Below are 72,089 nucleotides of genomic sequence, written 5' to 3' on the forward strand. Positions count from 1 at the left end.
AAACTATTGCGATGCTCCTAAATGCACAGAGAGAAGAGAAAGTGTGAATCATGTTTGTCTATGATGCAGAATACTGTAATCGATTCTCACTTCGGGATCGCTGAAGTGGATGGTGATATAAATATATTCCTCACCATTCTGGACACAAATCGTGGAAATATTCTGTTTTTTTCAGGTTACATATAATATGTGAATCTTTTTCTTTTCCCCCTAGTGGAAATGTGGCTTTATATCAGCACATCCTGCTGCTGTAGTTTTTGTGCAAACGGTTAACATTAATTCTTACTGTGTGAATCGTCATCCCAACAGGCACAGTAGTACACTGCTCTATGAAAGGACTTTACCTAAGGGAATTTTAAACTAAATGAATTTCCCTTTTTTTCAGCTTGGATATCCTTATGACCATTTGTCTGGACTCCATCACTTATTTTTATGTACAGGATTCTTTTGAAGCTCTCTTCCTCCTTTTTCTGGTACCAGTGGATGTAGCTCCAGCACCCTGTCCCATATGTGCAGTGTATTGAGGCCATGGTCCCCAGTGGTACAGTTACACTAATCTCCTGATTGAGCTCCACGGCCCCCGCCACTGAAAATAAATAAATCTAAGGTCAGTGTTTAGAAATACCTGTGCATTTCAACTTAAAGATGTTTTATTCTGTATTGCTTTAAGAATCAGTGAACAATGACATTCAGAACTAAGTTCCACATCTTAGGTCACATAGACTCCATACTGAGATATTGACCACACACTTTACTCAATACCTGGCTCTAACATAAGCTGTAGTTCTTGAAAGCTTATATACATGGAGAGCTATTTTCCAAACAACAGATTATATTCAATTTGTCAGATTCCATCTCACCTGTGATAAGAATGAAGAATATGCATAAAAGGGGGGGACCCATGATTCTCCTCAGTGTTCCAAATGCATAGACTTAAGAACACCAGATATGTTAAAGCTGTTGGTGATATATTAGCTCTACAGGTATAATATAGAGCAGGAGGAGGAGTTCAAATGTACAGTCAGCCTATCAGGGTGGTGCAAGAGGACATTCTTAGGCAGTCTTCCTGTGCTAGGAGCAGCAATAAACATTACAAAATGACAAGATTTCATCTGAGGGATTCATGAGGTAAATGTCTTTCCATTTGTCTTTGCTCTCTACTCTTAATGAAGCAGACAGTAATGTCAGTAATGTCTATATTCCTTACCCTCCATACACAGACACTTAGGAGTAGTCAATATTCTATATTATATTCAATATTCTATAAGGATGTTCACAGTAGTTCATACTGCCAGGATCATCCCAGCATGAGAATGGATACATTATGTTATTAGAAGTGTATTTATTTTGAGCTGAAATCCCTGTAACTCATTTTGGTATTCAGTTAAACTACATGAGGTGACCATGTAGGCAACAGCAGGCACCGGTCTGGGGTCTGAAGTGGGCTGGATGCTGAGGCACAAGGCCCTGTGTGATTAAAGCTTTGCTTGTGTAAGACCAGGTGCACAGGTAATATTGCATCTCGCAAAAAATATCCAACACATTCCACTTAAAGGGTTCTGTTGTGCATTGTGCCTCTCAAATCAGAACAATCTTATCCTGTTTCATACCACGCAGGCAAACTAGATTTGAATTTTTTTTAGATGATTTAAAGTTTTCTCATAGGTTTAGTCCATTTGGGCATAAATGTTTTAAAGTGCTTGCTGCATGAGATATCTAAAGCTGGACTGATATGGAGTGAAATCAGATTTAATATAGACACATTTCACAAGTAAACAAGTCTTATTTTTTGTGTGGAAAGTATTGTGATGCTCCTGAATGCACAGAGAGAAGAGAGAGATTAGATCATGTTTGTCTATGATGCAGAATACTGTAATGGATTCTCAACATCGGGTCACTGAAGCGGATGGTACATAAATATATTCCTCACCATTCTGGACACAAAACGTGGCAATATTCTGTTCTTTTCAGGTTACATATAATATGTGAATCTATTTGTTTTCCCCCTGGTGGAAATGTGGCTTTATATCAGCACATCCTGCTGCTGTAGTTTTTGTGCAGGCGGTTCACACTTATTCTTACTGTGTGAATCGTCATCCCAGCAGGCACAGTAGTACTCTGCTCTATGGAAGGACTTTACCTGAGGGATTTTTAAAATAAATTCATTTCCTTTTTTTTCTGCTTCGAAATCCTTATAATCCTTATAATCAGGATCATTTGTCTTGGTTCCATCACTTATTTTTATGTACAGGATTCTTTTGAATCTCTCTTCCTCCTTTTTCTGGTACCAGTGGATGTAGTCCCAGCACCCTGTTCCATATGTGCAGTGTATTGAGGCCGTTGTCCCCAGTCCTATAGTTACACTGATCTTCTGATCCAGTTCCACGGCCCCCGCCACTGTTAAGAAAGAAATCTAAGGTTAGTATTTAGGAATGCCTGTGCATTTCAGTTTAAATATGTTTTAATCTGTATTGCTTTTAGAATCAGTCAACAATGAATTTCACAATAAAATGTTTCTTATCTTAGGTCACATAGACTCCATACTAACATATTGACCACACACTTTATTCATTACTTGGCTCTAACATAAGCTGTATTTCGTAAAAGCATATACGCATGGAGAGCTACTTTCCAAACAACAGATAATATTCCATTTGTCAGATTCCATCTCACCTGTGATAAGAATGAAGAATATGCATAAAAGGGGGGGACCCATGATTCTCCTCAGTGTTCCAAATGCATAGACTTAAGAACACCAGATATGTTAAAGCTGTTGGTGATATATTAGCTCTACAGGTATAATATAAAGGCAGGAGGAGGAGTTCAAATGTACAGTCAGCCTATCAGGGTGGTGCAAGAGGACCTTCTTAGTCAGCCTTCCTGTGCTAGGAGCAACAATAACACATTACAAAATGACAAGATTTCATCTGAGGCAAGGGCATAGGTTTGCATAGGGACTAGTCACGACCAAAGTTTGGGAAAGACAAAATAGTCCCCACCAATATTTTGTTGATGAGAGAAAATATCAGAAGAGTGAAAAAAAAAAGTCCAAGTTTTCAAATGCGCCCTCGGGCCTGCGAGACGTTGTAAATTCATTGGCTGAAGTGGCAGTCAGACAAACTTTGTGAAACGATACAAAAATAGAGCTGGCAGTAATCTGACAAGGTAAACTACTGAATACGTCAGGACATAATAAAGCCTCATATTAGTATTTTGTTTGGTCTCAGCATTGATAGTTTTGACCCTTTTATGCTTTGTAGATAGAAAAATACCACTTAAAAAAAGAGAGGTATCAGAAGTTTTTTAACCACAAGAAAGTAAGCAGTTATCAAGAAGCCCAGGTCGTTGTTAGTTATAGGTTAGCTAAACTACCCACACAATTCGAACATACTAGCATTACATTGCCACCCATTCTACAAGGGAAAACATGTTTTGAAAGTTGTTAGTGTGTAGAGCATGTAACTTTTGCTTGAAATAAATCTATCCTAGCGTCTGCAATCTTCCGACCAGTGTGTAAGCAGCTGGTCTGGTTTAAGCCAGAAGGAAAAAAGCTAACCTACCCACATAATGGGACCATGCTAGTTTAGCCTAGTAGCAGCAGGCTAGCAACTATAAAGTGATATTAACTGGTGATACGTTGGCCTATATATGATCCCTTGGATAGTAATAAGGCTATCTCCGTTCCCTGTAATCTCTCAACCAATGCCAGCAGTCAACTAAGCATCGTTTGTGTCTGTATAAAATTATGAATTGCTGTGCAGGAAAAACAGCAGCCTGAAGCTACAGATGTAGAGCAGGGTGATGATGAATCAGCATCAGGGGTTCAGATGAACGTTGAATTGTCCATTTTCTTAAAGATTGCATCAAAATGCTGATTTTTAACCCTCCTATTATGATTGGGGTCAATTTGAACCCATTCAATGTTTAACTTCTCTAAATTAAATGATTTACATAATTTTGCTTCTTATTAAATGACTATTCCTTATTTAATGGGGACAACTGAGTAAACACAAAATTAACATGATGATATGTTTTCAATGTCCTGTACACATGCTGTATGCATAGGTGTTCTTTTGGGCCAATTTGACCCCAGGCTGTTTTAACTGTATAAAATATATTTTAGAAATATCAACTTTTTTCATCACATTGTTACTATTCCTGATAACATACATTGTCTTTAATTCAAATTGTTATAGATAACAACAATATGTACTTAGAAATAATACAAAGCCATCAAACACCACAAGGATATCTCTTTCCAATTTTAGGTCAATCAGTGAGATTTTTTTGGTGATCTGCATACTTCTCCATACTCGCATAACTTGCATTCTGGATGTATAAGGGGGGTGGGTGGGGGTATTGTTTTATTTAGGTAGTCAACAAACAAACCTAAAGGACCTGATACATAAACTTGGGTAAAAAAAACGTTTTGGAGGTTTAAATTGCTGGGGTCAAATTGACCCCAAGGATAAAAGGTGATAGTAAATGTGAAGGTAATAGGAGGGGTAAGGGATGTTTAGACAATGTCACCCATGAATGTTATCATTCACACTGGCTATTTTAAGCATACATGTTATACTTGTAGGTAGTAAAAAGGTGCAATAAATTGGGATGCCCAAATGAATGCATCATATAATGCATTAATACATTATTTCATTGCACAGCAATCCGGTGCAGATGATGTAGGCCTAGTACAGCTCGATAAGACCTCAACCAATTACCTACATATTACATATTAATTTCAGAACAAACAAATGCATTGCATGTAATTATCATAAGGTAATTTTGTTCAATAAGGCAATATTCAGGAAACTTAGAAATCCAGTGCAGATGTAGTGCAGGTTGAGGAAGCAGCAGCTGGACCACCAGGGCTTCAGGTGAGGTCTTAGTTATGTTTGGGATATCCAAAAAGGACAACAAAAAGTGGTAATGTCAAACAAATAATGAGAACATTTAGCTTTTTATTAAACCTTATTCTTATTATGTTTAAATCAGTTCCACAAGTTAGTACACAAATGTTAATATATTTTTATAAAGTTTGCCTGTTATAACATCAACAAAGTATTTTTTTATATGGGGGGGGGGGGGGGGGGGTCTACCGAGCAGTGTTCCTCCCAATGCTGAGACCAAATCTACGCCCTTGGTTACATATCATTGTGACTTAGCTTAAATTCACAGTGGCTACTTTTGTCTTACTGACATCTCACATGAACTTTCACTGACCCTAGAAGCACTGAATAAAACGAATGTCATGAGAATTGCCTTCATGATTACACTTGAAATAACGTGGCACAATAACTATATTGCTACTATTTAAACATTATTCTGGGTCATTTTTTACTTTTTTCATTCCCTCGCAATAGTTTCGTGTTCCTTTGCAATAGTGTTGTGTTCCCTCGCATTAGTTTGCGCAATAGTCGCAAAGAATATCTAGTAACGCAAAAGTAGCTAAAAAAGTTACCACCATGACCCTTACAGCTTAAGGGGATCAGTATCAATCTTACACCAGAATCTGGTTGATTTGTGGAGTCCCCTAAAGTCATTTCATAGTCATGCTTATCATTAAGCAGTTAAACTATATTCACATATTTAATTCCAAGTACAACTCTATGAGCTGATCCATGTTGTGGCGTTGCATGTTAGAGGTAAATAGACCAAGACCAGTGCGATTGCAAAATGATTCGGAGGTAATGCAAAATGAAGCCTATTGCATGGGAACGCAAAACTTATTGCGAGTGAATGCAAAACTATTGCGATGACAAACTAAAGTATTGCGAAGGGAGGCAAAGGTCGCTGAAAAAAACCTTCTCACCATATAAAAAACTCCCACCATGACCCTAAAGGGACTCCGTATATTTAATATGGAATGTCCCTAAAGGTAACTAGTGGAGCTGGGTGAGCAGAAGTGTGATGTGGCTGGATGATTGATTTGGAGTTTATTGATGATGCAGTATGTAATCAATGACCAGGACTGTGTTCAGTGAAGACAATGATATATGCACATGAATTAATTTTTTTAAGATTATCTTTTGGGTTTTTTATGCCTTTATTTGGACAGGACAGAGGAGTTATGACAGGAAGCAAGGCAGAGAAGAGGTGGGGAAATGACATCGGGCTAGACTTGAACCTGTGTCCCCAGGGGCAATGAAACCCGTAAGTGGGGGGACTTATCGGCTTGCGCCACCGTGCCCCTTTGCACATGTATTTTTTTACACACACACGCATGCACGCACGCACGCACGCACGCACGCACGCACGCACGCACGCACGCACGCACGCACCCACGCACGCACGCACGCACGCACACACACACACACACACACGCACACAAAAAGGTAATATATCATTGTGACTTGGCTAAAATTCACAGTGGCAACTTTTGTTATACTGATATCTCAACATGAACTTTAACTGACTCTAGAAGCACTGAATAAAACTAATCTCATGAGAATAATCTTCATGATGGCACTTGAAATAAAGTGGCACAATGACTACCTATTGCTACAATTCAAACCTACAGTAATTCTGGTCCTTTTTTACATTTGCATTCCCTCGCAATAGTTTTGCATTCCCTCACAATATTTCGTGTTCCTTTGCAATAGTGTTGTGTTCCCTCGCATTAGTTTGCGCAATAGTCGCAAAGAATATCTAGTAACGCAAAAGTAGATCAAAAAGTCAACACCATGACCCTTAGAGCTTAAGGGGATCAGTATCAATCTTACACCAGATTTTGGTTGATTTGTGGAGTCCCCTAAAGGTCATTTCATAGTCATGCTTATCATTAAGCAGTTAAACTATATTCGCATATTTAATTCCAAGTAGAACTCTATGAGCTGATCCATGTTGTGGCGTTGCATGTTAGAGGCAAATAGACCAAGACCAGTGCGATTGCAAAATGATTCTGAGATAATGCAAAATGTAGCCTATTGCATGGGAACGCAAAACGTATTGTTTTTACACACACACACACACACACACACACACACACACACACACACACACACACACACACACACAGACGCAAGGTATCATTGTGACTTGGCCAAAATTCACACTGGCTACTTTTGTCTTACTGACATCTCAACATTAACTTTCGCTGACCCTAGAAGCACTGAATAAAACGAATTTCATGAGAATTGTCTTTATGATTGCACTTGAAATAAAGTGGCACAATAACTATATGGCTACAATTTACTGTAAAGCAGCAATAAGGAGTTCTGTTCCAAAACTAGCAAGCTAACTACCTAAAAGGCATGCAAAAACTTTACAAAAATCACCAACAGCCCAGTGGATACTGATAGAAGCTTGCCAGCACACTCACTGGTGTCTTTTGGCAGTATAGCTGGCAATGTCTTGCTGTGAAAGCTTTTCTTCCATTTTTGCAGGGTGTGCCAGCCCGTTACACAGAACTACATAGGGCATATCCTGGATGGCTAGTGGGGAAGACACAGGTGTTCATGTGTCCTTAACAAGACCACATGCTATCAGCAGGATGGTACCAAAACTAGTTGTCTATAAAACAATACCCTCAAAAAGTTTTAAACTTAATTCTGGGTAATTTTTTACTTTTGCTTTCCCTCGCAATAGTTTTGTGTTCCCTCGCAATAGTTTCGTGTTCCTTTGCAATAGTGTTGTGTTCCCTCGCATTAGTTTGCAAAATATTCGCAAAAAATATCTAGTAACGCAAAAGTAGCTCAAAAAGTCAACACCATGATCCTTAGAGCTTAAGGGGATCAGTATCAATCTTACACCAGAATCTGGTTGATTTGTGGAGTCCCCTAAAGGTAATTTCATAGTCATGCTTATCATTAAGCAGTTAAACTATATTCACATATTTAATTCCAAGTACAACTCTATGAGCTGATCCATGTTGTGGCGTTGCATGTTAGAGGCAAATAGACCAAGACCAGTGCGATTGCAAAATGATTCGGAGGTAATGCAAAATGAAGCCTATTGCATGGGAACGCAAAACTTATTGCGAGTGAATGCAAAACTATTGCGATGACAAACTAAAGTATTGCGAAGGAAGGCAAAGGTCGCTGAAAAAAACCTTCTCACCATATAAAAAACTCCCACCATGACCCTAAAGGGACTCCGTATATTTAATATGGAATGTCCCTAAAGGTAACTAGTGGAGCTGGGTGAGCAGAAGTGTGATGTGGCTGGATGATTGATTTGGAGTTTATTGATGATGCAGTATGTAATCAATGACCAGGACTGTGTTCAGTGAAGACAATGATATATGCACATGAATTAATTTTTTTAAGATTATCTTTTGGGTTTTTTATGCCTTTATTTGGACAGGACAGAGGAGTTATGACAGGAAGCAAGGCGGAGAAGAGGTGGGGAAATGACATCGGGCTAGACTTGAACCTGTGTCCCCAGGGGCAATGAAACCCGTAAGTGGGGGGACTTATCGGCTTGCGCCACTGTGCCCCTTTGCACATGTATTTTTTTACACACACACACACACACACACACACACACACACACACACACACACACACACACACACACACACACACACACACACACACACACACACACACACACACACACACACACACACACACACACACACACACACACGCACACAAAAAGGTTATATATCATTGTGACTTGGCTAAAATTCACAGTGGCAACTTTTGTTATACTGATATCTCAACATGAACTTTAACTGACTCTAGAAGCACTGAATAAAACTAATCTCATGAGAATAATCTTCATGATGGCACTTGAAATAAAGTGGCACAATGACTACCTATTGCTACAATTCAAACCTACAGTAATTCTGGTCCTTTTTTACATTTGCATTCCCTCGCAATAGTTTTGCATTCCCTCACAATATTTCGTGTTCCTTTGCAATAGTGTTGTGTTCCCTCGCATTAGTTTGCGCAATAGTCGCAAAGAATATCTAGTAACGCAAAAGTAGATCAAAAAGTCAACACCATGACCCTTAGAGCTTAAGGGGATCAGTATCAATCTTACACCAGATTTTGGTTGATTTGTGGAGTCCCCTAAAGGTCATTTCATAGTCATGCTTATCATTAAGCAGTTAAACTATATTCGCATATTTAATTCCAAGTAGAACTCTATGAGCTGATCCATGTTGTGGCGTTGCATGTTAGAGGCAAATAGACCAAGACCAGTGCGATTGCAAAATGATTCTGAGATAATGCAAAATGTAGCCTATTGCATGGGAACGCAAAACGTATTGTTTTTACACACACACACACACACACACACACACACACACACACACACACACACACACACACACACACACAGACGCAAGGTATCATTGTGACTTGGCCAAAATTCACACTGGCTACTTTTGTCTTACTGACATCTCAACATTAACTTTCGCTGACCCTAGAAGCACTGAATAAAACGAATTTCATGAGAATTGTCTTTATGATTGCACTTGAAATAAAGTGGCACAATAACTATATGGCTACAATTTACTGTAAAGCAGCAATAAGGAGTTCTGTTCCAAAACTAGCAAGCTAACTACCTAAAAGGCATGCAAAAACTTTACAAAAATCACCAACAGCCCAGTGGATACTGATAGAAGCTTGCCAGCACACTCACTGGTGTCTTTTGGCAGTATAGCTGGCAATGTCATGCTGTGAAAGCTTTTCTTCCATTTTTGCAGGGTGTGCCAGCCCGTTACACAGAACTACATAGGGCATATCCTGGATGGCTAGTGGGGAAGACACAGGTGTTCATGTGTCCTTAACAAGACCACATGCTATCAGCAGGATGGTACCAAAACTAGTTGTCTATAAAACAATACCCTCAAAAAGTGTCATTGTTGCATAGTGTTACTTTAAACTTAATTCTGGGTAATTTTCCCTCGCAATAGTTTCGTTTTCCTTTGCAATAGTGTTGTGTTCCCTCGCATGAGTTTGCGCAATAGTCACAACAAAATATCTAGTAACACAAAAGCAGCTCAAAAAGATACCACCATGACCCTTAGAGCTTAAGGGGATCAGTATCAATCTTACACCAGATTTGGGTTGATTTGTGGAGTCCCCTAAAGGTCATGATGGTATTTATTTCTGAGCTCTCTTTGCGTTCCCTCTCAACACTTTTGCGTCTGTATCCTGTAGATCACTGTAAGTCTTTCTTTTAGTGAGCACTCTCATTGTAATTATTAATTTATGTTTACTTTCACTGATTTCATAGTCAAGCTTATCATTAAGCAGTAAAACTATAATTGCATATTTAAATTCTAAGTACAACTCTATGAGCTGATCCATGTTGTGACTTTTGTCTTGACATCTCAACATGAACTTTAACTATATGGCTACAATTCAAACCTAATTCTGGGCCTTTTTTACATTTGCATTCCCTCGCAATAGTTTTGAGTTCCCTCGCAATAATTTCGTGTTCCTTTGCAATAGTGTTGTGTTCCCTGGCATTAGTTTGCGCAATAGTCGCAAAAAATATCTAGTAACGCAAAAGTAGCTCAAAAAGTCAACACCATGATCCTTAGAGCTTAAGGGGATCAGTATCAATCTTACACCAGAATCTGGTTGATTTGTGGAGTCCCCTAAAGGTAATTTCATAGTCATGCTTATCATTAAGCAGTTAAACTATATTCACATATTTAATAGTCGCAAAAAATATCTAGTAACGCAAATGTTGCTCAAAAAGGGGAAGGCAAAGGTAGCTGAAAAAATAACTTCTCACCGTATAAAAAACTCCCACCATGACCCTTAAGGGTGGAATGTCCCTAAAGGTAACTAGTGGAGCTGGGTGAGCAGAAGTGTGATGTGGCTGGATGATTGATCTGGAGTTTATGGATGATGCCAGGTTTGCAGGTTGCAATCAATTACCAGGACTGTGTTCAGTGAAAAGGATAAATGCACATGAATTTTTTTTTTTTTTTTTAAGATTTTCTTTTGGGCTTTTTATGCCTTTATTTGGAAAGGACAGTGGAGTTATGACAGGAAGCAAGGCGGAGAAGAGGTGGGGAAATGACATCGGGCCAGACTTGAACCTGTGTCCCCAGGGGCAATGGAGCCTGTAAGTGGGGGGACTTACTTATCGGCATGCGCCACGATGTTCCTTTGCTTTTGCACACACACACACACAACACACTCACACAGACACACACACACACACACACTGACACTCACACAGACACAAGGCTATATATCATTGTGACTTGGCTAAAATTCACAGTGGCTGCTTTTGACTGACATCTCAACATGAACTTTCACTGACGCTAGAAGCACTGAATGAAATAAATCTCATGAGATTTATCTTAATGATTTCACTTGAAATAAAGTGGCAAACAAACTATATGGCTACTATTTAAACTTAATTCTGGGCCATTTTTTATTTGTTTTATCCATAATTTGACTCAATTATTCCCACCGTGGAGCTGAGCACTTTATTAGGGAACACTATACTCATACTGGGTAGCATGGATTCCACAGTAACTAGCAAAGATTCCTTTGAGATTCTTTTTTTTTTTTCAAATTTGTTTTTATTGTTTTCTTGAAGTAACAACACATGAAAACATAAAATGTGACGGATTCAAGTTTTACAAAGAATTCTCCCTTCCCCCCTCCCCCCTCCCACGACCCAGACAGCAACCCTAAAATAAAGACAAATCATAGTCTGTACACATACATATATGTTTATACATTGAAGAAAAGAAAAACTAAAATAACTAGAATGCGTTTCGTGAACGAACTGCGAGAGTGTGCTTGCTCTGTGACAGAGAGAACAAGTGCCTATGAATTAACATGTATTTACATCTACTCAATCAGTGTAGTGGGGCCTTCTTCCAATATATTTTAGCAAGCAACCAAGCTCAACCATTATATTTTGGCTCCACTGACGTTTAGACATATGAGGGTATCTCAGAGTTTCGTTATACTGACTTACTGAGCTAAGTGAATTGTTGAAATTGCTATCTTGGTAAAAGGAAACATCTCTGCAACAATATTAGAATGAATGCGGTTACATAGCCAGCTTTACTTAAAGTTTATTGTAAGATAGGCCTATATGTTAGACTTAATGCAGTTAGAGTTAGTCTGTAGGTGTAGTATCAAACGTAAGCAACACTTTTACTGTATAGATAGAGAGCACGTGTATCACATTGGTTTATAGTCTGTCAAATTAGTTCTAGTTATTGGTGTTCGTTGCCATACAAAGTTAGTCTTCTCTTATAAGCCTAGGTAGTACATCTGATTAGAGCTAGCAACCATGAATTGCAGATTAAGGGGTCCCCTATCTCAGTGTTCATTTTGGCAGCTATTTTTAGATTCAGTCAAGACAAAAATGCATATTAGTTTTAGTCACATTTAATCATAGTTATCCTTCTTAGTTTCAGTCTAGTTTTCGAAAACTCATTACAATTTAGTCTAGTTTTAGGCACATTTAAAATTCCATATTATAGCCACATTAAACTCATTCCCTTCCCTTCTCAGGCCCAGGGACCTCCTGTGTTGTGTCAACTGCATAGTAGTCTAGCTTGCAGTACTTACATTGTGGATGCAATTAGTCTCCAAGATACAGATCTCATGCCTACAGCTGAATTCGAATTTGTTTGTAATAAATAATCGAATGTGATGATGAAGTACGGTACGCAGCGTCTTAACTGAAGCTCAACTCAACTATTACAGCAACTAGCTTGCCGCTAACGCTAACTGAAAACACATCGGAACACAGTGGCTAGCTAGGTAGCTAGCTGCTAATAAGTAACATATATAAGTAACACATCAGCAGTAATGAATCAAGTGTACTGATATTAAATGTACTACTAAATGTACTACTAACATGCCATTCTTAAATTAAAGCCAGTGACATGATGGTTAACGATTAACGAGTTAACGATGGATACCGACAATTAGCATACCTAGCTAGGTAGCATTACCATTGGATTTCAATGGCAGTTATGCTAGCTCTGGCTATCCAGTCAAAGGAGCCTTGTTTCTGGACACGTATCACTTGACGAGCGAGGGCAATACAGTCATCTGGAAAGATTAAAATGATACTAAACGAAGGGAAATCTACTGTATGGAGAATTTTCTGCTCAGTAGACAATGCAGATTCTAATTAGGCTGGTGGATATGTCCAATGTAAGAAGTGTGAAGTTTTAATGAAATATGATTGATGCAACTGTCGTTCTCCATAACAACTTGGATTAACCTGGATGGCTGGATGAAGTTTCAGACCGAACGTCAAAGATCTTCAATGGTAAGACTTGTCGGTTGTGCCTCTGTTGGTGTCTCGTAAAACGTGAATTTTATTAAAGCATAGCGTGTGCATTGTGTAGCTATTTCATTCCGAGATTGCAGGGGAGTGAAATGCTCCGCTCTGCTGCTGGTATACAGACAGCCGGAAAGGTTAACAAACGGAATGAAATAGCTACACATTACACACGCTATGCCTTAATAAAACCCACGTTACTCACATACTGGTTAACACTGTTAGAGCGGGTGTATAAACTGTACCTGAAACTGTTGCCACTACATTCGTTTTAATATTTTGCACTTTAGCATTTTAGCAAGCAACCAAGCTCAACCATTATATTTTGGCTCCACTGACGTTTAGACATATGAGGGTATCTCAGAGTTTCGTTATACTGACTTACTGAGCTAAGTGAATTGTTAAAAATTGCTATCTTGGTAAAAGGAAACATCTCTGCAACAATATTGGAATGAATGCGGTTACATAGCCAGCTTTACTTAAAGTTTATTGTAAGATAGGCCTATATGTTAGACTTAATGCAGTTAGAGTTAGACTGTAGGTCTAGTATCAAACGTAAGCAACACTTTTACTGTATAGCTAGAGAGCACGTGTATCACATTGGTTTATAGTCTGTCAAATTAGTTCTAGTTATTGGTGTTCGTTGGCATAAAAAGTTAGTCTTCTCTTATAAGCCAATAGTACATCTGATTAGAGCTAGCAACCATGAAAAACCTCTTCTGAAACTAAGAAGGATAACTATGACTAAATGTGACTAAAACTAATATGCATTTTTGTCTTAAGACTGAATCTAAAATAGCTGCCAAAATTAATACATCTCAGTGTTCATTTTGGCAGCTATTTTAGATTCAGTGCATATTAGTTTTAGTCACATTTAGTCATAGTTATCCTTCTTAGTTTCAGTCTAGTTTTCGAAAACTGAGCACACTACAACAGCTACATCCTCAAACGTTTTTCAGTTAACCTAATGATTCAAGGTCTCTCATGAATCATTACTCCCAGGACACGGGTTAATGTTAACTCACGCCATCGGCCACAACAAGTTAACCATTCTTTCAGTATAAGCAACTTTTGCATAGCCCCGCACAGCTAGGACAGCTCACGTTACCGTAGTAGGAATACAAGCCTTAGCCACACAACTAAATTCATGAATTACTTCACAGGTTTACTTAACAACTTGAATTAAGGAAAATGATCCCCCGTTACGGCTAGCTGAAACTGCCAGTGGATACTCCCGTTACGTAGTGTTAGTTAGCCTTTAGCCCCGTACTCAGATGTTACAGCTGCTTAACACAGCTAGGATAGCTCTGCTTAACACAGCTAACGTTACCGTAGTGGGAATACAAGCCTTAGGTCACTATATCCACACAACTAAATTCATGAATTACTTCAAAGGTTTACTTCACAACTTGAATTAAGGAAAATGGCGTCTCCAACGTTAACGTAACGTTAATTTATATGTTAGCTGCTACGGCTAACTATCAGTTTCCATTAAAATTTCAGTCAGTACACTGAAAATGCTGCCATTCAACTCACCTTAACGAAGTGGAAATACGGTAGCTAGGTTAGAAACTGTAGTTACTCTTATTCTTTCTCGAAGTTGAATTGAGAGGGACAGAGAAATACGGTTCCTCTTATTCTTTTTCAAAGTTGAATTGAGAGGGACAGAGAAAATGCGGTTCCTTGGATTTGGCGGTGTCAGTGAGAAGCACAGCTGCAAGCCAGTTTAATGACCCTATTATGACGTCATAATGGCAGAGACCTCTGCCATGCAAGTCTATGGAGAAAAAAGGGGATGAAAAAGAGGGATAAAAAAGGAGTGGCATGGGGTACCGCCACGAAAAGTCATAGCAGCTTGAACCGGATCGGGCCGGACGTTTTGGTGTTTGAATGGCGTCTCTAGCTCAATCGGGCGAGGAGGAGTTAGCTGCAAGAAAAACGTACGGAATAAAGAAAACTTGACGATAACAATACTGTGCTTCCCTTCGGGCAAGCACACTAATAAAGAAAACTTGACGATAACAATACTGTGCTTCCCTTCGGGCAAGCACACTAATAATAACAAAAATAATAAATAACAAAAAGGGAGGGAGGGGGGGGGGGGGGGGTGGTCTCTGGATTCCTAGATTATGGCTATGGATTATACCAGACTACATTTGTCCAGTCTCCCAAGAGTCCAGTTTTGGTGAGCCTGTGCCCACTGCAGCCTCAGCTGTCTGTTCTTGGCTGATGGAGGTGGAAACAGCTCCTGCAAGCCAGAAAATGACTAAGGATGACTTGAGGGAGGTGATGCAGCAAAATGTTTTTTGAAGTTGAGGTCCTTTATCTAGGTTCATCAGGACAAGTGTCCCATTCTATTGAAAGAGGAACTTACACAACCTGCTGCAAAGTCAGGCATAAAAGCAAGGAGATGGTCAGAAGAAACCCCCTCAGATCTCGATACCAACAACCGTCTACCTGTTCGCAACCCTGATTCAGTAGAGAGGAAGACAAACACCTCACAGCGTGAGCAGATCTTACCTTCTGAAGGCTCTACATTTTCACTCAGGTAAGACATTCCTAAAAATGATCCTTGTGAAATTATGTGGAGAGTTTTTTCTGATAGTCTCTCCAAATAATCCTGCCATGAATGAAGATCCATTTAGACAAGATTCAATTAAATAATTCTTACCGTTATTGCAAGTGAATTTACACTGTAACTTTTACCGATTTATTTAAATGATTCATTTATCAGAGATTTACTTTAAAATGAAGAGTAAGATAGCAGAGTTATGTGGGCATGTGTGGTTATGATATGTTATTATATTATAAATAATTATAATTACTCTGTATTGGTTTTTATCTACCTAATTGCTTTTATCGGTTTTTATATTTGAATGATAATTGTATGACATTCTATTTTATTTTGCTGCCTCTTTGAAGCACTTTGTAACATGGATTTTGCTCTCTAAATAAAGATTATTACTATTATAAAATCACCATGACTCTGGAGCCTAAGATGTCTGTCAGAGATGTGACACGTTGTCTTTGTTTGTATTGTTTTCTTTTATCCACAGGTGAATCTGTCATGGGTACCTCTAACGCCATCCTTGCCGTCCTTATCTGTAGCTGTTTTTTCACAGTGACAAATACAGCCAATGAAGAAAATCAAATTAAAACAACGCAAGTTGCTCAAATAGAGAAAGTAATGACCATGCCTAAAGAACTCCTCAAAGGTCTAGATGACGTGTCCAAGTTGGTTACAAAATCCACTGATTCAATCCAAAAAGTCCTCAAAGTCTTTGATGTGTTTGGTAAAATTGCTTCAAGTTTTGGCTTCATAGGTTCACTGCTTAGTGTCATCTTCGCCTTCCTTCCAAAATCTGATCCAATGCTTAACTTTATGAAAGAACAGTTTTCTGAGGTCAACCGGAAACTCGATTCAGTATCCTTGCAAATTTCCGAACTGCAAACAGAAATGGAATGGACGAACTACGCAAGCGCATATGGAAAAGACGAGAATGCCATCAAAAACTCATGGGTCAAGCTGAAAGAACTAATGGACAACGGTCCTATTGCTACCACAGACGAACAAAAACACAGACTTGCTGAACAGTTCACTTCATTCTATCTAACCACAGGAACAGAGAGTAGTGTTGCGAATCTGTACAGATACCTAACCGATCGAAGTTCAGTCAGCCTTAATAAGAACCTGTTGCAGCTTGTCATTGAGAAGTCAAACGGTGATTTTAAAGTTTTGACGCAGTACTCTTCCTACTTTACTGCGCTCATGGTTTCTGGGCTTCAGATGAATGTTTTTTACTACAAGCTTAAGGGCTATGATGCTGAAGCAAAGGCGAAAGAGGCGGGCACTCAGTTATCCAATGCCTTATTAGCCATACAGGATGCCTTAATTCAGTGTGCTAATGAGTTTCCGAGATGGGCTGAAAAGGATGCACAGAAAATTGGCACTGAACGATTCTCAGATACCAAGCAGCTAGCTGCACGCATGAAGAAACACTTGGAGCAAAAGTTTTTCTGGTATGATTGGTTCGTAATTGCGCACTCCAATGATGCTAAGGACGAGTATACTTATGGACAATCAATCAGCTTAACTGTTCAAGACAAGACAGAGGTTCACCTTATTCATCGAGAAAAGAAGGCCTCTACCAATCAAGGTATTGTGAACGACATCAAATCTCAATGGTTGCAAGAAGATTTGTATCCGCTAGAGTGTCAAAACATGGAGGGCAAGTTCCTCCAAATATTTGGTGCCCAAGCAGTGAGCCATATTCAGTACCTTCATGCTGTTTATCAGACATCAGATTACACTCAGACAAGTGACTCTGATGTGGAGCTGAACTGTGGCATATTCTTTTTTAAGAAACCCCTTCGGGAACAAACAAAACTCTTCGATAACTTCCGAATCATAAACATTTTCCTCAAGAGTAGGGATCTCGTACAAAATGCTCCTTGTTCAAAAGTCAACTGTCTCAACGGACAATGCATACCCCTGAAGGACACCACACAAGGCTTCTGTAGGTGCAACAGTATGTACCGAGGTCTAACTTGTGAGGAAAGCATCCAAAATGAAATTGATTATGCTGCTACAGAGGCGAAAATGAATGAGATTATCATTCAACCTGTTCCTGATCTAACTGCAATATTTTATAGTGTCAAGGCGTTGAAGGACTATACAAGAGAACTGGTCGAATCTGTCCATCATGGTATTCAGTGGACACAAATACTCATTAAGTACATCGATACGATCAAGAATTTTCGCTATATCACTACATTTCACACGCGACTTGAAAATAATACTATAGCCCAAAGCCAATACATTGATGAAGTAAAAACACATTTTTCTGGTGGGCACACATTTACATATCACCTCGAACAGTTTAACCATATGATGAAGGGTACTGGATTTGCAGATAGGCAGAACATTCTGGATGTTTTTCGTAGGTCCTTTATTTTAAACTCAAAACCTACTGACCCAAAAGAATGTACAAAAACCTACAGGAATGAAATTGACCATTTTGTGCGCTACATGTTCACGCTTGAAAAGGAAGCAGTGCTGGCCTGGCAGAAATATCTGTTAGCTACTGGGAAGTCAGAGCAAATTCATTTTATGGAAGCTCTTTTCAAGAAATTTGTCTCTGAACAGTGGAGAGTCCTCAATGGAAACGGATGTGGCCCTCTGACTGCTAAGCAGCTTGATAATAGCTACTGCGACAAGGCTTACCACAGCACCAATGGGCAGCAGGTGGAACTGAAGTGTCTTGGAGACTACAAGCCGTACCCTCAGACTGTGCAGTGCTCCAATGGGCAGTGGAGTGCCTTGCCTGTATGTTATACTGCGCAGGTCAATGGGAATGTTCAGTGCACATCAGAAGCTGGAGCCACCGTCTGCAAAGCGTCTTGTTCACCAGGTTGGGGTTACGCCAAGCGTCCTCATACTGAGGTAGTCAGGTGTGTACAGCAGCCTTGTACGTCCTTCACACCTGTAAAGTGTCTCAGCTGCACAGATAACAGCGTGTGCAGAGACCATGAGGTCTGTGAGCGGAGCACTGGTACCTGTCGTGACGGATGTCTTGTTGCACCCTGTGGAGTGAACGCCAAATGCTCCTACAAGACTCACCAGAGGAGCTGCATATGTGTGAGTCCATGGAAAGGAAACCCTTATAGCGGCTGCAGGAGCCAGGACCTAAAGTGGATTCAGACTTCAGGAAAGCCTTCTAGTAGGTCAACTTTGAACTTACATCATAATACCTGTATATACTCCCGTCTTATGTTAAAAAGCATGTTCTTACTTTTTGAACTCATTAATGCTCAAACTCATTTATGTTCAACAGATGCTGTTGTCTCTAGAACAGGACTTGCTGTTTGCCGTGCCTACGGACCAGACGGAGGGTGGCACAGTGGATATTTAAAGGGCAGTGAATGTGCCTATGAGTGGGACTGGAAGGAGCATAAAACCCGTAGCTATGAGGTATGATGAGCATAAGAAAGAGCAAATTAAATATCAAATTATTTGAGATCACCCTAGTAACATCTTTCTCAATTAATCTAAAGTAAATCATCTTGCTCTTAAATACATGCAGTGACTTGTATTCTTCAGAGCTCCTCAGTTTGTACTTCACACTTGTTCTCCCTCTCTGCAGCTCTTCTTACCCTCTGAACCTTCTCATACACACACACACACCCTCAACACTTACACACACACACACCCTCAACACTCACACTCACCCTCAACACTCACACACACACGCACTCTCTCCTACATTTGACATGCCAACATCCATACATCCATATTCCTCTAGTCACTCTTTCTTGCTCTTGTTATGTTTGATACAATTATGTATTCTTTTAATGTAATGTTGTTGTCCTCCCCTTTTTATGTTTCTGTCACATGAGCCGGGGTATAACTATTTATTTATCTGAGGACTTCTTTCAAGTCTGCAGAGCGTCATAGCTTAGAGAAGTTTGAATAAAATGTATATAATTTAAATACAATCAAATGTGTTTTTGTCAAACACATTAATGATGGTATTAACATTGACAAAAGGATATTTTTATATAAAAAATGGGCATTTAATTGGTTGAAAATGGCTCATCATGCCATCTTCTGTTTAAAATCATCCTGAACCTTGCAAGGCCAATGCTGACATAGAGTGCACTGTTTGGGACTCTTCTACCTCATAAAATGGGCCGCCCACCTCCCCCAGCCCCTCCAGTGATGAATGAATGTCTCATTTCAATTTGCTGATGGAGATTCATCATTCACAGGAGTTTGTGTAGCCCTCTCTAAGCCCCTTGGCCACTTTTTAGCAATTTTCAAAAGTATGCAGTCGGTGGAGTGACATTTTATGCAGTTTCCAACCTTGGCATATTATTTATGTTTTTTTTTTATATTTATCTTGTAAAAAGTAGGCTGTATAACATTCATTACAATGTATATTTTGTTAATATAATGATTAGATTACACAAGTTACAAAATGTATTGTGTTTTTTTGTACATCATCTTCATGTGATTTTGTGCTTGTCTTCAGGTTTTGACTGACTCATGTCCAGCGATTGGCACTGGTTATAAATGGATGGACGGGTGGCAGGGGGGGAACACATTTAAGTACGCTGAGTCAACAACGTGGACTGGAGTCAATCTCTATGTGTGCAGGTTAGTCACAGCAGCATTTCCTGCAGAGAACACATTCACAGTTGTCTGGGAATTCCCGGCCGCTTCACTGCATTTCATTTGCTCAGTTAGTCTGGCCAACTCCTCAATGGAGGTCCACTTCACTCACGTAATTGGACACGCCTTTAACCAATCAGACCAACGATACTATACAACGATACAACGATCGGTAATAAAGCAAACACATCTTTTTTCTGTATGAATTGTTCCACAGCAGGTTTCTGTTCTATTTTCAAAGAAAACTTGCCTTTGAAATCATCAAAGACAGCCACGAGAGCAGTAAATAGTTTACTGTGCTTTTCTCTTAAGTTTCGCTTTTGTTACGGTAGACGTGGTTATTTTAAATCCGCCAATGGCGCGCCAGGTAGCCAAAAGCCAGTTTGTGATTGGCTCCAAGGATTCTGGAAATCTTGAAGTGAACTGCTATCCTAAGTTTGCCAGACCCCCTTCAGAGGCTAAATCAAATTGGCCGGAGAAGAGGGGCGGGACTTCCCAGACTACATTCACAGCCATTTCTCACATAAATGTTGATACGATTGATGGGCTGGCTCTGATAGCAACACTTACATTTATGATCATCTGCTTTTGTTGTTTCTGAGCACTGCTCTGGGGTATGTAAAAATTAGAGAGAGCTTTTCACGTTTTTCTGGCATTTGACGACCTTACCACCATAGGCTCGGTTTGTAAAGGGAGGGTTATTCAGTTGGTTGAAATTGAACAACCTCACCACTAGATGTTACTAAATCCTACACACTGGTCTTTTAAAAACAAACATGATTTGTCCCAACTCTGTATTTCTCTGATTTGAACCTCAGGTTAAGTTTTCTCTTGAGGAAATATGATTTTAAGCTACCCTCCAACAGTATAAAGTAAATCAAACTTAAAGGTTGAAAATGACTATAAGAAACCTTTGTACTAAAACTACAGCAAATGTGTAAGACCATCACAACCTCATGTTGGCATTATATGGGGATGCAACAGACACGGCAAAAGAGACACATTCAAAACTGATGTTCTGTTCTTTATCGCCCTCTAGTGCCAAGACATATGACATGCCTGGGAAACTCTTCAACACTCGCCATGGCTTCATGTGCCATATCCCTGTGTGGAGAGACAGCAGACACTCTGCATTTTATTCTCTTGTTCCAAAACCATGTTTTTGACCACCATGCATTTTGATATCTAAACATTTGAGCTTTGGTGCAATAAATATATTCTATTCTGGTCTAACAGCTAATGCTGTTTATGCCTTCTATCTTTAAATTAGGTAAAACGATAGAGAAACTAATGCTTGCTGAGAAAGGTTGCTGTTGGGCTCCTGTATCTTTCCTTAAGAGTTCAAAGATCATTATATCATTCTTAAGATCCTTTTATTTTCCTAAGATCATTAAATGCTGTTAAATGACAATACTGTTACTCTCGAGTAGATCTGATGCAGTTCTAACCCACCAGGGGCACCGCCAGTCTAGAGTAAAGTAGTGTCGGGCAACACTTCTGCTTATTTGCTGCTGCTGATTGATGTCACTTGTATCTGCTGATGATTGATGATATCTTACCGCTTTAATAAACATAAATGAACATTGATGTATGATTCACTGAGTTTCCAAAAGCACACTGACCTCTGGTATAAAACATTTGAAACTCAGATTCACTTTTTATTTAATAATACAGTATACAGTCATTGTTAAATCCCATCCCTACTAGCTAACCTTAATTAAGCTCAATGCTTACCTCTTCGGGAGGAAATGCATTTGCCAACTTTGCATCCGTCTTAAAACCCTTCTTGGCATTTAGCTGAATATTTACATGCATTTTACTATATCTCTGGGTAGACACAAACATGATCTGTCATGGTCCAGTTCCTTTGCTTAAATCCATGGCGGTTGCACGATGTGTTTGTGTTTTTATCTGGCAACCCAGGGTGGGTCAAAATGGTACTTGAGAGAAACAGGCAAAGGGCGGAATCACACAGGTCATAACATAAACAGATATTCCGCTCTGGAAGGGAGATTTAAAAAGGAGATTTATAAAAGTTGTAGCATTGTCGTTGGAGAAGCCAGTTTTTCAATGTAGCATGTTTCCTCAATCTGATGACATTTCATGCTCGTTTTATGATTTAGTACAGTGTACATGTATAACATCCTCAACTCACATGGCTTTATGGCATCCTTCACCCTACCTACTTGAATGGATGAAAGAAACTAGAGAAAATGCAATGTGTGATTGCTCAACAGTAGTAGACCCCCCACCCAGCAAATTACAGATTATTCAGCCCACCTATTGTTGTATATTATTATAATTATAACCATACAACACAGGCTTTGAGGGATTCATGAGGTAAATGTCTTTCCATTTGTCTTTGCTCGGTACTATTAATGAAGCAGACAGTAATGTCAGTAATGTCTGTATTCCTTACCATTCAATCCACGGACACTTGTTGATATTCTATTAGGATGTTCACAGTAGTTCCTACTGCCAGGATCATCCCAGCATGGGAATGGACACATTATGTTATTTAAATTGTATTAATGTTGAGCTGAAATCCCTGTAACTCATTTTGGTATTCAGTTAAACTACATGAGGTGACCATGTAGGCACCAGCAGGCACTGGTCTGGGGTCTGAAGTGGACTGGATGCTGAGGCACAAGGCCCTGTGTGATTAAAGGCCAATATATGCTCAGTTTCAGACGCAACGCGTAAGCACGTAAGCGCTAGCAATTAACCACCAGAGCAAAGGCTTGCGTAAAATGGCGCAAGTCTAGAAAAAGGGGCCGACGCACGCAAGACGTGAAAAGACGCGCAAAGGGCGCACAAGGGCAGAGTTTCATTTATACACATTTCATAAACGAACCAGTCTTATTGTTTTGTAGAAAGTATTGCGATGCTCCTGAATACACAGAGAGAAGAGAGAGAGTGGATCATGTTTGTCTATGATGCAGAATACTGTAATGGATTCTCAACATCAGGGTCACTGAAGTGGATGGTGATAAATATATTCCTCACCATTCTGGACACTAAACGTGGCAATATTCTGTTCTTTTCAGGTTACACATAATATCTGAATCTTTTCGTTTTCCCTCACGTGGAAATGTGGCTTCATATCAGCACATCCTGCTGCTGTAGTTTTTGTGCAGGCGGTTCACACTAAGGCCGAATCTCGATTCTTCCCCTTGCCCCTTTTGCTTTGTCTTTGTCTTTGTCTTAACCCTAGAACTTGCAAGTGTAAGGGCCAAGGGCTGAAAACTTGCCCCTATGAAATGAGACGCCACTCGGTTTCTGGTACGTCATGCGTGACTCTATGAGCTATGAAACTAGCGATTTAAAAAAAGTTTCAATGAAGAACATGGTTGCAAATATATATGTATACAACTGTGTAGAGCACGAAACAAGACTGTCGTCATTTTTAAATTAATTATAAGCCAAAAATACTTACATGTAGTGTATGTAGCATCTAGCTGGCAAGCTACCATATAAGCCAATAGAGTGGTGGTATACGCGCTAATTGTACCCTAAAACTACCGTTTGAAAGCTTCAGTTAAGACCTACAATACTATGCATCGTACGTGTAGCACATTTCAGATCAAACCGAGTCATTATAAACATATAAAAAGTTGTGTAGATAGCTTTATTCATGTAAAATATTCCTCGCTTCAAGCAGCTATGTTTTTTTTTTAAATTCCCGAACTGGTTTCGCTATGTGCTCTGGGATAGCCCTTGGAGGAGCAAGTGAGCTCTCAGATAATCTTAAAAATAAGGGGTACATAGCCCTCAATCTTATCCCTTAATCTTGATCAAATTTGGTATTGAGACACCACTAGCTCTCACATGAACGCGCAATTTCAAGGGTAAGGGGGAAGATAAGGGGTAAGGGGAAGTATTGAGATTGGGCCTAATTCTTACTGTGTGAATTCCAACAGGCACAGTAGTACACTGCTCTATGGAAGGACTTTACCTCAGGGACTTTTAAAATAAATTCATTTCCCTTTTTTTCTGCTTTGAAGTCCTAATAATCCTTATAATCAGGATCATTTGTGACGGCTCCATCACTTATATCTATGTACAGGATTCTTTTGAAGCTCTCTCCCTCCTTTTTCCTGGTACCAGTGAATGTAGTTCCAGCACCCTGTTCCATGTGTGCAGTGAACTGAGGCCATGGTCCCCAGTGGAACAGTTAGACTGATCTTCTGATCGAGTTCCACGGCCCCCGCCACTGAAAATAAATCAATCTTAGGTTAGTGTTTAGAAATACCTGTACGTTGCAACTCAAAGATGTTTTAAACTGTATTTCTTTTACAATCAATGAAAAATTAATTTCACAACTAAACTAAAACTCCTGCAGTTCCACATAGACTCCATACTGACATATTGACCACACACTTTACTCAATACCTGGCTCTAACATAAGCTGTAGTTCTTAAAAGTGTATGCGCATTGGGAGACATTCCATTTGTCAGATTCCATCTCACCTGTGATAAGAATGAAGAATATTCATAAAAGGGGGGGATCCATGATTCTCCTCAGTGTTCCAAATGCATAGACTTAAGAACACCAGATATGTTAAAGCCGTTGGTGATATATTAGCTCTACAGGTATGATATAGAGCAGGAGGAGGAGTTCAAATGTGCTGTCAGCCTATCAGAGTGGTGCAAGAGGACATTCTTAGTCAGTCTTCCTGTGCTAGGAGCAGCAATAATACATTACAAAATGACAAGATTTCATCTGGGAGACAAAATACTGTATGGGAACGGTAAGTAACTGCACATTACTTTGAAACTACTAGTCACTGTGTCTTCACAGAAATGATGACGAATGAAAAAACAATGAAATATGGCTTAACCGATACATCTCAGGGTTGGAGTATTTTTTTTTTTAATTCTAGAGGCTGTTTGTTTTATCAGTTTTGCCAGTACTGCAGCCACTATTGGCCTCTTTTGAAACTTAGCAGTCTCTACTGGAATCAGCCTCCTCATGTTGGTTTTACCAATATTAGTGTAAATGCTGTTCACTGATCATATTTGCCTCATGACATCGCTATTTTGAGACGTCTGTGTCCTCATGATCAATACTTACCTGAAAGACCTGTTGTCTTCTGCAACTCACATGAAATATAAAAAAAAATTCCAATGCAATGCACCGGATTTGTTCTTGTTTCTAAAATAAAAATGATTGTGATGCTGGACTGCAATAAAGGCTTGATGTATCAAATATGATACAAAAAAAATCATCATATATGTAAATTACTTTTTTTTTTTGCCAAGAGTATAAATAAAGGAAAAGTAAAATGTTCTGGCTAACACTGGTTGTGTCCGTCTTTACAGGGTTAAATTACACAATTACACTAATATGTTATTTTTATTTCTTTGTTTCACTCATTCTCCCACTTTATATGGTGGCCATATTATGCACCGCTATGCAGTGCGTTTAGTTAATAAAAGGTTCTGCTTGTGAATCTGACAGAAATAAGCGAGTCAGCCTAGTATTTATGGTCTGATGGTACAGTATATAGTGCTTCCTCCCATTAGTTTGCCAGTAAAAGGGGCAGCCATGCATTTGGGAGTGGATTGGGGTGCTGTGGACTGGGTACGTGTAGACACAAGAAGCCAGGACCGAAGCAGGAGAGCCTGATTCTTAGGTTCAGGGTTCGGATTCTTTAGTTCTCCTTCCTGTATGAACTAGTGTGCTAATTTAATCACTGCAGAGGCTCAGGGTGCAGACCTACATCAGGTTTAGGTGGTGACTCTGCTGCACACATGATGAGCAAGGCCCTTAACCTTTTCTAAGTATTCCAGCCTCACATAGCAGTTTGTCAAAACACACACACACACACACACACAAAAGGAAGTGACTGAAACACATCACATATGCCATCTTCATATAGCGATATTTACTATTCTTTATTCACCTTATAGATAAATTAACACAGATATGTACATCACAGAAAATGTTCTATAGTGAGAGCTAACTGTACGAGCACAGGAGTGGCTTAGTCTTCGCTAAACTAAACAGTCAGACCATGGTTGCCATGGTTGCCCATTCAACCTGCCACAGATATTGCATATGTTGTTTTCCCCCCAAAAAAACAATCCAGTGATATTCAGATTAAAAAATATAAAGTTCAGTAAATACAATTCATCAGAACATAAAATTCCATTCACAGGTGGATATTGTCTCGTCGCCACTGAAAAGACTTGTTTATATATAACATTATCCTGGATATAAGGTTTAAGACACACAAGGACTCAGGGGAGCTACATCTTATGTTTTGCAAAAGCTGCATTTGCCAAGTCCAGGTTTTTTCTGATATTTTTTTTCCCTCAAAGATCACTTTTTCATGCTGGTAAATCAACAAATATCCATATTAATAATTAGAACTTCAATTAATTTGGCAAGAGCACAGCAAGTCTTGTCAAGGGACAATGTCAATAATACGCCACACATCATCACCACAGCCGTACACATCCAGCCTTGAAACTACAGAGAACACAAACGATGATGCATGGGAACATTTATGACTGAAATGTCTGAAAGAAAACATTTGTCTCGTGTAACACTTAGAACAGTTAAATAGATCATATCACTACAAAGTCTGATAAAATTCGCTGCAGCGCGACAAAATCAATACAATACACTTGGTGCAGAGAAGATAAGGTCATTTTTTTTTCTTTGTTAGAGGGAAACTCACTTCGGTTTTCCTTCAAAGAGATAGGGGTTACATGTGGAAGTCACCACAGTTCCAACAAAGCACACATCAATTTGCTGCTGTTTACAGGTAAACGAACGAAAACAGAAAGGTCTTGATTTTCAAGAGGAAGGTTAAGACCATAACTATCGCATCATGCTCTGTTATAAATCTTTTATTGTCATTAAGCTCTTGAGTAGGTTTACTGAGTGTATCCACAAGGGCTCATTTGTTTATGTTGGTTAACATATGATTTGTTATTTTTTTCCCCCTGTGATTGGAGAGTTTAGTTTGCTGTCGTCTCTTCTGGCGGGCCGTAGAGGAGGGAGAGGGCGGGTCCCATCTGGAACTCCCTGGTCAAAGTGAGGCCTCATGTGTAAGTGTGTGTGTGTGTGTGTGTGTGTGTGTGTGTGTGTGTGTGTGTGTGTGTGTGTGTGTGTGTGTGTGTGTGTGTGTGTGTGTGTGAGAATGTGTGTGTGTGTGTGTGTGTGTGAATGTGTGTGTGTATGTTTGTGTAAGTGTGTGTGTGTGTGTGTGTGTAAGTGTGTGTGTAAGTGAGTGTGAGAGAGTGTGTGTGTGTGTGTCGCGGGGCGAGGGCTGTTACTCCACGCGTGTGGTAAAGTTATCAGGGAACAGTCCTGATTTAGCTGAGGCACCCTGCTGAAGCCAGTCGACCTCTCGGATGCCCGTGAGCCAACCTGCCTCCTGGAGAAGGTGAGAGAAAGAGCACAGGGTCAAGGGTCAAGGGCTTACAGTGACCGAATCATAGTCCTGCTCCTTTGCTCCTGACCTCGCAAAGACACGATGGACACCAAAATATGGAGGCTAGTCTTTCGCTCTGTAGACACGTGCTTTTGGGTACACCTTCTGCTATACACACCACATACAGACCACACTAGATACTAGAGGTAAGGCATAACATAACATGTGAGGCCTTTTAACACATTATGCTTTACTGTCTGTTCACATATTAATAGTGACAGTTGTAATAAAGGTAAATCTAGGTTATATATCACAAGGGATCTGGTACCTCAGTGGGCAATAGACACAGGCGGAAGGAGCAAATACAATAATAAAGGCATTTATAAGAAAGCTAATTATAAATTATAAACTAATTATAACAATATTAAACTAATTATACATGGCAGACACCACAGTTTGGTGTGTCTCTCATACGGTGGCTCACTGGTGCACTCTACAGTTAAGATACAATATAGCCGTTTCCTTCCTGTATTAGTGTCTGGAGATGTGTTGTGGGTAGTGTAGTTTATTTGTCTCATTGAATGCCTGTTGGTGATAAGGATGAATAGCTCAGCGAAAAGGATGAAGATTTCATACCTGATCCGCCGTCTGTTTGGTGGGAACCACAAGGACCAGGTCTCCCAGCTTTAGGTTCAGCTCATCTGTGTTTTCTGCATCGAAGTCATGCATCGCCTCCACCTGCAAAAGGGAGTGCACACACACATTCATTTGTGCACATTCCATTTGTTAATGTGTTTATGTGTGGTTACAAGGCAAAGGTCATTCCATACAGCAGTAAGTACACAAGCAAGCATGTGAGTGTGGGTATGTGTGTAAAGAGGTGTGTGTGTGTGTGTGTGTGTGTGTGTGCGCGTGTGTGTGTGTGTGTGTGCGTGTGTGTGTGCGTGTGTGTGTGTGTGTTGTGTGTGTGTGTGTGTGTTTGTGCAGAAGTGTGTGTATGTGTTGTGTGTGTGTGTGCGTGTATGTGTGTGTGCAGAAGTGTGTGTGTGAGTTGTGTGTGTGTGTGCGTGTATGTGTTGTGTGTGTAATTGTCCGAAAATGTGTGACCTTATATAGGAAGCCAGGAGGCATCCCAGGCAGCCCTGAGGAGAGGTCAGGTATGGGTGCCACCCCGTTATCACTGGTGACGGGAGACAGGATGTCTATATCGCGGTCGTCATCTCCCTCGTTGCTGGAAGCTGGCTCAATCACAACAGACGGAATAGGCATCATCTCCTGGGAGACACAGAAGAGCAGCTTTAGCACTCAGCTCCGGTAAAGCACCTTATACACCTTACTACACACCTGCTGATATGTGATCAGTCACAGAGAATATATCCGTTCATGCCCATTTTATCAACAAACAAACAAACAAACAATTTTTTTCTGATAAACCGTTTTGTGCGTAAACAACAGGGGGTCAATAATGAAGACACAGCTCTTGGTAAATGAGAACTCACCCAAATCAGCACCAAATCATTTGACAATTGATAATTCAATTCAACACACAAAAATAAAAAAAATGTAAATACATAAGAAAAGAAAATGCTTTCCGAACAGTGGATTGTGTTAGTGGTTAGCGTTGATGTGAGGAACTGTAATGGTTGTTTGTTGGATACCTCCTCAGACACACTGTCTGCAGCCCACTTCACTGGTTTGGCCCCAGCAGCACTGGCTGCCTCCTCGGCCTCGGCCTCGGCCTTGGCCTCGGCCTCTACTGTACCCGCCTCCTGGCCTGGCTCTGCCTCTGCCTGTGCCTGTGCCTCCGCTCCGCCGCCGCTCTCACCCTCAGGCTTAGCCACCTCAGCCTGAGACATGTATTCAAACGTGTGAGCCTACGCGGCCGTTAGCGTTAATGCTAACATTAATAGTGACAATTCAGTACGAGTTGTAAATATGCCGAATGAGGAGAAGGAGGCAGGGAGGGGGGGGACGGGGACTGGAGCAGCACATTTAAATCACCACAAGGGGGAGTCTTTGCAGTGGAGCACAATGAGGATCTGGGCAGATCCGTTTCATTGAGTCTGGGGTAAAACTGATGGCCATGAGTAGGGGTGAAAATGGTCAGTTTCTACCCCCCCCAGGAGGTAAACCTGAGTTCACCATAGCTAGGATGGTGGGGTGACAATGGCCAGTTTGCTGTTTGTCTGATGAAGGACAGCTGACCAGAGTAGGGAGAAGGGGTGGAGGTGTTGCATTGCAGGGGACAGGCTTCACAGCTGCTTGCAATTCCATACTGTTGAATACTTTTACATAATACCTTGAGAGCCAAGACAACCATCACTGATGTAAAGATATCGCCTAGTTACAGTGAAGGTGATTGGTGTGATATCAGTGTTTACGTGTTTGTGTCCAGTCTTGGTGACTGGTTGTTAAATAAAAAATAAATACAAAAATACTTAAAGTTACTATTAAACACAAACATTAAAAAAAATAAAACTGGTTGAAAACCTTTACTTTCTCTATGTTTGAGGACAAAGCTGTGGTATTTCAAATTCAGCCGAAATATCTATAGAGAGCATACTGGTACTTGCAAGCTTGATGATTGGTGGAAACAGAAAACCCAAATCACTTATTATGTCAGATATATTGATGATTAAATTGGAGGTATACAATTTTACTGTATTAATTTTGTCACCTGTCATATATCACAACTACAAGGCTTTTACATCTCTCACCATTTGTGTTTCAAATTACCTTTTTACTCCTTTTTTTTTATTCTGTATGTAAGTCTTCAAACAAGCTAGAAGCTACAACAGGCATTTTAGCAACCAAGCCACTTATGAAATCAATTTACTCTTCACTCTCCAAAACCTGATTCACATCGACCTCATTAACTCACTGAAAAGGCTTCTTTTCAAGGCCTCTGTGCTCTCAAACTCATCTGATCTTTCTGCTTTTTCTTCTCCAGAACATCACAAACCACTCATTATGGCACGGAGCGCCCGTATCCATGGTAACCGCAGAAGGTCGTTTGCTCGGAAGGGCTGTAATCACAGTCATCAGTGGTGTGGCCTAATCAGAGCTCCGCTAATTAATGGTGAGCAAAGATCGGAGGTGGTCACTGCCCCCATTCAGCCTCTTGTGCCTCGTGTTTAAAAAAAAAAAAATAAATAAGATTTGTGTTTGGGCTTTTTATGCCTTTAATTGACAGAGCAGTGAAAATTGTGACAGGAGAAATGAGAGGGAGAAGAGGTGGGGAGTGGACAGGAGAAATGGCATCGGGCCGGATTCGAACCTGTGACCTCCTTGAGCATCAAGCCCGAATGTGGTCGGGGCTACTGTTTGAGCCACAGTGCCCCCATTGTGCCCCCATTGTGCCCCCCTTATGCCCCGTGTTTTAAAGCACATGGACATACACACAGTTGACAATATACTGTATGTACAGCTGAGAGCACCTGACCTTCTGTGTCATCATGCCATTGCAAATGGACACGGGCTTTCGGAACTCACTCAGGGTACAACGTTTGCTGTTTTTGAGAGAACGATGAACGATGTAGGTCTAATACTTTGTCCGTGACCTTACATGAACTGGATTAACCCAGAAAACAGAAGGCATAGTGAAGTAACGCCTCCATGTTTTTTAAAGCATACTCTACTTTAAAAGTGTGTTTTCTGTGTTGGTTTATCATGCAAGCCTATTATATGGTAAATATGGTAATCATTAGCAACCTCAACCATACACATGAAAAAAAACATAATTCATGGTTGAAGACCAAATCATATTTTTGTTGAATAAATGGAACTGATGTATACTGTCTTTGATGAAACCATACTGCTGGGAGAATGTTCATTACCTTGTAAAAAAATTACTAGACGTTTGAGAATTTTACAACAATCCAAAGCCCAGAAGGTAAAATAGCAAATGTTCCATGTCTAAAAAAGGCAGTTGTTTCATCTTGAGACAGTATACAGCCACCACCGCTTAGGCTGATCCTGCTCCAGCATTGTCTGGAGAACACCACCGAGCTGAGGTCTGGGTTTGGGGTTTGGGTTTGGGTTACATCGGCACAGTGAGGATGAGGTTTGACTTTGAGTTGATTTGAATAGTCAGTGTGAGGTAGTTACCGGAGCCTCTTCAATGGGAGACCCCTTGTCCTCAGCAAAGGCCTATGCAAAGAAACATGAACATTACACATGAGGGCTTGTCCCCCCCAGAAGATTATACATACACACTGTCACCACGGGAGCGGTTCCTTAGACACGCTGAGGGAGAACGGATGAAGAAACATTGGGATTCTTCAAAGACAAACAAAGAAAATAAGTAAAGGAACGGACAAACAAGTAATAAAGTCCATAAACTGGACATTCAAGTGGCACAAATGATCCTTATCACTTAAAGGTACAACACAATGGAACAAGTAGAACATATTTAGAAAACTGTGCACACGCTAAGTACTGGTTGAGAGGCAAAAGGAACACACAAAAAAAATAAACAAATATTCATTATGGTGTGAACCCTGCCAGTACTGATCAGATCAAAAGCCCAGATCACTGTGATGGAGCACCATGGGATCTGGAATTATGGGATAGGCATAGTTACCGGAGTCTCCGCAGTGGGGGACTCCTTTGCTGCCTCTGGTACTGCAGCAGATTCCTACATGTGGAGGAGAGCGTGTTGTTGACACAGTCTAACATTCATACAGTACACCTGCACACAAACAGTCTAACATTCATACAGTACACCTGCACACAAACAGTCTAACATTCATACAGTACACCTGCACACAAACAGTCTAACATTCATACAGTACACCTGCACACAAACAGTCTAACATTCATACAGTACACCTGCACACAAACAGTCTAACATTCATACAGTACACCTGCACACAAACAGTCTAACATTCATACAGTACACCTGCACACAAACAGTCTAACATTCATACAGTACACCTGCACACAAACAGTCTAACATTCATACAGTACACCTGCACACAAACAGTCTAACATTCATACAGTACACCTGCACACAAACAGTCTAACATTCATACAGTACACCTGCACACAAACAGTCTAACATTCATACAGTACACCTGCACACAAACAGTCTAACATTCATACAGTACACCTGCACACAAACAGTCTAACATTCATACAGTACACACCTGCACACAAACAGTCTTACATTCATACAGTACACCTGCACACAAACAGTCCAACATTCATACAGTACACACCTGCACACAAACAGTCTAACATTCATACAGTACACCTGCACACAAACAGTCTAACATTCATACAGTACACCTGCACACAAACAGTCTAACATTCATACAGTACACCTGCACACAAACAGTCTAACATTCATACAGTACACCTGCACACAAACAGTCTAACATTCATACAGTACACCTGCACACAAACATTCTAACATTCATACAGTACACCTGCACACAAACAGTCTAACATTCATACAGTACACCTGCACACAAACAGTCTAACATTCATACAGTACACCTGCACACAAACAGTCTAACATTCATACAGTACACCTGCACACAAACAGTCTAACATTCATACAGTACACCTGCACACAAACAGTCTAACATTCATACAGTACACCTGCACACAAACAGTCTAACATTCATACAGTACACCTGCACACAAACAGTCTAACATTCATACAGTACACCTGCACACAAACAGTCTAACATTCATACAGTACACCTGCACACAAACAGTCTAACATTCATACAGTACACCTGCACACAAACAGTCCGGCCCATTGGAATGAACCAGTAGTAGAGCCTGGGCTGGTGTCACAGACTAAGATGGGCTTTGCTCTGGAACCAGATGTGTCACTCATGGCCACTGTGTGGTACACCATGTTTTAGAAGGCATGTTTTAGAGGGCATGTTTTAGAGGGCATGTTTTAGAGGGCATGTTTTAGAGGTCATTTGTTGCTCTTCTGACATTCTTTCATTCGCTTTACATTTCATTCATCCCTCACACTTTAGGATCAGTTTAGCTCTTAGAGGAAGCTGATCCTTTTTAACCCACATTTGATCATCTGGTTCATCAGTTTGATCTGTCAATGCTTCTGGGTTGAGCAAACCCATCAACCTGGCTATCAATTTACAGAGGTGTATATATCACCACCAAAACCCCAGATTAAGACCAAGCTCATACATAAAAGCATCTCTGATGCCAAGCTGGGACATAAGCCATAGTTACCGGAGCCTTCTGGGTGGGTTGATCTTTCTCAGGCTCGTCACCTTTGGGTATCTACACGTACAAACAGAAATTCTGTATCTTTATGTTCTGTTTGTTCACATTTAAGTGGAGTTTGAGAGGGAGTAGCAATGGTAGTTGTCACTTCTTGACTCAGCTAGAATCAACTATGAATCCACTTTCGCTATATAGCTAATCGTATACATATATATATATCCATATACCCAATCGCCCTGTTGTAAAACATACTACCATTGGTTGTATACATCTCTATACATAAAACATAACTTGGGAAAACAAATGACAGTTCATATGGAAAAGTTTACATCTGTGTACAGTTCTACAAAATAATAAGACCATACTCAATTTCTGTATGATTACACATTATGAGTACCTCACTGAAACAGTCCATCAACAGTGGCATTTACAAAAACAAGCACTGATTAAAAAGTGAATAACAAAAACTATTTGTTTAAATTTAATGGAGAAGGAACACTCTGTAAACTGAAGTCCTTGTGTTAAAATTAAAACAGAGATAGAAAGTTCACCTGCTGAAAGACACATCATTTTACAAATTGACAGAAAAAATATCATGACCTTCATCCAAAGAAGTATAACCAGTTATGAAAAATAATATCACAGATGATAAACAAACAGCTAACATCCGAACAAATGAAATGAAAGTTCTGCCGTTTTCTTCAGTGCAACTAGCTTAGACAGTCACCAAACAGAGTGGAGAACCACATGACTGGATGTACAAAGCCATCACACGACCTTTATCAGTAGCAGAGCCCCAATCTCCTCCCCACTAGACCCACTGCGCAGCAGATTGTAATAAGGGAAAGCAGAGCACATACCTCACTCTGGGCCCCCTCCACATTGACAGCGGACACAGGTGACTCTGCAGGCGTCTGAACCAGACACACAGCGCGCAGCGCACAGCGCACAGGACACAGCGCACAGGAAAACAAAGTTAGCGGCTAGCAGGTGTGCTAACATAAGGGTGAACATTGCGGAAATTAGTGAAAATTACAGAAATGAAATGAATAGACATGATGCTGAAAAATAAAGAAATGAAATGAACGGAAATAATGGTAAATCATATGATGACTTGATCAATGATGGTGGCGATGAGGAAGATGATGATGATGATGATGATGATGATGGTTGAAGCACTGAAGATGAATGCGAACATGAAAATAAAAAAAACCTTGCAAAGCCAATAAAATGTAAAAAAATGAAACGATGATGGTGAAGAAGATGATGAAGATGAAGATATGACACTGACAATTATGATGACAGTGTTGTTGATGATGATGATGATGATGATGGTGATGATGGCACTAACTGAGTGTCAGTGCTTAAGTTCATGCGCATAAGCTCCAGTATTTTCACTTACTGGGGCTTTCTCTCCTGGGGGGCTGGTGGCCTTGGCCTCGGCTGCCTCGGCAGGGGCAGGTGGGGTTGTGACCTGGCCCTCGGCCCCCTCAGACACCTGCCCCACGGCCGCTGCCTCAGAGGCCTCAGGGGCCTCCGCAGCTGCTGGAGCCGCAGCACTCTCAGCCCCCTCCGGCTTTCCACAAGCAGAGGCAGGGGCAGAGCATCAGTACCTCCCCACCACACACAGTTATAGACGCACAGAGCATCCGTACCCCCCCCAACCACACACAGTTATAGACGCACAGAGCATCAGTACCTCCTCACCACACACAGTTATAGACGCACAGAGCATCCGTACCCCCCCCAACCACACACAGTTATAGACGCACAGAGCGTCAGTACCCCCCCCCCCCACCACACACAGTTATAGACGCACAGAGCATCAGTACCCCCCCCCCCCCACACACAGTTATAGACGCACAGAGCATCAGTACCTCCCCCCCCCCACCACACACAGTTATAGACGCACAGAGCATCAGTACCTCCCAAAATACTGAATTTAAAAAATAAAATAAAATAAAGAAGCAACAACAGTGACGATAACATTGAACTCACACTGATCAGGAAAAAAGGGAAAAAACTCTCACGTACTACATGCACTCATCAACACTGAATTAGCTCACAAGCTAAACGAATTATGCTTACTAGATGCAATCTCAGGAAGAGGACTAAATCATCCAGTTTACTCACCATCTTATCAAAGTCTGCAGCAAAGGCAGGGGCAGAGGCAGAGGCATCCGTCTTCAGAGGAGGGAGGAATGGGAGAGGGTCAGTGTCGTCACATTCATTAAAGAGATGACACCAAATTAAAGAGATGACACATTCAAAACAAACATGCAGTTAGTATTGGAGGGGTGGTTTTGGTTTTGATTAATCATTCAGGGAGAGATGTTAGTAAGGAACATTCTGGCCTTACTAGATACAGTTTGTTTACATTCAGTAAGCATTTCTGTCCCAGGTTCAGCTGCATTATTTCACTACTAAACAAACTGGCAGGCAGGAACGTGCACAGGAATTTTGAAGGGCAGTTGCTCCGTCCCCTGATCGCAAATATTTATATTTCCTTCGGAGGGGCAACTTCATTTGAGGAGGGCAAACAGGCAGTTGCCCTAGCAACCTTAGCCCACTCCTGTTCACGTCCCTGCTGGCAGGGATCCAGATCCAGATCAACCTGCTTGAGGTCACTGGCCCTATTTATTATAAAACCTAGCATCTTCTGAAGCTTTCTTATAATTGACAGCGTGATACGAACTGTATCAAACTGTAGCCTTTCTCTGAGCAAATATGAGGAGTGTGCCAGGGTTTCACACTTGAACAGTTCGAATACTGTGCCCTTACACACTGAAAGAGACAGTTAGTGTAACATAGAACGCATCATCTCACTGGCACTCAAGGACACCAAATTAAGATTGTCAAAGAATCTTATTTACCTGAGGAAATCCATTAAAAGCATTGTTGGACACCTAAACCGAATCACAGAGAAACAATTAGACTTTGGACCTGCTTGGAATATACTACTAAAATTGCAAGATGAAAAAATGCAATTTCTTCAAACGTTAGTAATGAAAATAAAACAGACTTTAAAAACAACAACACGAGCAGACAAGCAAGCAGAGGAGTGAGGGCCGGGAACTGTGGGCTGTAGGTGGGGTCCGGGGAGATCCACAGAGGGGGGGTCGTAGTGGGGAGGCAGGGAGGGGGCTGGTGCCTCGTCTGCGGGCGGGGAAAGAGGGGGGTTCTCTGGCTGAAATCTACTCTACGCTACGCTACACATGGGGTGAGGAAGTCAGGTACCTCGTCTTTCTCTGTATCTATTTCTTGGTACAACTTTCCGTATCTCCGGTTCGCAACCTCGTCTTCAGACAGATCTGAGTTCTCCAGCTCCCTGGGTGCAGGGGCTCTGCTACCCGGTGGTTCGGTGGGACTGGGGAAGGCGGCGAAAAAGTCTGGCGGCTGGCTCCCGCCTCCGCCACCGCCACCGCCAATGCTGGCGTCGCCTCCCCAGCCTGCCGTGGAGTCGGCCTGGCCGTCAGAGGAGAAGAAGCCGCTGCTGTCACTCACCTCCTGCCAGGAACCCTTGCTAGCGGAGTCGGCCTCTGTGGCCGCTGCGGTGCTGGGCTCGGGGAAGGCGGCGGGCCACTGCTGGGAAGAATCCTTTCCTTCCTCTCCGCCGGTAGACTCCCAGCCTCCGGGCCAGCCCTGGGTGGTGTTGGTGGCAAACGGGTCGGCAGCCCATCCGCCGTTGGCCGAGCTGTCCTGCCCAGCGCTCTCTCCAAACGGGTCGGAGGCGAATCCTACTGCGTCCGCCTCGGCCTGCGCCGCCTGGGAGGCAAAGACGTCGGCTCCCTGGTTAGCGAACAGGTCCTGCTCTGCGTTGGCGAACGGGTCTTTGTCGGAGGTTCCGAATGGGTCTGACTCGGAGGTCCCGAAAGGATCCTCTGAGGTAGCGAACGGGTCTTTCTCCGTGCCGAACGGGTCACTCTCGGTGCCAAAAGGGTCCTCGGTGGTTCCAAATGGATCTGAACCCTGTGCGGGCTCAGTGATGTCCAGGGCGGGTTCTGGTGCTGCCAGGGGGGGTTCTGGTGCACTCTGCTGGGCAGGCACTGACACGCTGGTGGGCTCTTCAGGCACCAGCTCTGCGGCTGCTGGTTGGTCCCACTGCACTGCAAACCCCTCAGCGCCAAAGCTCGTGTCAGCCGCCGGCACTTGCTCCGGAAATGGAGAGGCAGTGTCACCCGCACCCCATTCTGCGAAGCCCCCCGTGCCGCTGTCGTCAGCGCCCTGATTTGCCATGGGCTCCGCGACGGCGGCTCCCTGCTCCTCGGTGGCTGCTAGCCCGCCGCCAGCGTTCACCCAGTTGTGAACGGGAGTTTCTCCCCACTCCTCCACTGTCTCGTCCTCCGACCCAGAGCCTTCCACGTCGGCCTGGCTCCCCAAGCCCCCCTCCTTGCCGCCCTGGATCTCCTGACCGAACTCGTCGATCGACGCGATCCCCGGCACGGGCGCCTCCCCCTCTGACTCCTCTACCACTCCCTCCGCTGCCTCCTGCTGCCCCTCCCCCTCCCCCCAGCCCCACCCTGCCTGCTCTGGGGCCCAGCCCGTCCCCGTGCCCTCTTGACCCTGTCCCAGCTCCTGCTCCTGCTCCTGCTCCTGCTCCTGCTCCTGCTCGGCCTGGCCCCGCACCACATCACAGGGGTCACGCTCTGGGTTGGGCTCGGGGGTTTGCTCGCTCGGGCCCTGGCCTCTAACCTCGTCTCCTACCGTCTCCACCGGGGGCTGCGTCGCCTCCGAGGCCCAGCCGCCGCCGCTGCTGGGAGGCCACCCGTCGGACGCGGGCTCGGCATCGGCGGCCGCGGTGGAGGCAGAGGCTGAGGGGTCGGCTGAGACGCCGGCTGAGGCGTCAGCTGAGGCGTCGGCTGAGGCGTCGGCTGAAGCGTCGGCTGAGGCGTCAGCCGGCGGGGCGGCGCCTTCTGTTACGGGAGCCGGTGCGGTGAAGTTGGCGCTCCAGTCGACGGTGAAGCCTGTGTCGCCACCCTGGTCAGGGAAGGCGGAGAAGGCGGGGAACGAGGGGTTAGCGTCCGCACTAGCCTCGCCCTCCCCCTGTGACGGCGCTCCACTGGCCCACGACCCTGAGTCCACCACCTGCAGACGGGGAGGAAGAGGAGGAGGGGAAGACAGCAGAGTTTACACAGGAAGAGATGGTGGGGTCTCCAAAAATCGATCTGATTACTTATAACCCACATATAATGTACAGCACATTTAAAGTACATACAGACCACTATGGACTGCTACATCAAGTTTAAACACACTGTAAATAAATAAATAGGATCAAATCACATGAATGATCCATTAATATTCTAATATGCCCACTTGACAACCTCTGTAAAAGGCTCATGAGAGAGTGACATGTCATGACATTCTGCAGAGCAAGAACAGAATGAAGATTCTTCATCTCATTGTATGTGTTCTTAAATAAACCAGGCTCTCGAAGCGGGCGCTTGTGGACAGACACAGTGCTTAGTGCAGTATTGGTGTGAGTGTTTGGGGTTTCTCAGGAGGCCACCGCTCGCTCGGCAGGCAGGCAGTACTCACAGGCTGTACCGCTGCTGGAACCTCTTCCTGCAGACGAGAAAAACGACCACGAGTCAAGCAACGCCGACACATCCCACTGACCCTCTACTTTACATGAATCGGATTCTTGGCTGCGCTCGCTTGCCTTGTATCTAAGCCTGCAGAATCTCTTACAGATGTAAGTAAAACAATTAAATATATAAGTAAAAGAGGTAGCAGAGAGCTTCTCACCGTCCACATATCCCAGGATAATGTCTGGAAGAAGAGAAAGGGCAGAGAGAAAGAGAGTCATTTGATTATGCTGACCCACTCACTCAATCATTGCACCCTAAACGCACTCACATTTAAGCCTGCTGGGATATAAAGCTCTAAAAGAGCATTAATTTTTCCTGCCAACTCAATATGGAAGTCAAAAGAGAGGCGTTTCATTAGCTAGATGAGGCCAGGTGAGGCCTGGAGAGCCAGAACTTCAAACGAGAACACAAGGGTCCACACCTGAGGCATGGGAGACGAGGACTGCCCAATAGGGGTGGAGGAGGGGAACGGATCGAAGTCCAGGTCCAGGAGAGATTCGACAGGTGCTTCGTTGGGCTGACGGACACACAGAAAATGTACTTCAACAAACAGCACACAGGTGCATGAGGTCAGGCAGCCTAACACACCACATCACTGGGGTTCATGGAAGGGGTTTTGTAGTACAGCATCTATATGGGAATCTGTTCACTCTATCCTTCGCCTCTGTAGTTTGAGCCTAACTTTTAGGGTTGGTTTTAAAAATGTCAAATTCCATTACATGTGGCTGTGTAACAAGGCTGTGTGGTGGCTGTGAGGAGGCTGTGTGTGGAGGCTGTGTGTGGAGGCTGTCTGGAGGCTGTGTGGTGGCTGTGTGGTGGCTGTGGGAGAAGGCTGTGTGGAGGCTGTGAGGAGGCTGTGTGTGGAGGCTGTGTGTGGAGGCTGTCTGGAGGCTGTCTGGAGGCTGTGTGAGAAGGCTGTGTAGTGGTTGTGTGAGGAGGCTGTGTGAGAAGGGTGTGTGTGAAAGCTGTGTGAGGAGGCTGTGTGGAGGCTGTGTGGAGGCTGTGTGGTGGCTGTGGGAGAAGGCTGTGTGGAGGGTGTGTGGAGGAGGCTGTGTGGTGGCTGTGTGGAGGCTGTGTGTGGAGGTTGTGTGAGGAGGCTGTATGAGGAGGCTGTGTGTGGAGGCTGTGTGTGGAGGCTGTGTGTGGAGGTTGTGTGAGGAGGCTGTATGAGGAGGCTGTGTGTGGAGGCTGTGTGTGGAGGCTGTGTGGAGGCGGCTGTGTGTGGAGGCTGTGTGTGGAGGCTGTGTGGAGGCGGCTGTGTGTGGAGGCTGTGTGGAGGCTGTGTGGTGGCGGCTGTGTGTGGAGGCTGTGTGGAGGCGGCTGTGTGTGGAGGCTGTGTGGAGGCTGTGTGGTGGCTGTGGGAGAAGGCTGTGTGGAGGGTGTGTGTGGAGGCTGTGTGGTGGCTGTGTGAGGCGGCTGTGTGGAGGCTGTGTGAGGCGGCTGTGTGTGGAGGCTGTGTGTGGAGGTTGTGTGAGGAGGCTGTGTGGAGGCTGTGTGTGGAGGCTGTGTGTGGAGGCTGTGTGAGGAGGCTGTGTGGAGGCTGACCTGTGAGGAGGACGAGGCCGCAGGGAAGGCGCCCCCAAACAGGTCAACAATCTGCTCCTGCATTAGTTCCTTAGTGGGAGTGGCCTTTGGTGGCCTCGGAGGTCCTTTCTTTTGCTGGAGGAGAGGCATGGTAAATAGTCACACACAAACACAAAACACAAAACACACACACACACACACACACACACACACACACACACACACACACACAAATATTAATAAATACATGTACACACAAAAACACACACACAAATATCCATATATACACATACTATACACATACACACACAAATACACGTACGTATACACATACACAAACACACACACACACACACACAACACACACACACACACACACACACACACACACGCATACACACACACGCATACACGGACAACACAGGCTGTCAGATACTAAGGAGCATACAAACTGTCAGGGATTTGAGATTAACCAGCAAATACTTGAGACATAAATACAGAAACCAGAGGACATTTGGAGTGGGACTTGGGTGACTGGGTCATACTGGTCATTCTGGACATGCTACAGGGTACAGACTCACTATACACTGGGCCACTAGACAAATACTTACATCCTCACTCTGTCACGTGCAGAGGAAAACAAAGCAAGTGTGGATCAACATCAGATGCACTTCAGTTCATTTGTTTACATTTACATCTAGTCATTTAGCAGACGCTTTTATCCAAAGGGAGATAACAATCAAGCTAGGAGCAATTGAGACCTTGTTTAACAATAAATACTATTTTACATAAGAAATAGAAAAAAGTGCAGGAATGTAACTGCTGTAAGTGCAAGTTAAGTACTAGTAGAAGTGCAAGTTAGGAAGGGAGGTGCTCTCTGAAGAGCTTCCTAAAGGTAGAGAGGGGCGCCCCTGCTCTGCTAGTCATAGGCAGCTTGTTCCACCAGCGTGGAGCTACGAATGAGAATAGTCAAGATTTGTATTCAAAGTGTTTGTGACAGAACGACATTGTGCCGTCACATAACAGCATGTTCCCACATTGATGTTGAATAAACCATAACATCGCCAAATCTCAACCAAATGTTTATGGACGAGTGTGTTTGATGATATGTATAGCTAGAAAATTGTGTCTTTGTGAGGAAGAGAGAAGGTACAAATGAAACGTGTGAAAAACGTGAACTTCGAGAGCATGTGTGTAGATCTAAAAAAGATAGAGAGAGAAGGGCTAGGGGGGGGGGGGGAAGACAAAGGAAAGGCTGTGAAAGAAAGAAAGAGAGGAAGAAAGAAAGAGAGAGGCCCATTTTGCGTGAGTGTAGATCTAAAAAAGATAGAGAGAGAAGGGCTCGGGGGGGGGGTGACAATGGAGAGGTTGTGAAAGAAAGAAAGAGAGAAAGAAAGAAAGAGAGAGGCCCATTTTGCGTGAGTGTAATGTGTTGCGAGGTGGTGTACCATGGAGGGTGATTTGGGCCGTGGCGGCCCAGGGGAGGCCAGCCTCAGCATGTGGTTGGGGGTGGCGTCAGGACTGTCTGGATCAGAGTCGTCCGGAGGTGTCGGGGTACGGGCCATCCGCAGCGGACCCGAGTCACTGCATCACAGCGCACCAGGGACCAAGCATTAACCCTCTGTCTCATGCCACCAACGCTCTCTTCAATGTCAATGTGTGCAGATATAACGTACAACGTGTGCAATACGAAAACATATGTTTGGAGGGCAACATTTAAAACACCTGTTTGGAGGGCAACATTTAAAACACCTGTTTGGAGGGCAGCATTTAAAACACCTGTTTGGAGGGCAACATTTTAAACACCTGTTTGGAGGGCAACATTTAAAGGAAAGGCCATCTAAGAGAGCTCAATCACCAACTGGGAAGACCAGGTGCTGTAAGCTGAAGCTGGGTGAGCCAGTCCCTCGCTTTGTGGATACTACTGGATTACTGACACATCGAGAACAAGTGGATACCAAATCCGGTGGAAACTTGCTAGCGATGCTTCAGTATGGAGTGAGAACAACAACAATATACTAATATACTGGCCTAATGTACTCATACACTGGCCTTATGTACTAATATACTGGCCTTATGTACAATACAAATATACTGGCCTAATGTACTCATATACTGGCCTAATGTACTCATATACTGGCCTTATGTACTAATATACTGGCCTTATGTACTAATATACTGGCCTAATGTACTCATATACTGGCCTTATGTACTAATATACTGACTTAATGTACTAATATACTGGCCTAATGTACTAATATACTGGCCTGATATACTAATATACTGGCCTAATGTACTCATATACTGGCCTAATTTACTAATATACTGGCCTAATTTACTAATATACTGCCCTAATGTACTAATATACTAATATACTAATATACTATTATGTATGTGTCAGGCAACTACTATCTGAGCATCTACACGTCACTTACCGCTTAAATCTGTCATATAGGCAATGAAGCAATGTGATTAAATACATGTTTAAGTCGGTTTTTAGGACTAGGCAAACATTTACAAAGAACACTGTAGCATGAGGTGCTGTATAGAAAATGAGTGCTGTTCTTGAGCGTATGTTTTAACTTCATCATCATTATTACATGAACGTGCAAATTGAGAGCTCACCTGGGAGCTCCCTGGATCGTGAACATTTTGTCAGAATGTTGCTCAGCCAGTTTATTCATCACCTCGTACAGCTTGTGGCAAAGCTGGGAAAGAGAGAAAGAGAGAGATAGAGAGAGAGAAAAGAGAATAAATAGAAAGAAAAAAAAAGACAGAAGGACAGAGAAGAATGAAGTAAGAAACACGTCAGAAGCGAAGACATATTATCTGGATTTGTCATTCAGTTTTCAATTTAGTAACATAATAACCATGACAGTGGTAGCAGCGTCTCACCCCAGTGTAGACAATGGTGTCAGGGCACTCATATCAATAAAAAAAACTTGAACTATGATCATCATAAGCCCTTGGTGAACTACAGTATCCCCCCATCATATCTTCATGCCAGGGCCTGCAGTGCCCAAAATGTCCAGGAGAGGGCCTCCGAGAGGTGAGCTCGTGTGCTTAACCACCACCAATTCAGAGTGATCACCTCAGACACCCTGAGACAGTCAAACGTGGCCGTGGATAACTGATGTCTAACATGTCCCCATTCAGTCAGGTAAGAGGATGAACAGACAACAACACAACGCTCAATGTTATCATCGGCCAGCCCAGGAGATCTGAGGGGGGCCGCTGGGCCGCTGCTCACCCAAATCACACACAGCAGACAAAGGCTGGCTTGTGTGGGCAGTAGAGTGTGTGCAAATGGCACGCAGATGTGCCTCCAAGCACAAACACGGAGCCACATGTGTGCGGATACCACACACACACACACAAACACATACACACACACACACACACACTACACACAAACACACTCACACACACACACAAACACACACACACACACTCACACACACTAAACACACACACACACACACACACACACACACACACACTCACACACACACACACACTCACACACTAAACACACACACACACTCACACACACACACACTCACACACTAAACACACACACACACACACACACTACACACACTACAAACACACACACAACACACAAATGAATAGTGTAACAAAAATGCAGATCTCTCAAAGGCCTATTTCATTTAATTTCCCCGGCCCTTTGAAGGGAGAAGGCTTCACTAAAGGCCCGAGCGGCAGGCTGATGTGGTGGGGAGGGCAGGGAAAGCTCTTCAAAAGACTCTTGCTGCCGCTGACTGAGCGAGTGAAATGAAATGGTGCCTGTGGGCCTCGAGGGGCTGACATAAATACACACCATTCCCCACTGACAGTCTGCAGCATCCTAGCATTACCCTGCAGAATACGTCATTCAAAACTCCCCTGCCGGGCACATGCCCATTCTTACACTATAGTAAGTAAGTAAGTAAGACTTTATTTATATAGCACATTTCGTACAGGAGTTGCAATTCAAAGTGCTTTACATAAAATCAATAAGAGCAAGCAGCAGGAGCAATAAAATATTGGTCAACATCGTATCAGAACCTGATGTTCCGATAGGCTTAAAATATTAATATCATAATAAAAGTAATAAAACCCTTCTGCCTGGTATTTAGCGCAGTCGAAACCATAGTGCTGCTCCATAGATTCCGACCTACCCTGTTAAATATTCATTCTTACACTTTAGCCAATGCTGCCTGGAGTGGCTGTGTTACTGGAGAGGAATACTGGGCCATGATTTTAAAGCTAGATACCACTCTGGTGCTTCTACAAGCAATACATACAGAACTACAAGGCTGTAGTGAACATAACATAAATGTAGGCCCTTTTCATATGGAATCTGGACGTCAAAGGTCGTGCAACTGTGCACTTGATCCTCCTGGGAACCAATAATAATTATTAGTAGAATAAAAACCGCACTCTCAAGCTTTTCTCTTTAGAAATAAGACCAGTTTATTTTCGTACAGACGCGTTTCGGCCTTACGCCATCGTCACTGACGATGGCGTAAGGCCGAAACGCGTCTGTACGAAAATAAACTGGTCTTATTTTAAGCTTGAGAGTGCGGTTTTTATTCTACTAATAGTTAACATTCTTTTACTCGCACCCGAAAACGCATTTATATATATTTTTTGAAGTAGAGCGCGCCTATCCCTACTAACCAATAATAATGAACAGAATAGCACCAAAGATTAAGAGGGTATGCATGAAAAAATGTCAACTACAGAGGACACGTCTTTGGGTCGGTTCTCAGGAGGTTACGAAGCTGTTGTACCCTAAAGAGTGAATGGGTGCGTATGAAACAAAAGGTTGATGCCTCGTTGCCTCAGGTGTCAGATAAGACATAACCTTTCAGTGAAAGCATCTTCTAAGAACGTTGGTGTGACCGCAGCACGCCACAATAACGTTAAGGCTAGCAAGCGTTCTTATGCATTCAGCAGTAGCATGTGACAATGTATCACTCAACACCAGTGGTGTAGTCCAGAGTATATGCAGGTATACGGAGTATACCCACTTATTTTTCAGTCAGCATACCCACTTCTCAAAACAGGGCGTTTATCCTGTGCTGTATGGGCTGCTTAAAATTTTTTTAAAAATTAAGAGTATACCCACTTCTCCAGGGATCACTTCACCACTGCTCAACAGACAGCTGCACTAAAATGGGCTCACACGGCCTACTACGCAATCTGGCACATTCAGATTGATTTGGGGTTGTCAAGTTGTCAGGGTACGAAGATAAGGTCAACACCAAGCCATGTCAAAAACAAGACAAACAAATGTCAATTCAATGCAGCACGCTGCAATGTCATCTGCCTATCTGATTTTCTAGCTGCCTATCTTTTTCACCCATCACTCTTTCCTTGTGCTCTGCTGACTATTGTACCCTTTCATGGGCTCATGATGAGAGTCTGAAACCACAAACCTTTCAGAAACCGTCAAAGGAGTGTGAGGTGAGAACAGTGAGAGCCACATATCTGTAATGCAGCTTGGATCTCCTCCCAGACATAGGCTCTCAAATATATACAAATACAAAGTAAACAAACAGAAATGCAACATAGACACAACATGCCCACACATACACACACACACCACACACACACACCACACACACACACACACACACACACACACACACACACACTCACACACACACACACACACTGGCCACATACCACAGATATCTCTCTATGGAACTTGGCCTCCAGGCTGGTGACGCTCTTGAATGTGTTCACATAGAATCCAACTCGGCTGTAGGAGGGGAAAACACACAAAGATGAGGAAAATATGTTTCTTGTCTCTCGAATGTTTGAACAAATACAACAGCTGATGAATGACAGGTGCTGTGAAAATCACTTTCATCCCTCACAATAAATGCTCCACATGATCATGAACCACAGGGCAGAAATGACACAGATATTGTGTTAGAGACATTAAATCTAAATACTGAAAATAAAATTCAATATTTAAAATAAAGACAATACGTAAAATCTGCCTCCTTTCTACACATGGTTACGTGTAATAACATATAATTACGCCTGCAACCCATTGTGAAAAAAGCATTTCCTATCAGCTGGGCTTGTTAAGGCCGCCCTCCCCAATGTGTGTCAGCATCCTGACCATGATAGTCTGGTGAGGATGACGGAGAGAAGCGTAGTGAGGGGAGGAAGCAGGAGGATATAAATAAACTCCCGCCATCATCTTCTCCCAGCTGTGCTGAGCGGGGCTGGAGGGCCTGGCACTAAGAGCAAGCTTCCGATTGGACAGATTATACAATCAGGCTACGCTTCCCCTCCGCTCAAGCAAGCAGAGGGGGCAGGCGGAGAGGGCGTGCGGGCAGGCGGGCAGATAAGGGTGGCAGGCAGAGGGGGCGAGGGGGCGAGGGGGCGTGGGGGTAGGCAGGCTGGCAGGCAGGCAGGCAGGCGAGCTTGGCTCAGCACACTGCACACGACACACTGTGAGCTGCATGGCAGAGTGCTGTCGCATAGGCCCTGCCTCAGGTGCTGAGCAAAGCACTGGGTCATTTCCACACATGCAAGTACACCTAGGAACAGCAATCAACATCAAGGGAATGATGGAGCACTCTCTCCCTCTCTCTTTCTCTCTCTCTCTCTCTCTCTCTCTCTCTCTCTCTCTCGGTTTCTCTCTGTCTGTATGACAGTGTATTAGGGCCATTGTAGGTGAGGGAGGGGGACAATATTCAGAGAAAAAACTCTGAATTTCCAAGATTAAAGTCATATATTTACAAGAAAAAAAACTCTGATATTCTCTGAAATTTGAGTCATAATTAAAGAAAAAAAACATATGAGATTACATAAAGAAGTAAATTTACAATATATATTATTTATTTAGCGAAAACATGCCCCTGAACGTACTCATTCTATAACTACTGGCTGGTTCCACCGATGGAAAATTTGAGTTATTTCGTCGTAAATTTGTGATTTTGTAATCCCAGAGAACATCTTTTTTAACCTGAGTTTTTCTCTGGTTAATTTACGACTTTAATCTTGGGAACTCTCAATTTCTTCTCAGAATATTAGCCCTCTCCCCCGGTTCTGCAATATATATTTTTTTTTTACCTCCAACAGGGTGTGAGAGAAAGATAGAGAGAAAGAGAGAGTGTTTGTGTGTGTGTGTGAGAGAGAGAGAGAGAAAGAGAGAGAGTGTGTGTCTGTGCATGTGTGTGTGTGAGAGAGCGAAAGAAAGAGTGTGTGTGTGTGTGTGTGTGTGTGTGTGTGTGTGTGTGTGTGTGTGTGTGTGTGTGTGTGTGTGTGTGTGTGTGTGTGTGTAAGTGTGTGTGTGCGTGTGAGAGAGAGAGAAAGAGTGTGTGTGTGTGTGAGAGAGCGAGAAAGAGAGAGAGTGTGTGTCTGTGGGTGTGTGTGTGTGAGAGAGCGAGAGAGAGAGCGAGAGAGCGAGATAGAGAGAGAGAGTGTGTGTGTGTGTGTGAGAGAGAGAGAGCGAGAACACATTACATATTTTTATTTTTAACAACGCTAGTTTGACCAAGCCCTGGTGTGGCTGTCTAACCACAGTCCTTTTTTAGGCTAATGCTTTATTAATGGAGTTGAACCCAAAGGGCAAGGGGATCGCTTACCTGTCCCAGAGAGTTGGGAGCTCATCTTGCAGGCCAACATTGAGATCATCAAACACCTTCTGTGCCTTTTTCAAGTCATCCTCCGCCTGGTTGACAGGACACAGAGCATCCATACATATCTTAACACGGATCCCCCTTTATTTCAATATACACACTGTAGACCTCAACAATCTAAACGTGTCAGTCCATGGTCAACTATATATCTGAGTACATGCCAGAGTAGATCCCGACACATGATGCTAATCTATACTCTAGTATATGGTGACACGGTCATTCATTCATTCATTCTAAATGGCAGCACATATTGTTCTAGGGCTCAGCACAGTTCCCTATTTACTGAAAAGAATAACATAATAGTCTACGGTGCAGAATGTCAACATATGGCATGCCTAATCCCAAAAAAGGTTCCCCCCCACTTTTCAAGAGTCTGAGTTTATTTCCTCCTAATGGAAATACATCCAAGTACACCACTTATACGGTGATTTGTGAGGCTGTGCCATGAAAACGGTTCACTCCACAGTAACAGCTAAAGTTTCTGCACAGGCTTACAGTCTGATCGTACCTTAAGGATCTTCCTCTGGTTATTTGCACTGGTTACTTGCATGGTCTCAAGATGGTGCCTGGCACTGTCATAGTCAATCAGCTTTCTTGCTCTCTTGGATACACGTATCTGTAGAAGAAAGTTCAATTAAATAAACAAAATAAAAATAAATAATCAAAATAAAATTAAAATTAAAAATAAAAGTTACCTTTGGTAACGCTCAGATCGTTTTTAACAAACTGTACATTCCCCAGTAATGTTATCATAGATGCAAATAAAACTCAATGTAACCTCTATATATAAACAAACATTTAAATGTGTAATAGAATAGACATTTAAGCCTCAGATGGACAAATTAGGGTAACCCTGTAAAGCAGCACCTTCAGATCTGGAAACTGTGTAAGGTAATTCTCCAGCGCGCTGACGGTGGAATCCACTAGTCTCTCATGGAAATCCTCCCACAGCTCATCGCAGTTCTGCAGAAGACAATAGGGGAAACAATGTGCACACCATCATTAGCATGAAGACAATCATTTTTCCATTGCTCAACGAGACTTTCATTTTATCAAATTATGCAACCCTATTGTACAACGGGAAACTTCTGCTCTCCAGCTTTATGTGTCCAGGAATATCAAACCGTTACTGAGCTGCTCTGTATGTGCTATTATGAAGCGTTGCTGTGCAGCTCTCTAGGTGCTATTATGAAGCCACCTATTCTGCGTCTTTGTCATTGCGTCTCCAATGGTTGCATGAGTCAGGAAAATTAAATTAATTGTAACAAGATTAAATATGCTCTGAGGTGTGCTGAAGGAAGTGTGTGTGTGTGTGTGTGTGTGTGTGTGTGTGTGTGTGTGTGTGTGTGTGTGTGTGTGTGTGTGTGAGTGTGTGCGTGTGTGTGTGTTTGTGTGTGTGTGTGTGTGCGTGCGTGCGTGTTTGTGTGTGCGTGTGTGTTTGTGTGTGAGTGTGCGTGCGCGCGCGCGCGTGTGTGTGTGTGTGTGTGTGTGTGTGTGTGTGTGTGTGTGCGCGTGTGTGTGCGTGTGTGTGTGTGTGTGTGTGTGTGTGTGTGTGCGTGTGTGTGTGTGTGTGTCTGTGTGTGTGTGTGTGTGTGTGTGTTTCATCTCAGACGAACATGCTAAATATGTTTTGCTCGCTCCCGGAGCAGTTATTAGTGAATAAATGAAGCGCTAACAGGAAGTGTAGCTCCCAGTAATCATTCGAGGTACACAAACACATGAGTCATCATAATATTGTTCCAGTTGGCCAGTTAATGATGAACGAAGAAGTGCTTTGTGTTTCCCCTAACCTTAATCAAAAAAGTAACCTTTCAAGAGTGGTGCTTTCAAACACCCAAATTCTGAAAACAGCATGGGGGTGATTTTCAACTAAGTGGAGTCACTGAACCTGCAACTCCAGTGCCAGCAGTTATTATCCATAGCAGTTTTCATCCATTGTTCATGTCTGACATTCCTTGGTATCCCAGGTTTACCCAAAGAGACATGATCAAACCCCCATGGACAATTAGAATAGTGTGGTATGATAATATAGCCACTAGGCATGCATGTCAAACACTGAAGTCCTTTAACACTGACTAACCCTCAGCAGATATCTTTGACAGGGAGAGAAGGGAACTTGTCAGTGGCCCACTCATAAGAATGTCTTATTTCCCCTGAGACAAGGGCCTTGTATTACCTGAACACTGGCTGTGTTATTTTCAACTTGCAGTCACAACAGATGAGTCAAACCGTCCTACTGAGTGACACATCAAATACTGCAGTACCTTGTAACACTTGTACGGATGTGTCAAGCTGATAGAGGACATGACAATATAAGTGACAAGACAATGAGAGTCTGTCACTTGTTTGCTTTTGAGGTACTCGTCTACACAACTCAGCTATCAACTATGATGCTAAATGCACCCCCCTCAGGTGGTCATCTGGCAGCTGCTCTCACGTGAAAAAGGAAATGAGCCATCTTCTTTTTAAAGCAGCACTGTGGAGTTTTGGTTTAAGCTAGTGAGCTATTGTTACGGGGTATAATAGCGGCATCCGGCGTTATTAAATTTAGCATATCGATTGTTTAACAGACTTGCCGATAACCGACGTAGCTACGCCAGCTACCTACAAAGCATGCAAGGACCTTACAAACACCACCAATAGCACAGTTGGCACTGTGGGCTTGCTAGCTGGTGTCTTTTAGTGATATTGTTGGTGATGTCGTACTGTGAAAGTTTTTCTAGCATTTTCACGAGATTTCACCCGAACAACAGAACTACATAGCATAGCCTGGAAGGCTAGTGGGAAAAACAGCTGTGTATATCTGTCCTTCCATTGACCATACACCATCCTCATGAATTTGAGGATGTTACCAAAAATAGGTTTTTATAAATAGTTACTTATTTATATTTATATAGAAAAAAAAACTACCTCAAGAAGTGATAGATTGTTTCATTGTACTTGACTTGTAAATGACTGCCAGCTCGTTTAAACTATACAAATGTCACAACCTTAAAAAAGTAACTTTAAAAGTACATTTTCATCATTAAAATAACACCTCACAGGGGAATATGCCATGGTTCACTGTTCTCCTTACCTTTCCGATGGTCATGACATCGTCCCTCCCATGCCAGTCTGGCTCATAGACTTCATGAAGCGACTCAGTGAGGCTCATAGAGGCCTGTTGCATAGCTATAGGTCAAACAACAAGGAGGGTCATTACAATCAACACCTTCTCACTTTCAAACCATCATACACATGATACTGTATGTGTGTGTGTCTGTGTATGTCTGTCTGTCTGCCTGTATGTTCACATATGTGTGTATGTCTGTGTGTATCTGTCTGCCTGTATGGCACATACGTGTGTGTGTCTGTGTGTGTCTGTCGTCTGCCTGTATGTGTATGCACTGAAACTTTTTTTCCGCAACTCACCTTTTACAGCTGCCAGATAAGTCCTCATCTCCCTCTGCAACCGGGAGCCCTCAAACTGTAGGATTAACAAAGACAAACTCAGAGAAATCACACACACTCATACACACACACACACATACACACACTCACTTCAATCCCAACCCCTACACACACATGCTCATCACATTTGTGCCCAATCCCCCTCTCAGACAAAATGACTTGCACATGCATCCACACAGAACAGCATACACGCTGAGAAATACACTTCTATGGCGTGGACTGGCGTCACACTCACTTCCTTGTTGAAACAAATCAGTTCCTCTCTGCCTCATACACTGAATATAAATTCTCAAACAAACAAACTTTTCTACAATAATTCAGCCCCCTCAATTTATGGGTAAAGACCAACAGAAGTGCATCTGTCTCCACTCAACACTTGTGTTGACATCTGTGTTGAAATAACTGTATGGACCAGGGCACAGTGCTCTCCATGGTCCTGAAATGAGATTAGTGGTTTCCATCAGTGCCTTGTTAACAAACTCAAAGGCTCATACGTATTCTGGGCACAGTTGCACTGACTGCATGACTCTCATGTTAGTGCACCAAGGAAGCGAGGTGCGTTGACAGAGCGCGTGTTCAACAGCCTGGAAACAACAAGCTCTGCTTTGCCTGGTGACAGCCGTCTGTACAGTGCACATTGGGTCAATTGGACTTTGATGTGATCTGAGTGGATTGCCCAGCAAATATGTTTCCCTCCAACAATTAGCACAGCTGCAAAGTCTGTGTCTTCTCTCCCTTTTTTCTCTAGGGGACTGATGTAAATGTGAATGAATCAGACATAAGTAAATATTCTGGAAGAGCATTTAACGCAGGCGGGGGGATAGACGGTTATTTGGGGGTTCTGTTTTACAGGGACATGCATTATATGTGGGCTTGTCAGATGAAGGAAACTAGGAAGCTAGGAACTCTGTACAGCAGTGTCAGACTCTGAGTCGGCACATTCCCTCTCTGTCTGGTTAAATCTGCTGTCAGGCCACTTGGCAGCAGACATGAATCTCACAGCAACTGCTACAAATGTGAACAATACACTGTGGACCACTTGCGGTCAAGCGCTCCAAAAAAAACAACGCAGGCACAGATCAAGGACATATCACAATGCATCTCTGGGGAAATGTGAGGAGATAAGAGAAAAGAAGAGGAGGGTTGAGAAGAGGAGAGGAGTGAAGAGAAGATGAGAGAAGAGAAGAGAAATGGAGAGAAGAGAAGAGAAGAGAAGAGAAGAGAAGAGAAGAGGAGAGGAGAGGAGAGAAGAATAAAGAAGAGGAGAGAAGAGTAAAGAAGAGGAGAGGAGAGGAGAGAAGAGGAGAGGAGAGGAGAGAAGAATAAAGAAGAGGAGAGGAGAGAAGAGAACATAAGATAAGATGAGAGGAGAGAAGAGAAGAGAAGAGAAGAGAAGAGAAGAGAAGAGAAGAGAAGAGAAGGGAAGAGAGGAGCAGAGAACCAGGAGGCTGTTTCCGTGCGTGTCCAGGCACCCTGGGGCATGAGGCACTTTAATCAGGATTAGAGGGTGCAAGTGGAGAGGTGGGATTAGGCAGCCCTGTTTTCTCTAGTAAAATCACAGCGCTTCAAGAAAGTACATTTTTCTGCTTTCTATTCACACAAACCTCTTACTATCGTTTCCCAAAGACCCGATATGAATCATTTCCTCTGATCTATTGATCAGCTATTGATTTAGATGCACCATGCCAGAAACACATTCAAGTCCTACCAACATCTTGTATGTGTATGGTTACACATACTGTTGTACTTGTACCAGTGTTTACAAAACATATTGGATGTGCTTGTCATGTTTGGCTTGCCATGTTTCCCTCTTGTCAATACAGGGATAGAGGCAGCATGTCAAAATGTGTGCCTGAGGTCTCCTTGGGTTACACCTATGGATTTAGCGAGTCAGCACTTCTGCAATGGGAATGATCTATCTGGCAAGATAACATCCAGAACAGCCAGAACTTTCACTGAACACCCTTTAGACAGCACTGTCAGTTCTGCCTGGTCTTATCACATAATCTGAAGTTACGCCAGGCTATGCATACATCAGTATGAAGAGGTCTGTTTTGAGGACTTGGCTTGTTAACTAGAGCATCTGTGTATGCAATGAAAGGGCACCGTTTAGGGGCATGATGGTTTGTGTTTAATCAGTCTTTCACCTGTATACCTTCAGACACCATGTTTCCTGAACGTATGAAGTGATGCCTTTTTATATTTTGTGTTGTCTAATTATTATAATGTAGCCTTATAATGTAGCCTATTATATGGTAGCCTTACCTCCTGTCTCTTGAAGTTCTGGACAACCTGTTCAAACTGCTCATCTTTCGTCTCATCAGCCTTCCCCAACTTCTGCAGCACCTGGAATAAGACACATATCACATGGGAGTGGGGGTGGGATGGGTGGGTAAGCACACACTACAGCCCTACAGAACAAAAACCCTCTATGAGAGCTTTGATATGAAAGACCCTCTTTTCGATTGGAACCATGGGTTACATCTTAGGTATTTGGGAGAAGTCATACATGAATATCTTAGGTATTTGGGAGAAGTCATACATGAATAACTTAGGTATTTGGGAGAAGTCATACATGAATATCTTAGGTATTTGGGAGAAGTCATTCATGAATATCTTAGGTATTTGGGAGAAGTCATACATGAAAGAAATGTGAATTAGAAATACATGAAACACAAAAGCTGGCATGCACAAAAACAAAACAAAGCCAGAGGATAGACAACAGAGAGGAGGACAAATCCTCTTAAAGGGTCCCCTTGAAAAGCAGATAAACACACACCAATCCCACTCAACAAGGCAACCTGGGCCCCCAGACTGCTATGGACTACAGTCTATGATGTGCTCACTAGCCACTGATACAATGATGAAGTAATTTAAATTGAGCAGTTCCTCTAAACTGTAAATCTCTAGCAGTGCTACAGCACAACCATCTCACACTGTACACTGTGAGCAACAACGCCAGTACCACAGCCCTGCTTAGACATATCATATGCAATAACAGTGAGAAGGCCTAGATCCTGAGTGAAGCTGCATTAAAACCCCTGAGCTTAGGGCCAACCAATCCTGCAACATTGTCTGATGATGTCATCCCTCTGCTCTCGTGTGAGCAGATGACAGATGAACCACGTAGAGACCAAGACACAGCCAGAGAGAGAGAGAGAGAGAGAGAGAAAGAGAAAGAGAGAGAGAGAGAGAGAGAGACTGAGGGTGTGAGCAAGCGTGTAAGTGTGTGTGTAGTGTATGCAGGGAGATAGAGGGAAACAGAGAAAGAGAGAGGCAGAGAGAGATTCTAGTCTAGCACATCAGCCCACAGCCAAAATGATGACACATCACTCACATCACAAGACTCGCCCACTTTTCAGCCAAGAGTAGCACATGAAAATGGTCGATCATAACCACATGCTACAACAGCTAGGCCTTTGGCTGAGATAAAAGGGGATTCATAGCCATTACAGCAGTATTACTGACATGTCAGAAACATCAATAGAACAACTGTGTCCCTAGTTAAAGCACATTGATTAAACACATATTTCCGAAGGACGATGTCACCTGGCTGGGTATGGCATGCTGAGGATGGTAGCTGAGTTATTGCGTTCCTACGGCAACAGAGTGGAATGTCCTCAGAGCTGAGCTTTCACACCTACACGTCGCATCAGGACAAACGTCTGATCTAAAAAGGCTTAGTGCCAACACGGCTAGCAGACGCTAAACACACAGAGGAAGCAGCTCCCCATAGGCATGCCTGTGCAGCTGTTAGCATGTAGCTAGCTAACTCATCAGAGCCACACATCCACTACAGTTACTACTGTAACGCTCTCCTGTCTGGTCTACCAAAAAAAAGCTATTAGTCAACTACAAATGATACAGAATGCTGCAGCACAAATCCACAACAAGACTAGACGGAGTGCGCACATCACACCAGTCCTAAAATCACTGCATTGGTAACCTGTTCGCTTCAGAATAGCTCTTAAGGTACACACCCACTAGATCCCTAAGGTCCTCTGGCACTGAACTCTTAACAGTTCCACAAAGCCACGACCGAGAGACATAGAGAGGAATCGATTTGTTTTTATGCTCCCAGCCTTTGGAAATACTCTGCCGAAAGAATGGCCGAAACCTTGGAAACCTTTAAGCAAGATCTTAAGGCATATTCTCTATGATGTGTATCTGTTCTCAGTTGTCTGTAGTGGCTATGTTGTACATGTGTATATGTGTGCACACATTTTCACACCACACTACAGACCAATGAAACAGCTACCAGGCTCTGTTTAGACAGAGACAACTGACATTATTGCATCATCCCATATTTGGCATAGAGAACATGTCCAGAGAATTGAGGAATCTACTGAAGTTGTGATGTATTACTTTCCAAAAGAATGCAGAAATGACACATTGACTTAATTCTGATACTTGGCAAAGTTCTGCATTAGCCTACTTGACTGATTGTTAATAAAGCTTAACATTTTGGAAATTTGTGATAGTGTAGGTGTCCTTCTTAAGGCAGATCTGGCTTTTTTAAAAGGCGGTGGTGGTACAATTAGCACCAGTGGTAACATTGAGATTAGGTTCTTATGTTACATGGTCTTGTGGGCCACAGCCAAGTCCAAATGGCTCTACTAGGTTAATAATTGCAAGCTCTTCTTATCAGATTCGGAAACAATATTGTGACTTGTACTTCTGTCTCCTGTCTGTTGTGTCGCTGTGAAATATTACCCCTCACCTGATCTGTGGTGGCTATGAACAGAGCAATCAGTAGGCCCAACATTCTAATCTTCTAAATGGCCCAATCTGGTCAGAGATGGTTTGGCCGTTGGTATAACATTAGACCTGGGCACAATTTCTAGTTAGGACATGCAATCCAGCTCAGGCAACCAGTCCATGAAATATTAACGTACCTTGGCAAGGCAACCCACCCACCCTCTCACAAACACACACACACACGCAGAAAAACAAAAGAAAAATACCTGGTTCAATCTACAATCAACTCCCTTTTACCTATACCCAAATATATAAGTATGTCATAAACGACTGCTGTAAGTAAATGACAATGATGTGTCCTCTTTCATTTCAAAAAGTGGGAATTGGTAGAGAAAACTTATATCACTGAGGTTGGCCTCCCCCCTCTGACCAATTCATTATGTATGCTACTCATCTGAATTGAAAGACGCTGTCTGCCTACCAGCGGCTGAACAAATTAAATTGCCTTGTGTCGTGTCATTGAATGGGTCCCGTCATCATTCTTCCTCTGCAGATTACGTTACAAGGCAAGGATTGACTGTAAATACACCACAGGTTTTGATGATGTGTTTGCCATGTAATGTACATCTAAAAGAGTTGCAAATGTGGTTTCATTACAGAGCAGTGAGGCCCTAACTAAAGGATCTCGTTCCAGGCTCTGCGTGATCTATCCTGATCCAGGAGCTCATGTTACAGTCACTCTCTACCAGACACAACGACCTGCCAATGACTGAGGTCGGTTAACCTGTTTAATAAACACACTTTCTGCACGTCCCAAAGTGCTCTATTAAAACTGATATCTGATCAAATGAGAGGAACCTATCCCACATCTCTTTAGTAATGTATCTGCTGAAAGTTTCCACATGTCACTGCTTTCAAGTATTACAAGTAGTGTTGTACCCAGTGACAAACAGTTATAGCTGTTGTGTAATAGATTGATTCTGGTCTACAGCTCTGTCAGACTCTCTCAACCGCAGCATATCCCTTGCCATACTGAAGGCAGTACATACATTTGCAGTCCTTCAGCAAACACAAAACCTCATGGACAAGAACATTCTGAAATATTTACACGTAATATGTCAAGTCTCCACAAAGACGTGCCAACCAATACCCAATAACCCAACCCATCGGCCTCAAAGGTACGCCTATGTCCTTTCGGCAGGCAGTGAGCTCTGCTATAGGCCTACCAGGTGTTCAAAAACACAGGACACGTCACAGCAAGCACTGATCTTCACTCTCGCTTCGTTAGACGACTATGGCTGTTCGACAGCTTGGATATTAAAAGAAAAGCAATCCTCTTAGTGCAGCCCGGGAACGCCATGCGCACCGTGTTTACCAATGGGAATAGACTGGTGAAATAACTGTATATATTTAAGACATCCGGTTCTACATAACATTCATGGCACGTTTTTGCTATGTAGTCAATATAGCTTATAACTCTAGATCTACACACCTGCCAATGCCGCTCCTGCTAGGAAGAAGTGTTTGAATAAAAGGGGAATATGTCCCCTCTACGCATGATGGGCTTGTGTCTAATCGGTCTTTTTTTCTTTTAAGTGATAAGCTTTATATGACAAAGGTTTCATACACATTTCCCATCTTAACTAGAGAGTGAATTGCTTGTCCTATTTATAGGCCATGGTTTTAAATAGAAGAGATTGTCGAATGTATTATCCCTACAACCGAAATCGGTTAACTCAGGCGTTTAGCCTACTCTGAGGGATGAGCATAGCGTGGCTCCCATCGGAAGTCTACCCCAGCTATCGTTCATACCGCAGAGAGGGCATCCCCCACCCCCCTTCCATTGACCTTGCAGGGAAATTATTGCCTCAAGTTCCTCGCAAAACTGTCAAATACCCCGAGCGAAAGACAGAATTGGCCTGCTTGAAAATAATAACAACACCGCAACCATATCATTTTCAAGACGGGATATTTAACTCGTTAATCGCGTTGTAGTAATTCGTCTTGGAGCTGTAATAGAAATGGGTCTTGAATCTCTGCATGTTGACCATAAGTAAAGATGAAACCGCTATTCAATTATAAAAGCTTGTAAAATAACGCAACCATCGCTATGTGATATTCGTCCCCCACTGTGGTTTTAAGTGGATATATTGCCTCGAAGTAGTCTTGGCTATATTCTCCTGTCACTTCGAAATGGCAGTGGTGGGTAAGATTGCAGCCTAACGCTAAGGTTGTCACCAAATAAACCCTTACGCATTCGGCTATAATTCGTCGTGGCAATAGAATATCGACGCCTACAGAGAAACTGCATTAAACCAACGGTGAAATAACACTATAGGAGTAGAATATTATCTCAATGAAGGTAGGTTATTGCCTCATCCCTGCACCTACTCTTCCAATTGCCTACAGACTCGAGTAGCCTAGCCCAAGCATCTTCTGGACAGCTCCTTTGCGAACGTAAAGCTTGCAACAGCCAAGGCAAACATATTCTGACACAAATATTTTGTTTAGTGATCATGCATGAAAACATTTGTAATTTCGTACCTTTTCCTGGGCCCGACTGAGCCGTTTCTGGACGTTTTTGGCGAAAATGCCCGTTTTAATTTCGGCCATGGCTGGTACTGAAACTGAAAGGGACGCTTCAGCACCAACAGATCCGCTCACAGTTGGAGCAGAAGGGGGAGGAGTAGCCTTGCACTTAAAGCCACAGCTCAAATTACATAGCACAATTCTAATTGTCTTGAATCCAATAGCGGTTTTCGTTTATTAACGAATTAGTTTATCTGAATAATTTACCAAGCAACACAGGACTACGCATATCTATGTTCTATCCGATCTGTTTGGGCGGAACTCTGCTTTCTGCTGTAAGAATTTACATGGCTGCGTCAACGTTAAATTACAGATCTTCATCGATGTGGATAGCCTGTCTTCTATAAGATTGCACTGGAAAAGCCCATAGTTGTAATGTACACATTGGACATGGTTAAATAGCCCGTGGTCATTATAGGGCTTCGAAAGAGAGAGGGATACAACATTGCTGAACACACTGACTCTGGCCATGTTCTCTTTCCAGCATTTTCACTTCAAATCCTTCTAGATACATTGAATGGCAGAGCTACAAGTTACGTTTCTTCACAGGTTCGGTGTGTGCGGTTCAAAATGCTTGTGGCAAACAGAACAAGAGTTCCCTGCAGCCAACAAAGTTACACTAGACACCACAGTAATCACAGATTTGTACCTTTTGTTCAACCCTAAGCCAAGGAGTTTAGTTATACCACAGTTGATCAATAAATCAATACTATGGCAGGGCACTGGGATGATGATCAATAGGTAAGGGGGTTGGTACTGAATATTCTAAAAGGCAGGTTCGCTGTGTGTCTTGCACAGGCCCGGGGACAAGATGATCTCCACACCCTCCCTGAGCACAGCAGATGCTGATTGTCTGCCTATTGCCTAGTACAAGTGATGCCGGTTCCTCAGCACTACAATAGCAGATAAAACTATATTTACTATAGCAGATCTTGTCATTTCAATGGTTGCATATGGTTTTATGATATATATATATTATATATATGGTTACATTAATACGGTTTAATAGAAGCCTAAATGCAACAATTTAAATAAAATAAAAAATGGTTTGGAATAGAATAGTATGTATACAGTCTTTTTAAGTGATAAATTGTGGTTGAAGAGGTGACTGCTGCTGCCACCTACTGGATCATATTGGCTACTCCATGGCCCGATCACAACTGTGAGCATGGGGTCAGATATCACAGGGGGTTATTCCAGTCAGATTCTATTTTAGGAGCCTTGTTCCAGGGAGCCTGAGGATTATACATGGTATACACACATTCAGATAGACCCTCAAACAATCAGAGCAGAAAGGTCATGTAATCACCATAGGTGGGCTGAAAATGGAGTGAAATCTCTCTGGTAGCCAAAAGAAAACAGGTGGCAGAAAATGGGCAACTGCTGCAAAGGCCAATCTGAAAATAACCTCGTGAACAGAGAAGGTTTCCTGAAAGAAAAAGCGAAGAACCCTGGGGTTAGCGCCAAAAGTGATGGCGTATCTCAGGAAGAGGCTGTGGAGGGGTACAAGAGGAATGCAATGTCTGGGATTAGTTCAGTAAGAACATCAGTAAAAAGGTAAATAATAATAGATTTGTTGTCTCACTTAAAGTGCCTCAACAATCTTTTAGTGGTTTACGTTCTATAACCCCTGATACCTTGTCCAATCTGTTGTCTGACCAATATGCAGTCCTCCAAAGGCATTTCGCTCGCTCTATGACTTATGTAAACAGCATTTCCCACAATCCGCTGCACCAGGAAGTGTTTGAAATCGTGAAAGGATTAGTTGTAGGTGGATTAGCTGTCATGCTTTCATTATTTTTCACGACTATTTCAGTGTAAATAACGAAAATGCATACGACAAGCGGTAAGAACTAGGGCTGGTAAGACGAACCCTTCAATTCCCCCTACCCAGTTATATTTCTAGTTAGCTTGATCTAACAAGGTAGCTAGATAGCTACCTAGCATCTATGTTTATGCTACAAATAATGGATACTGTATCAGTAGCCATCGTACAGTAGCAGACTATTTCCTAAAATAGTAAACAGCGTGTTTCTCTAAGTGTTACAAATGTACGTTATCAAGCCAATGTTAAAATCAGCATACATCCAGTGAGCTAAAGTTAGCCTATACTTTTGATGTTGGGTGGGTAGTGGATGGCCAGTTGGCATTACGAATTGTTTCAATTCCTCTAGTTACAGCGCCGTCCCTAGAAATGAGGTCCATCCCGTGCCCGTAAAGACTACTATGCCTCCGGTTCATCCCGGGGAGGAGGACCCAGATGGTCATTGGGATTCTGTCAAACAAGATAACCACCTACAAGAGTTAACATTAGGCCTGCCTTCTACTTCCTCTCCTGACTGTCAAGCCAAAAGGGCTGAAATACAAGAGTGTAACCGGTATATGTTTTATAAGTCGTTATCACTAAACAAGTAGGCTACCCTACTTTTGTGTATTCGGCATGTGAAAGTGTATTAATACCTGTGACACTGCTTTATTTTTTTCCTCTGAGTAACTGAGTAACTCTTTGTTTTTAACCATTGTCTAAGATTTGGGGATGACTCCCACGCGAACTGTTCACAGCTGAAAGAGGGAAATGCGGTAGGGAGCTGTGAACAGATTGCTGAACCAAATAATGAAAACCGGCCTAGACTGGCGAGAACCATGGACAGGACTACCCCAGCTATGCTGTCAACATCTCAGGACAAAGCCACTGTACGGAAAGGCTCAGAAGAACACAAGGTTCCTGCCACCTCCATAATGCCAGAAGAGGACCACAGGTATTCCCAAAACGCACAATAGCAAATGTGCTGCGCAAAGATTGTGAAGAATATTGATGTTAAGATTCTTTTTTTTTATGTTGTTTTCCTAGTGAAGAAGACCTGTATAGAGGAGAGGATGAAATTGAGAAGGAACGACATGCAAAAGACAGCACGTGTCCTGGGAGTCAGTCAGCATGTGGGTGAAGCAGCACATTGGTTTAAGAAGACATTTTCCTCAGGCACACCCGCTCTCACCTTTCAGACTTCCTCCACATATGACTCCAGCTCCACAAATGATAATAACAGCATAATATAACAGTAGAAATTATGGGTTCAGTGTCTGGTGAGCACAGACACAAGAAATAAAATCACTGAACCTTTTTTTTAACAAATGCATTACGTTTACAGTACCAGTCTAAATGACTGAACAGTATTATTCTCACTTTGATGTGGTGAAAAGTCATTTCTTTTCCTTGTCCTCAGTGGCTTCAGAGGACCAGTGCAGTGTGGAAGAGCCGGTAGACCTCTTGACCTATAGTCAAAGAGAGTGGAGGGGAAACACCAGCAAAAGTGTCCTTATCAGAAAGGTCAGTATCCTCAAAGGGTGTTGCCACTGAAGAACACTTTCAAACTGACCTTTCACGTGCTGCATGACCATGAGGCCTGTGCTGTGTATGTGTGCAGTATAGTGACTCAGCATTCAAGTGTCTTATTTGACACATGTTTACAAGTGTATTTAAACGTGTGCTTAAACTGGTGGAACACAGTACAGCAGTGTGGAAATTGAGTGCAACAGTGTCCCACATGAGGCACTGTATACATTTTTGTAGTTAAAGGTACAGTTCGCAATTCTTCCAAAAGGTTGATATTTGAGCTCAACAGCCAATCAAATTACACCATCCTGAAGCAACGTGTTCATCGGCTGGAATTGAAAAACTCACCTGATTTTTTTTTTTGAACGCACACACGGAACAGATTGTTAGAGGAACTTTTTGCTGAATTTGACCAAAAGTTTATTGGATTAGAATTGCAGACTCTACCTCTAATGACTGTGAAGATTGTGAAGATGTTTTAGTGTTGACACCTTGCCTTCCTCTTTTGAATGTTAGGGTTATGAGAAGATATCCCACGAGATTGACCGCCTTGCCTTCCTCTTTTCAATGTTAGGGTTATGAGAAGATATCCCAGGAGTTTGACGGCCTGCGCAGGGTGAGGGGGGATAACTACTGCGCACTAAGGGCTACCCTCTTTCAGCTCTTCACTAAGTCCAATCAACTTCCAGCCTGGTTAGAAAACCATGATATCAGCCTGGTGTGTATTACTTCCAATGGAAATGTGCCTATGTGTTTTTAAATAGAAGGGATGCTGTATAGAGATGCTGTAGTTCTTTTTCATTAGATTCACAGCACCCACATTACATCATTCTCTCATTTGAATTAAATTCTTGGCGGCAATGGTTTGCACAGGAGTAATTTATTCCCACACTACGCTTACTCTGCTGGGACTGATTTTGTGACAGACATGTCAGAAAAGTCCATGTGAATTCCAGAATCCCACCTTTTAAGTTTACTGATCAAGTAATTCCCAGAATAACCTGTCACTCACCTGGTCGCTGTTTCATTTTGTGGTTCTATGCAGTGGCCAACAGAGATTCCATCTGAGAAGGATCTGGTAGATCAGTGGAAGTTTCCCTTTGAAAACTGGAGCGGCACCGGCGGCGCTGTGGAACAACTGGGCCACTATCTAAAGCTCCTGAAGAAACGGGTCATTGCTTTTATCTCTGTCTCTCTATCATATCTTTACTCTAGTTTAGTCTCATTCTTTCATGGAATAAAATAACTGATGCACAGCATGGAAGTGAATTTCGCAAATACTGCCTACTATACATACGCACGTAACTGCACCTAAGTAGCCTCCGATTATGCCTGCGCACTTAGATTGTACTTTGCCTCTTTTAGAAGTTATAATAATAAAGATCACTATAATAATCATCCATGTCTCCTCTCTCTGCAGTGGCAGGAGGCGGTGGAGGCCCGCGGGCCGGAGGAGAGGGAGGCTCTGTGCCAGGAGGTGTTCCAGGGTAGGGAGGAGGAATACGGGCTCCTGGAGGCCCTCAAGTTCCTCATGCTGCGGACAGCCGTGGAGCTGCACGGCGCCAGCGAGCGCGGGGACGCCGTGCCCGAGTTCTGTTGGCTGCTGTTCGCACGCGACTCCTCCCGCTGCCCCAGGAGCCTTCTGACCAACCACCTGCAGCATGTGGGCTTCAGCGGAGGGCTAGAGCAGGTCAGCGCACCCCTGTGCCCTATCTAGCACAAGCAGGATAGCTAGCTGGTGCTCTTGACCTAGGCATACGGAAGAATTATCCTTTATAATAAATAGTACAATGAAGAATGAAATGCTAGCACGGCAGTAGACGGAGGATAAACTGTCATTAACATTACTGCTAATGTATTTATTTATGATACGTTTCATTCCATTTTGAGCTGTGAATTACCTTTACCCATGTTTTTGACTTGCATGATTTGTACAGTTGTACAATATTTTTTTATATTTAACAGCATATACTGATACACAGTTCAGCAAAATACATGTAGATGACATAAGAAAAATGTCAACCTCCCTTGTCTGTACTGCAGGTGGAGATGTTTCTCCTTGGCTACTCCCTACAGCAGACCATTGAGGTCTACCGGCTCTACAAGGCCGACACGGAAGAGTTCGTCACCTACTACCCTGATGACCATAAAGAGGACTGGCCTCACCTTTGTCTGCTGACGGAGGACGACAGGCACTACAATGTTCCAGTCCCCAGAACGCAGAAAGTACCTAAGCCCAACTCCTCAGGCAAGCCCCTGTGGCTTCCGCCCTCAGGAAGTACACCTATGCATGGACCCCCTAGCCAGACAGGGAGGACCTACGTCTAATTTATTACAGCAGATTTGCCCCTACTCTGACAATCAAGAGTGTGGAATTCAATTATCCAATGCAAATGCTCTTTTTAGGATAGGTGTGTGTATGTAAGATGTAATGTTTTGTTTTTGTTTTTTTTAATTATGTGGTTGTATAAATTGATTATTAGCATTCAGGCGGTGATTGTTTAAACATATGTTTTGTGCTGTAGTTTTAAGGTTTTCTCCCCTCTGTTATTCCAAAACAGATTATTTGTATCCTTTTATTATAATTATTTTTTTTAAATCTGTTTAAAATTTCTTATTGAGTAGGTTGTATTGATAGAGATATTTCTGACATGAAACTGAACTTCTTTGAATGAATGAATGAGTCATAAGAATAAATACATTTGTTTACCTCTTAGATGAAAACCTGTGTTTTCATTTTCCACATTTGTTGTTGTTGTCAGTGTTTTTGCGTTCCAACAACAACAACAACTTTCCATTTCCCCCCTCATGTCATTCTCACCTGCAGTTCCATTCTTCACCTTATGGTTTCGCCTTTGTGTCACTGTTAATTGGAAATTGTATAGCTGCGTTGAAATGCCAATGAACTTTAAGCCTTGAGGTCAAAACAAATCTGGATGCCAACACCGATTGCGACAAACCTTTTAGCTGAACATTATCCCACACTGTCTATAACCTCAGCCTGATGGGCTCAGGGAATGGTGTAATGTCAACAGGAGTTGTTGTAAAAGATGTGTGTGTGTGTGTGTTTTAGTCTGTGCAATCACCCATGTGTTAATGTAAGGTTTTGATTGTAAAGATCTTACTCTAGTATTTATCTCATATACATGGGGTTGGTCCATTTGTATCACAGAAATCACATTACAGATCATGAACCCATTGCCCCCACTCTATTTTGGCAGGGTCGATGTTGTACCGCCTTTTGGAGGGTTGGAAGATAAAGATAGAAGATATGCATTCCTACATAGATCAAGGGATTCAGCCAGGGTTGAGACTTTTAAGATAAAACCATTACCCTTTTGATGACTAAATTATATTCAATTCCATTCAATTTTATTTATATAGTGCCACAACAATACAATTGTCTCAAGGCGCTTTACAGAGCCTGGACCCTCTTAGTGCAAGCACAATGGCAGGAGGGGCAAGGAAAAACTCCCTGTTAGTCAGGAAAGAACCTTTATCACGGCACATAAGGGGGGGCCCATCTGCTTGAGGTCGGCCGGGTGGATATGTTTATTTAATATATTTAAAGGTATATGTAAAATATTAGATTGTTCGTCTGATTATACAAGGGGAAGCTGATGAATCAGAATGAAGTTTCAGGATCTAAGTTTATTTTGCTATCACACAAAAGTTATATTCTGTTTTTCTAAGGCTACCCTAATCCCAATTCTGTCAGGGTAGGTAGTCTTCTGAAGATAGTCAAGATTTTGTTCAGCTCTCAAGTCCAGGTGTTGCGTAGCAACCAATTCCTTGCTAACTTCAAGTTACAATGATAAATAGAAAACAGACAACATGGCTCAGCTAAAATTGCTTTAATTTACAGTAAAGTAACAAAACAAGTGATTCAAACTATAGTTTTAGTCTTCATCATCACTTTCAATAACACATTTTCGATTCTTCTGAATTCCTCCATGGTTGTTGATGTTTTGATTTTCGCTCATTTTGAAAATGTCGTCAGAGGGCAATACGGATCCGTTTTGACAAGTGAGGAGGGCAATACGCGGCTACGCATTAGCCAATCAGAACGCTCGTACTGTATTTTCCATATAATAATAAATAATACAATTAGCCAGCAGATAAATAAAAAAAATAAAAGCATTGTTCCAGTGCTGTTACTATTCATATGGTCTTTTATCATTACTCTAAATATTGTGTGTTTGCAACTGTATCCCTAAGTATTGCAATGGTTTCCTGGCTGCTGGACAGACATGATATGCTCTTTGTAGAGGGAAGGAGTGATTCATGAGGCTTAGGAGCTCAAAAGTTCGTGTGAATCACTTGCCCCTTGCCTTAGAAACTATTCCTGAGGAATTACATGATACGGCTCTTGGTCATGTGGGCCACTTGGAACAGAGCGGTGCTCCAGATGTATAGGGCCATGATGCCAGGGTGGCCTGGAAAACCACACAGTCGTTTACATTTCTGTAGTCCAGAACCACAATGACTCAACTGCATTTCGTCCCACGAATGGAACAATAATGTGGCATTCCCCTGTCGTGCTTTGCGAATGCCATGTTTTGTGAGAGGTACCGCGGTCTGTTGACCTGGGTATCTTTTTCTATACGCAGCTAGTGACGTCCAGAAGAGGAGTGGCTTTCATGTGCCGACTCCAGAGAAGGTTGATCATTTAAGAAGAGTTAACCACGGGGCCAGCGTCTGCAGAATAGCAGCAAGCTGTCGGATCACGGCCTGCGAATTATCCTCCCTTAATCTGTCGTGAGAGAGAGAAACGCCTGCGCGTCATCACAGCGGCTTCAGAGCCCGATTTTATGTATTTATTTTTCTCTCCGCCGATGGATGAACAATGGAGAAGCCGTCAGCAGAAATTTCTGGTGACCCTCCTCTTTTCCCCTGCAGTAGATCATTGTTTTTGATGCTGTTGTTGTGTAGGAGGGCAGGGACGGACCTGATCTCGTTGGATTTCTGCTAGAAAACACCGATAGCACCATCGCGCAGCGACTCAGTTTTTCATCCTCTCGGCTTCCACCAGCAGATGTTCGCAGTGCTGTCATCACAGCGAAACCATGAAATTTCCGGCTCTCACAGACTACTGGCCTCTCATCCGGTTTTTGGTTCCACTGGCAATCACGAACATTGCCATCGACTTCGGCGAACAGGTACGCTATTTGTTTATGACATTGTTATGAACCATCCTTAGGAACATCATGTATTTCCTGCACAGTTTATATTTGGTCGGGTGACCATTGCAGGTTCACTCCCAACATCGCATAGGCTACGCATTTGATTTGGCTTGTGTAGCCAACTGCAGCAATTGCATCTTGTCAAATGTCCCTGAAGATTTAGTGACAGAGACTACTTCCCATGATGCTTGACGTAATTCCCCAATTCCCTCCATCGCCACACTACACGGTGGAGAGTGACTTTGGTAGCAGAAAGGATCTCCCAAATGGGAAGAATAGCGGCTTGGCCCTCCAGTGCATCACAAACAACATACATGAGGTGATCACCTGGGTGGACGTCAACAGCTGGTCGTACAGTGGATCTGCTCACATGTGTCAAGTTGTATTCAGGGAGGGAACAATGCGAGGCAAAACATTTAAGCGAGGTGATTGTGCCGTTTTGGATGGGCTGATTTTTTTGTAGCCATGCATGTAGTAACCTCGCCATGAACTGGCCTTGTTGTCGTTGTCAGACAATGATTTAGGGCCGAAATGCTAGTTGTCATGTATTCTGTTGTTATTTGGCGTGAAATAAATAAAACCAAGGGTCACATTATTTCCCTGACACAATGAAAGCTAAACCGATGAATTTACGGATATCTGACAACGTGCCATACGTATTTTTGTGAGGTGCTTGCGGGACGGCACAAGGAAGATTCGCGATGTAGCTGTCTTGTCTGGGATCACTACATTTCCAGTCCATTCTTTGAAAATCAGTTTCTTGGCGGTTGTGAGATTTTCCTAGGCTGCCTCATCAGATTGTTCTTGTTTAATAACGCGTTCTCACTTTGATAGGCTAACACCTCCCTGTTGATTATTTTTTATCTGGTTAATGGTCTTTCAGATCATGGTCATTCATCCACCCAAGGTAACTCCAAAATCGAGCAAATTAATAATAAGAGGCATCAAATCGCATGTGTACAACCTTCTTACAAAGGACATCGCTATGGAATAACTTGGTCGCAGATATTACTATTCGTCATACTTAAGTAAGGAACCTGTCATTAGCGTTCCAAAAATGAACACAACACCCCCAGTTATTTGAAATACAACCTGCCAATCAGTCATGAGCTCACTTTGTCTTAAATTGCCACATGACTTCACTCACCATAATAATTTCTTGAGCGTTTAAAACAGTGAAAATGTAGGTAATGATAATTTGCCTGTAAAACTGAAGTTCGGACATTTATTTTGAGCATGTATAGCTTACAGGTCTTTTTCCCTCAGTGAATTTGGAAAGAAGTCAGTAGTACCATATCAGTTATTTCTATGCATATCAGTCAGTCACTGTTGCGGAAGACAATAAATAATTGACGAATAAGTGAATTCTGCCCAGCACGTGTGATGTAGTTAATACCACGAGGCAGATAGAGAGCAGAAAACTCTCAAGGGGGCGAGCTCACAGTTACTTCCAGCTGCCACAGTATATCTTTTCCCCACATTGTTGTAAGGCTGTTGAGATAACTGCCTTGTTCCCCAGTCCGGCTACATTGGGTGTCTAGAACAGTGTTCTTACGAAGCTGCTGAGTGCTAAAATAAGTACGCCAAGCTATCTTATTTTCATATTTCGTTCCTCGTTATGACGTTATTTCAATCTATAATTGTTCGTGGTACTAACTACTTGTGGTCCGTGAACTGGTCTGTTGTGTTTTTACAACCCTCCCAGTGTTATTAACATTAAACTTCTAACCAGCCTGCAACCGCAGCCACCACGAACAGTAGGGAGAGCATGTGATCCACCTGCTCCCTTTTATGATTGAGGACTGGTCCTTGTGTGTATGCGCACGTGTGTGCATGTCATTCAGTGGAAACAGGAGCTGAGTGACACAATTGAACGTGGAGTGTTGGGATATGAATACTCATATTATGCATGCTCCGTCTTTGGGATTTCTGGTGTTGTGTGTGAGCAGTGAGGTGGCAGCTCTGCAGCCTTGACATGGTGTCTGAGATTCGCGGTCAGCTGATGAAATAAATGTTTTTTCCCACACTACCAACTCAGGTACTCAATACATATCTCTCAGCTTAAAATCAGATTTGGAAATGATCAGGAGAATACATGGAGTAAAATCACCCATGGATAGCATTCCCTGATATATTTAATGCAGCAACTGTACAGCTGTATGCTATGCTATGACTGTATACAATAAAGCACACAGAGAACCTTGGCTCGTGGCCCATCCAAAAATATGACAGTAATTGCAAGCATGAACATTTTTAACTCTTGCAAGCAAAACATGCAGACTAGCAGAAATAGAAATAGAGGCACTGTTCATACCAGGATGAAGGAGAAGTCAGTTGACAATGAGGTGCACATGTAGAGCCAAGGTCAAAAGGGCCAAATATCAGCATGTGCCTGTTTAAGCAGGGGTGCATTTGGCTTTTTCCATCTGTCATAACCTCTTTCCAGCAGCAGTGCGTCAGTGGGGACTTTTCATGCTTTATGTATCTCTTTCCAAAGCCTGTTCCTTCCGTGTCATGGAAAGGAGTCCTTATTTCTTGCTGAGCTTGCAAGGACTTCCCTTATGGCAGTTCCCCAAAAATTGTCATTGTCCTTGGAAGTCATTTACCATCTTCTACAAAATGTTGTGTACCTCTACACGCAAATGGCATCGACTGTGAGCCAGACGCCTTCTGTGTACTGCGCTGGAGAGCAGAGAGCCTTGTGGAGGGTTAGGGTTAGGTAGGGATGCGTACCGGTACGCCGGACCGGTTCTGGACTTGTAAAAACGTTTAGGTTCAGGTCCAGAAAAACCGAAACCCCAGTGATTCAGTACTGGACTTGTAAAAAATCTAGCACTCACATACTTTATCGTTTTCGTTCTAGACCATCTTAAACCTTCCATAGATTGCGAAATTCGTGGTGGAAAAAGACATTCCTGTACCGTTACGAAATGTCACGCAGATTTCGGTGCCTGAGCCGATTTAAATAAATAACAGCAACAAATCATGCAGCTAAATCTTGAAAACTTATGTAAAATGTTGTCTTATAAACAGGAATTATTTCAGGCTGAAACATGAAACACTTGGCTGCTTCCAAAACAGTAGAAAACTAGCGATAGCTAACTAGCAGTAACGTTAGTGGTGTAAGTATGATCTGTATGAATTATTTTGTATTTTTTTGCCAGGCAGATTTTGTGGGGCACATTTACAACTGCCCTAGCTCCCACTATAAACTTTGTCCTGTGTCGCTCATTGGTGTTTTCATAGCAACAGTCTTATGACAATGAAGAGCAGGCAGCATTTCAAAGAACAAGAACAAACAGAGCTAGCCATAAACCTTTTAACAGAGAAAATACCGAAAGGTAAACAAACAACTGTGAACTAGTTCAGTGTGTTGCCCTGAGGGGAAATGGGCATGAGGGCCGTTTGGTTGTACTTATTTATATTTATTTATGTAGACTATAAACTGTTGTTTACAGTTAATATAAGGTTCATAGTTTGAAGTGTAAAAAAAAAAGCTGTAGTTTGAAGCCAAATGTTTTGTATGTATTTATATTAATAGTATACTTTAAAAAGTTCATATATTCAAATATGCCATGGGTTCGGGTCCGGACTTATTAGGTCCGGACCTGAACCTAAACCTCTGGATTCTAATTCGGACCTGAACCTGAACGTGGGTTTAGGTATGCATCCCTAGGGTTAGGGTTAGGGTCTGTACATACATTTGGTAGCAAGAAAGAGCAGTATCGTTCAGTTTGCATGCCTAAGTGAGGGAGGGACTGATCATTTGAGAGCACTGCTAGACAAGCCAACACTAGCATGAGATTAGGGGCCTGTGAAGCGAGAGATGAGATGAGATGAGATGAAAGACATGCATTGTCAAGTGAAACACAGCAGGTAGGTCATGAAACAACAAAAACGCCATTGTCACATGGACAGTGGGATTCTCCCAGGGATGATGGAGTTTTGTTTAGATGCACGTACAAAGAAGGGGATTACCAAAACAACAAACAATCTTTGCTGTCACGTTGGAGGGTGCTTATTAAGCTAATTCTATTCTAAATCTTCTTTGCCTCTAAGAAAGA

At 42.6% G+C, this 72,089-nt stretch overlaps 3 protein-coding genes across 5 annotated transcripts in view; all 3 read left to right on the plus strand.

The window, feature by feature from the left end:
• Positions 1-16,294: 16,294 nt before the first annotated feature.
• LOC308381469 (SE-cephalotoxin-like) lies at positions 16,295-21,564 on the plus strand (the record flags this gene model as incomplete). The annotated part of the gene is made up of 4 exons (XM_080859041.1): positions 16,295-18,947; positions 19,062-19,198; positions 20,259-20,383; positions 21,438-21,564. The coding sequence occupies 4 exons, from the start codon at positions 16,295-16,297 to the stop codon at positions 21,562-21,564; spliced, it is 3,042 nt and encodes a 1,013-aa protein (XP_080715167.1).
• A 39,227-nt stretch (positions 21,565-60,791) lies between these two features.
• On the plus strand, positions 60,792-65,462 carry otulinb (OTU deubiquitinase with linear linkage specificity b). Of its 3 annotated transcripts, none has more exons than XM_080859640.1 (9): positions 60,792-61,065; positions 61,683-61,886; positions 62,037-62,267; positions 62,360-62,445; positions 62,733-62,836; positions 63,417-63,560; positions 63,888-64,013; positions 64,263-64,532; positions 64,886-65,462. In XM_080859640.1, the coding sequence occupies exons 1-9, from the start codon at positions 60,881-60,883 to the stop codon at positions 65,168-65,170; spliced, it is 1,635 nt and encodes a 544-aa protein (XP_080715766.1). In that variant the 5' UTR covers positions 60,792-60,880; the 3' UTR covers positions 65,171-65,462. The 3 variants fall into 3 exon arrangements, with proteins under 3 accessions (XP_080715766.1, XP_080715767.1, XP_080715768.1); XM_080859641.1 differs by lacking the exon at positions 60,792-61,065 and adding an exon at positions 61,258-61,354; XM_080859642.1 differs by lacking the exon at positions 60,792-61,065 and adding an exon at positions 61,266-61,370.
• Positions 65,463-67,908: 2,446 nt separating this feature from the next.
• The window catches only part of ankhb (ANKH inorganic pyrophosphate transport regulator b), a gene marked incomplete at both ends in the record, with an annotated part of 17,197 nt that continues 13,016 nt past the window's right edge, over positions 67,909-72,089 (plus strand). Inside the window, one exon of the mRNA XM_080859220.1 lies at positions 67,909-68,001. Coding sequence (XP_080715346.1) covers positions 67,909-68,001 — 93 coding nt within the window. The remainder of the gene's footprint in view (positions 68,002-72,089) is intronic.

The sequence above is a fragment of the Sprattus sprattus genome, assembly GCF_963457725.1.
Source record: "Sprattus sprattus genome assembly, chromosome: 20".
Classification (NCBI taxonomy): domain Eukaryota; kingdom Metazoa; phylum Chordata; class Actinopteri; order Clupeiformes; family Clupeidae; genus Sprattus; species Sprattus sprattus.

Coding starts and splice junctions, on each gene's coding strand:
- otulinb (XM_080859640.1), top strand. CDS start 60,881: ATGGGCAACTGCTGCAAAGGCCAATCTGAAAATAACCTCGTGAACAGA. Junction 61,887..62,036: donor GAAATACAAGAGTGTAACCG/GTATATGTTTTA, acceptor CCATTGTCTAAG/ATTTGGGGATGACTCCCACG. Junction 62,446..62,732: donor TCCTGGGAGTCAGTCAGCAT/GTGGGTGAAGCA, acceptor CCTTGTCCTCAG/TGGCTTCAGAGGACCAGTGC.